At 35.1% G+C, this 72,089-nt stretch overlaps 3 protein-coding genes across 7 annotated transcripts in view; 2 read left to right on the top strand and 1 right to left on the bottom strand.

Moving 5' to 3' along the window:
• LOC142613569 (ribosome-recycling factor, chloroplastic) overlaps positions 1–4,794 on the top strand; it is a 7,877-nt gene extending 3,083 nt beyond the window's left edge. The window contains exons 5-12 of one of the 4 annotated variants that reach the window (XM_075785958.1): positions 10–107; positions 419–530; positions 1,294–1,335; positions 1,852–1,908; positions 2,027–2,077; positions 3,456–3,512; positions 4,605–4,616; positions 4,740–4,794. In XM_075785958.1, the coding sequence (XP_075642073.1) occupies positions 10–107; positions 419–530; positions 1,294–1,335; positions 1,852–1,908; positions 2,027–2,077; positions 3,456–3,512; positions 4,605–4,616; positions 4,740–4,787 (477 nt within the window). In that variant the 3' untranslated portion in view covers positions 4,788–4,794. Of the gene's footprint in view, positions 1–9; positions 108–418; positions 531–1,293; positions 1,336–1,851; positions 1,909–2,026; positions 2,078–3,455; positions 3,561–4,604 lie in introns of those variants that run through there. The other 3 variants (XM_075785961.1, XM_075785960.1, XM_075785959.1) reach the window with 3 other exon arrangements.
• Positions 4,795–22,608: 17,814 nt separating this feature from the next.
• On the top strand, positions 22,609–28,284 carry LOC142613078 (protein TIME FOR COFFEE). 2 transcript variants are annotated; one of them, XM_075785268.1, is made up of 11 exons: positions 22,609–23,016; positions 23,100–23,372; positions 23,491–23,549; positions 23,643–23,835; positions 23,942–24,248; positions 24,345–24,405; positions 24,510–24,801; positions 24,916–24,982; positions 25,079–25,145; positions 25,246–25,635; positions 25,771–28,284. In XM_075785268.1, exons 1-11 carry the CDS (start codon positions 22,911–22,913, stop codon positions 27,559–27,561), a joined length of 3,606 nt encoding a protein of 1,201 aa, XP_075641383.1. In that variant the 5' UTR covers positions 22,609–22,910; the 3' UTR covers positions 27,562–28,284. The 2 variants fall into 2 exon arrangements, with proteins under 2 accessions (XP_075641383.1, XP_075641382.1); XM_075785267.1 differs by having other exon boundaries at positions 23,640–23,835.
• A 5,393-nt stretch (positions 28,285–33,677) lies between these two features.
• Positions 33,678–38,630, bottom strand: LOC142612576 (fatty-acid-binding protein 1). Its single transcript, XM_075784675.1, has 4 exons — positions 38,199–38,630; positions 35,924–36,173; positions 35,568–35,659; positions 33,678–34,037 (listed from the first exon to the last, which is right to left on the bottom strand). Exons 1-4 carry the CDS (start codon positions 38,593–38,595, stop codon positions 33,898–33,900), a joined length of 879 nt encoding a protein of 292 aa, XP_075640790.1. The 5' UTR covers positions 38,596–38,630; the 3' UTR covers positions 33,678–33,897.
• Positions 38,631–72,089: the final 33,459 nt, after the last annotated feature.

Genomic DNA, 72,089 nt, shown 5'->3' with positions numbered 1-72,089 from the left:
CTTTTCTAGGTGGAATATTATGGAAGTCCAGTTAGCTTGAAGAGCATAGCTCAAATCAGTACTCCCGATGCAAGTTCTCTCTTGGTTCAGCCGTATGACAAATCCAGGTATTCTATAAACTAAAGGACATAAAATGGTTGTCAAGGAAGATTGAAACATTCTCCATTTAATTTTATGCGATAAAAACATGTATACTAGTAAGTAAGAACTAAAACTAAAATTTTCTCTGATTCTCGTAAATTAATATGCTAGTGAATCTTCCATAAAAAAAAATTTGACAACCTAAGGTGATCTAATTGTCCAATTATTTTGAGTTATAGAGAATTGACATCTTGCATTGCAGGACTGGCCCATGAAATCTTTCATATGATCTCTCTTAGACAATCTATTTTACTTTTTGATATGTCATGTTTGTCAGCTTAAAGGCTATAGAGAAGGCCATAGTGGGCTCTGATCTTGGTATGACTCCAAACAACGATGGAGAAGTGATAAGAATGACTCTCCCTCAACTTACATCAGAAAGGAGGAAGGTATGGTCTGTTGGCTTTGATCCCCTTGTAATTCTGTCTTTTTATGCCATGGGCCCATAAGTCTATTTTCTATATACAATTAATATGAAACCTCAGCTGAAATATTACTTTTACCTCTTTGTTCTTCTTATTTTCCTGGATGTTGGGTTCTATACTGCAGCCAATTCATTCTATCTTGTGTTGCTCCTTGGAGTTCAATATCCTTACTGTCTCACCTGCATGACATTTTTGCATCTAACGTATAGTGTTCTCTCTGCATGTACATGAACTTCAAGTACCATGCTTTGAAATGAGTTAGATGATGAATTATATTAAGATTTTCTGTACTTTGTCATGAGTCATGACTTGAGCTTTATGTTAATTGTTTGGAATTGATCACATGAGGCCTGATCTATTGTTCTGCTTCAAAGGCTCAGTTCTTCTAAAATTTTCTCGGTTTAGCACTTGTTTTGTGATATGTTTATGTATCCTTAGAAAGGCTTTTGTTTGTTTGGTTTTTTTTTTTTAATAATTATTTTATAATGAATTTACATGCAAAAAATGCTTTATATTCTTGAAAATAGTGGTGGTTAGTAGTAATTGATGAAAGAAATTCTACTTTCTGTAATATTATATAAATTGAAAATATATATAGACACACACACACACACATTTCTTTTTGAAAATGTACACTATTCAGTGAAGTTCCTTAAAGCATGCTTACAAAGAACTTCCACTTCTTCTTTTTTCTTTTTATTAATTTATTTTATTTTAATCCTTGCAGGAATTCTTAAAAATAGTAGCTAAACTGGCTGAAGAAGGGAAGGTACAGTGGCATTATCTCTGGACAATTTAAAACAAATACCTGCTGCTGTTTTTAGTAAATTCAATAGTATTAAAATTGGGCTTAGGTGGATATGCAGAGCGTTGTCAGACCAAATCAGATCTCATGAAATGGCTCTAATTCATGTTTATATTGTTCCCCTTCTTCTGCCTTCTCCTCCTGTCTTCACTTGCCTGAAACTTTTATTTTTATTTTTATTAGCAATGAAAAATATGTTAAACATGCAAAAGAGTGTCGCCTAAGTGACACTTTTTTTTGGGGTTGAGAAGTCAGACATAATTGGCCTGTAACATTTTTTTTTGGGTTTGTAAATTTCTTGAAACACATGGGAATTCATCCAATGTCTGTATTTGACATGGCACTGTACACTTTCCTAAAGTGCAAATATTTTAAAAATGTATATGTTTATTAATCTTTGGTTATAGACCAATACATAGGCTATGTTAAAGTCACTAAATTTGTCCTCTTGAATACTCCCTTCCCCTAAACTGTTTATAGGTGGCATTGAGGAACATAAGAAGAGATACTTTAAAAGCCTGCGAAAAACTTGAGAAGGTTTGAATCCCTCAATCCCCTGCCCTGCTTTTTTCTCACTCTCCAGTAATTGCTTTTTTGAGTCCAACCCCCATCCTCTTCTTTAAAAGTCCTTTGCTTTGCTTTACTTTTCATGCAGGAGAAAAAGCTCTCTGAAGACATTGCGAAGGACTTGTCAAGTGATTTGCAGGTAACTTGATGCTTTTGTACACTTCATTATCTAGATGCTTCTGGACCTGGGACCACAATTCTAGAAATTATGGGAGGTTTACCCAGTTACCCCCCAACTTGCTTATTTATCATGGAACAACTTACTCGTAATTTTTTGGTTTCATTAGCAAGTTTGTCTCTTCAGACATATGTTTCCCGCCATCCTGTGTCTTCTTATTTGGAAAAAAAAGAGGGGGGGAGTGGGAGAGCAAAAAAAAAAAAAAAAAAAGATACCTATGTCTCATTTTAGGAGAAGTTTGCTAGAAATAGCATTCTACATGCCATCCACTTGATATTTTTTATAAAGAAGATTCTGTGAATAGGTTTATCTCAAAAGTTATAGGAGAATTATACTAGAAATACCATTCCAAAAATTATCAACTCGAATTTTCTTAAAAAGAAGTTTCTGAACGCTATGGTGCTTATCCTATGTTGGCTGCCTTGTAAGAGTAAGGGGTTCACGGTTAGTACTCACTACCATCTTCTAGTTGGCCATAGTGAGCAGTTTTTCCATTGGCAAAGCATTTGGAAGCAAAAGATCCCCTCTAGAGTGGCTTTCCTTGTTTGGACCGCAGCTTTGGGGAAATGTCTGACTATTGACAATTTAAGAAAAAGAAAAGTTTGCATTCTGGATTGGTGTTATATGTGCAAGTGCAATTGTGAAAGTGTTGACCATCTTTTCCTTCATTGCCCGGTTGCTATGGAGTTGTGGGATATGGTCTTCGGTTTATTTGGAGTTTGTTGGGTTATGCCAAGGTCTGTTGTTGGGCTTTTGGCTTGCTGGCAAGGTCGTTTTGGTCGCCATCGTAATGGAGATATTTGGAAGAGCGTTCCTCATTGTTTGTTGTGGTGTATTTGGAAGGAGAGAAATAGTTGATGTTTTGAAGACATCGAGAGTTCCATGCCTGATCTTAAGCTTCTTTTTTTCTGAACCTTGATTGGTTCTCTGTGTGGAGAAGCCATCCTTTTCTTTCTATTTTGGATTTTCTTGACTTTTGTAATGTTCGTCTTTGATTTGTTCCCTCTTGTATACTTGGGTGACTCTCTCTTTTTAATATCAATGAAATTATCTTTATTACTTATCAAAAAAAATAAATTGAATTGGTTTTTGGGACTAGATTCCTATTTATATGTTATGGGGTAAACCAAATTATTCATTGTAATATGGCATGATGCAATTGGTATATGCAATGTGTATATATATTCCTCAGCCAATAATAATTATACTATTAGGAATCAATTTTTTTTTTTCCCCTTGAATTTGCTTCCACAACCAACTTTATATATATGGGAATACTATTTTTCTCTCTCATGTTTTCCACTTTCCACTTCTCATTTCACCTTTTGTTGTCATACAGAAGCTGACGGATGAGTATATGAAGAAGATCGATGCCATCTACAAACAAAAAGAGAAGGTACTGTCTATTTCAACCAAACTGATGGCATAGGCAAAAATCTATGATACTTTCAAACTAGAGTTTAGTTTCTTTTTAGTGTACTTTACATGCTCGGGTTACAAATGGAAGATAGTCGGTAAATTTGGTATATCATGTATGCCACTCAGTGGATCTCAAGCTTGAGATCTTTATTATATCAACCAGTGGTAGTGATGTGCTGCATTTGATTCTTGGATAGTATATTTTTCTGGGTATTTAGATTGAGCTGAGCTGCATACAGGTACCCCACTTGTTCATTTCATGGATATGGTTCGGCAACAATTTACGAATTAGATTAATCACAAGTCTGTAAACAGTCTTTCTTTTGAAGAAGATATTTTTCTTCATACACTTATCAAAAAAGATAAAATGAGGTGCCAAGATTTCAGGGTGCGAAAAATTTAGACAGCTAGATTGGATCTGGTTCCGTTCAAATTAGGTTTACTTCATGCTTCCTGACCTTTTTATGGCAAAAGTGATTCCATTTTATGACAATTTGAAATGGATAATGTGGGCTTGGGCTAAATAAGTAATGCTTTTGGGTTAGTGAAATGGGTCAGGTTATTGCAGACCATGGTTTCAACTTACATGAGCAAAAAAAGGAGAAAGTAACCAAGGATTACAGTTGCTGAAAAATGTAATGTCGGAAAAAAAAAAGGATAGAATACTCTGCGTTGTTGTAAAAGGGCCTCTGGTATAGAATCTTGATGGTCTCACTTCCATGGGAAAGTAAAATTTAAATTGCCATTGCATTAGTCTAAAATGTGAAACCCACGAATGTGCAAGGAAAAATGTAAAAAGTCTTTCGTCTGACCAGTCAATTTCCTTGATTGTTCATTGAAGAAAACCAGAAATATTAAGGATGATGAATTCAGATCCATGTACACAAGAACACCACACTGAAAAATTTATGTCTAGGGCATGTAGACCTGTCCATAACTCGGTCAAATTATTCATGCATCAAACACTATTTTTTTACAGTTTAATGATATTATATATTGCTTGTCGGACTTCACACTTTCATGTCACCTTGATGTATAACATGTTTTCATCGCACAATTGTTTTTTCAGGAGTTGCTGAAGGTTTAAGGATTGTCTAATACACAAGTAAATGGGAGTTAATTGGAGAGCTTCCCCAGTAGTGAATCTCAGAATTAGTCCCTTTATTTGTATGTTGATAATATGTGGTGTATATTGTTTATACAGGTTACAAAAAAGAGCACTTTTGAAATGAGAAGAGGCATTTCGTTTTGAAGTAAAATTCAGCAGGTTGGACCCCCCCCCCCCTTTTTTTCCTTGGATTCTAAATCCACATTCCTGCCAGTGCTGTTCCTGCTAGATATGTTGTCCTAACATCATTTTTTTAGATTGAGGCATGTGATACTTTCAAAGAGAATGACTATGTATAAGATAGAGGGTGAAAAAGAACACACGAAACCAACCTGCATATTACTCTGCGAAGGATCTATAGACAACCCAAAAGTTTGAGGATTAAGGTCTGTTATTGTTGTTGTATCCCGACGCTAGGGAAGCTTAATGCCCTAATACATTTCTTTCCAGGTGTATTTTATAATAAGTGGGGGTTAACATCTATGCGCCCATTCTTTTGAATGTTTTTTTTTTTTTTTTTGAGGAACTTGAATGCTACTTCTGTTTAGGCTGTGGCTCATGAATCATTATAGCTAGGCTAGTAACATTATGTTCTACTTTGGCATGGTTGAGTGCTACTATAGTCTATAGATTTCCCTTCTAAAGATATTAACACTATGGTTGGGGCTAAGCATGAATTGTCCAAAAGTAATATTTTTTAATACAAAATTGGGATTTGCCTGGAAGGTTCTCTGCACATTGAAAAATTCTAAGAGCACATCAAATGGCACAACTTGTGACACAACTGTCTAAGTGGTAGATTGTAGATGATAGAGAAAAAATTGTGAGTTTACGTAAAAGTGATAGGCAACCAGTAATTTGACACATAAAATAGTTATGACAATTTATGTGGTACTAGAACCAATTGTTTACACGAAGTAATAGGGTGATTCATGACATGGCATCGCATTGGCTATCCTTGAATAGAAGTTAAACTAAAGTTTGCTTGTTTCAATTTCTAGGAAACTTCCCATGGAAAAAGGATGTAGTATGAATAGTAAAAAAACAAAAGGGATTTAAAAGAATCAACTGAGGGCCACATCTACCTTGCAAAGGGGCCATAGTTGCTTGTTTCTTGTCTTAATTAGTTCTTTACATTAATTGGCCCACTGGAGAAGCTAAGTCAAACCTGCTTTTGCTCACTTTTTGAGCGGTTATTTTGACGCCTCTTTTTCCATATGCTTAAAACTCATAAATTTTTGGTAGATTTCACCCTTTTTCTCTGAAGAGAGCCCTCATTTTTCAAATCTCAAGCTCCTGTTCTTCTGAACAATATCAGCCTAGTCCAGATAGTTCTTGGCGTTTAGATTTTAAGATCCATGAGGACCTACTTGTCACTCATTAAGTGGATAAAAATAAAAATATTGAGATAAAAAGAGAAAATAATTCATATTTTCTTAGGAAAGAAATAAAAAAAAAGGTTATACATATATGTTGTTTATGTCATTGGATAAAAATTGAGGTACAATTTCTTCGGTTAAAATTTAGGTGTTATATCTTAAATTTTATAAACAAAGTTCGAGAACAAACTTAGTTGTAGCCTAAGGTTATAACTCCACTCAGCATTTTTTTATTGGATATAAATTTTGCCAAATTCACCGTTTGATTACATTTATTTTATATCCTTCATGTTTGAAATTTTTCTAGAAGATTAAAGATATTGGTTATTTTATCAATTAAATGTTTAAATTTCAAATTTTGTAATCTAAAATTATGCATAAAAAAAAAAATTTATAAATTGAATAGTAAATATAAATCCAATTAGCATAAAATACATGTGTGTTAAGAATATAAGGAATATGCAATCCAACAATTAAATTTTTAAATATGTTAATTTTTTAAGTGACAGTTGTAGTCTTAGCTACAACCAAGTTTGTAAATTTGTAGTGAAACTTTGTCCTAGTAAATTAAACATTGTATTGAATTTAATTATTCTAGAAAAATATAATATTATTTGTACTACATTAGTCAATGTGGTCATATATATATAAATTAGATTTCAATTAGATTTCAAGGTGGTCATAATTCACTGTGAAAATTAGATTTTAATTAAAGTTTAATTTTGCGACATGTGTCCTATTTAATCTAAATTTTTTTAATTTTTGTGCTAAATGAGTTAATTTATGGTGTGTTTGGATACCACTTATTTTGCTAAAACTGAAAAATTATTGCTGAAAGTATTGTAGATAAAGGTAAAAGTTAGTTGAAATAGTACAGTGGAGCCCAAGAATAGTGCCAAAAAATTCAGTAGGACCCATAAATAGTAGCAAAAATAAGCTGAATAGTGAAATAATTTTCATTTTTCATCTCTACCTAAACGCACACTTAGTATAAAAAATGATGAGCCTAATATAAGTAAACCATAAAAATATATATAATTTTTAAATGATTTTATATTTATGAGCCTTTTTTTATAGAACTAAAAACAATTTAAGTTTATAAGTCATCTCTCTCTCTCTCTTTATATATATATATATATATTTATATATATATATATATATTAATAGGTAAAATTTAGAGAAAATTCAATTAGATTCTACAATTGAAGTCCAATTTTGCGTCATATGTCCTAAATTATTTATTTTTAGAGAGAGTTTTATTTCTTAATTTTGAAATCAAATGTGAGATCATATCATAAATATCCATTCAAGTGAGTTATTGTGTGCAAAAACCAAAGAGTGTAAAAGCAATTAACAAAAAAATATTTTAAAAAATGGACAATTTACATTTTCTACCAATAACATTCTTACAAAACTTTTTAAAGAGTTAAAAAATATATATGTATATATGAATGACTATCAATAATATTTAAATTATATATGTAAGAATTATATTATGCATTTTAATGTATATCTTTTTGTGGTGGGTCATTTGTGATTTTGGGTTGGACTACCTCCTGTTGTACTAGGCCCAAGTGTTCTGGATAAGAGAGTTGGGACCTGCTCAATTGCAACTTCTTTGGTCCTGTTTGTGCACAAACTATACCCCGTTTGCCAAAACTTTAGTCACATGCCCATAGCAGGCGAAGTTGCCGCAAAAAAGTTATGGCAGATGGGTACAATGAAACAATGATAAACGGGATACATTACAGTTAGGCAAACTAAGTAAACAATCTTTCATTAAAGTAAGAGAAAAGAACACATTATAAGTGTAATAATAAAGACAGGAGAAGAAACGATAGTAATAATTGGTAAAGTCAAAGAAGAAGATGATTAGTTTGCCACATTCAGTTTTGTCATGGGACTAAGGCCAAGAAGGGAACCATTTCCTCAATGTGGGCAACCTCGCATGAGGATCCTGCCGCGGAAATTAGTCACTTTGAGGGAACAAACCTGAATGGCTTGCGCCCAAACGAATTCTTTATATTTAGCAAAGAGTAGGCTTTAGGAGGAAGAGAAGGAAAAAAAGCCTATTGGTGCATGCCTGCTATTTTACTCTCTCTTGCTCTTTTCCTAACTCTCAGTTTTTTTTCCTCTGTTTTACTATTTCAATTTCTTCTCTTTGTTTTATTTCTTTCTTTTGTGTTTTCTCGTGCGATGTGATGGTGATTACTCTTATGGTGACTACTACTTTGCGATCCACTGTGCTCGGCAAAGACCCTTTATATACTGCCTGCCACAATTGTTTTTTTACCATTTTAGCCTTTAACAACCTTTATCTGGTCTGGAAGTCCTTGCCAACCACCACAGGTGTGTTAGCTGCCCAGCCACCACCATTTACCTGTGATGGCTGTGCCACTCCCCATTACCAGACAAAGAAGGTTATTTTGTTTATTTACTCACCGTGGCATTCTAATTTGCCACGGTGTGGGTGTTCTCTCTTCCTATCCCTCATGGCAAGGCACCTAGTGGTTCCAGCTCATCCTCCCTCTTTTGGGTGATATGTCATCCCAGCAGGACATTTCACTCAAAAGAGCTTGAGCGAGAACCCCGGAATAGGCTTCCATTTCTCCCCACTGCCAGACCATACCCTCTCTTACCTCTGACCCATGACCTACCACTCTTGTATTGGCTGGGTACAAGCTGGTAGTGTCTGGGTCTTGCACGTGCTCCACTTCCTATGTACATTGAAAGCTTGTCTGCTGCTCATGCATTTGCCATGGTCTGAAGGCTCATCTGTGTATTCTGCCACTCATCCTTAACCTCTTATGGCGTGAACTGTCTTCTGGTCTTCCATTCTTTATTGGCTTGCTTCTTTCAAGGGTTGGGCCTTGCTTGGGTTTTTCTCCTTTTAGTCCATTCTTTGCTCCACCCGTAGTCTTGTTGCCATTCCTGCTATACCACTCTGCTATTCTTGCAATGGTATTATTTGACCCATGTTTGCTAGGCCTCTTTGGGCCTGTTGCCCATCCTTCTTTCAATGACTCCGTATGGTCATTTATGCTACTTTGGACTTTCCCAATTCGTTACATTACTTGTGGGCTCTTTTGTCCCATTTCTTTTTCCTTGGGCATCCTTGGCCCATTTGCTTTCCTTGGGCATCCTCGGCCCATTTCTTAATTCTGCATTCTCATGGACACTTTGCTAACTCTTTTGGGTTTCCTTGGCCCAGTTACTTTATCCTTCATCCTTGGGGCTCATGAGCTTTCCATCAACCCCTTTCTTACTTCATTACTTCGAGCCTGTTGTGGCTCATTCTTACTTTTTTTCATTACATAATGCCCATGGGTTTACTACTTCCTCCTTTGGGTTCCTTTGGGCCCATTTGCTTTTCTTAAGACCCATTTATTTATTTTATGGGCTTATGGTCCATTATTCCTGCTATTAATGGTTCCTTCCTATCAATCCACTACCTCTCTTCTTGCCCATATTGCTGGGCTTCTTCTTGCTGCTAGGCTTTCGAAAATGAGCATCAACACCTTTAAGTATATCCATGCATATGCATGTGGTTACAAGCTAATTTAATATAAAATGTGAGGAGTCCAATATAAATAAATCATAAGAAATTCAATCATACCCAATTATATATCTAAAATTATAAGAAGAGAGAGTTTGAAAGACAGTGCTTTCCAATGCCATTTGTTTGTCTAGATAAAATAATTCAAATTTATGAACATCTATATATATATACATATAATATATATATATATATATATATATATATATATATATATATATATATATATCTATGTATGTATGTATGTATGTATATAAAGTCAAAACTTATAAAAAAAAAATTCAATTAGATTCCAAATTAGAATTTAATTATGAGCAAGTTTTGTGTCATGTGCCCTCTTAAATTTTTTAATTTTTGTGTCAAGTGAGTTAATGAATGCAAAATACTACAAGTTTAATATCAATGAACTATAAAATAAAAATAAGAAAACCAATCATATCTATTCAATATAAATCACCACACGACAAAGATTACCACGTGTTCTATCTTATTAAAAATTAGAAAAAAAAGTTTTTGTGTGGTCTTGGGCTTCGATCGAGAGTGTGGGGTTTTGGCCGAGATCGTGAGTAGTTCGAGTCCGAGCAGGAATATCTCATCGGATAAGCTAAACGCAGATCAAGTATAGATCCTAATGATCAAAGTGACCTTCCAGGAAGTTCTAATAACAAGAACGATTATCATGAACGTACAATAGGGATAAAGACTCAAAAATGTCTAAGGGAAAGCTGCTACACCGCATTGAATGCCCTGCAGCTAACTTTTTAACCGCATTTATGTGGAAAAGACCTCTGAATAGTACTACCTCGGCAAACACAACTCACAGAATGCCAGAAAGGGTGTCTGATGGGATAAACACTAAAATTGTGGCTCAAAAGATCAACAAGTGTAGGATTAAGATCATCCAAAATGAACTATATAATGGAAGAGGCCCTTCATGAAAATGGGCTGAAAAAAGGAGAAGAGAAAGCACTGTAGCAATCTCAACAACTCCTGTAACCATTTTCATCCAATATATACTAGAACAGAGCTCCTCCGACTGTGCCGAGGACAAACTTTCTCACACAAACCGGGTTCAATTCTTGTTGGCTCATCATCCAAAACCATATTAACTGTTATCCATGCACTAAAGCCTAACTCTTTGACCCACTCTCTACAAATTGATTGTACTGGGTTCACTGGGCCAAGATCCCTTACATTTTGGGCTTGGTCTGAAAATCGTGTCCCTACAGTTATCATAAGTAGTATTAAATTTAGGCAAAAATTTCAACATGTAACTAATTACATTTACTCTTTTCTAATAATTTGACTAATTATTTATATATTTATGATAAAAAAAATGTGTTTAATTTTAAATGCATCAATGTGTATGCATGGATTACAAGCTAGTATATATATATTTAAAGTCAAAGTTAAAGAGAAAATTCAATTAGAATTGAAATTAAATTTCAATTGTGGGCTAATTTTGTGTCATGTGTCCACTTAAATTTTTGATATTTATGTCAAGTGAGTTAATAAGTGCAAAATACTAAGATGCCAATATTAATGAACTATAAAATAAAAATAAAATTCAATTGTATATCTACTAAACAAAAATCACCACACGTTCTATCTTATAAAAAAAAAAAACAAAATTAGATTAAAATCATGAGTAGTATTAAACTTAGGCAAAAATTTTAACATGCAACTACAGATTACCACGTGTTCATCTTATTAAAAATTAGAAGAAAAAAAAAGTTATCATAAGTAGTATTAAATTTAGGCAAGAATTTCAACATGTAACTAATTACATTTAGTTTTTTCTGTTAATTTGACTAATTATTTATATATTTATGATAAAAAAAATGTGTTTAATTTTAAATGGATCAATGTGTATGCATGGATTACAAGCTAGTATATATATATATATATATATATATATATATATATATATATATATATATATATATATATATTTAAAGTCAAAGTTAAAGAGAAAATTCAATTAGAATTGAAATTAGATTTCAATTGTGGGCTAATTTTGTGTTATGTGTCCACTTAAATTTTTGATATTTGTGTCAAGTGAGTTAATAAGTGCAAAATACTAAGAGTCCAATATTAATGAACTATAAAATAAAAATAAAAATTCAATTATATATCTACTAAACAAAAATTACCACAAGTTCTATCTTATAAAAAAAAAAAAACAAAATTAGAAAAAAATCATGAGTAGTATTAAACTTAGGCAAAAAATTTAACATGCAACTAATTACATTTACTTTTTCTAATAACTCGACTAATTATTTATATTTTTATGATAAAAATGTGTTTATTTTTAAATACATCTATGCATATGCATGGGTTCAAGCTAGTTTTTCATAGTATTATGAACAATCATTATTTATTAAATAAAAACTTATATATATGGTGTGCATGTGTTTTGTTTAATTGTTCCGTGGATATACATGAACTTCTAAACTAATTTAAATTTATGGGTAATTAGAGTAAAACCATGTGTGGTTTAATCCGAAATTACTTTGCCTACTTGTGATTTCGAAAGTGTTACTTTACTCACTTGATTTAGTGTCACTCTTCATATATGGGTAAATACATGTTTTTGCTCTATTTTTATGTCTCTCTCCTCCTAAATATATATATATATATATATATAGACAAGAAAAATCAAGATAAAAAAGTGCTTTTGTTAAAAAATATTTACTAGATTAGCTCTAGGTGCGATAATATCGACAAAGCCTTTAGATGAATTAAGATAAAAGAGATTTAGTGGTAACCTGAAAAGCTTTACTTCTCCTAAAGCTTTACTTCTATAATTGTTTTAGTGGTTACTGGTGTGCTGTCAATTGTTTCGTGGTTTGCAACGTGTTTTATGACTTTTTATCTTCCTTTGCCATCTGTGCTGGGATATTCTCGGCTAGATTGGCTAAATTTCTTTGGCTTTGATTTATGAACCATTCAATTGGAACTCCATTGGGTTATATTTACATGTTAATCCATGTATTCTTTACTGCTGTGGTTTCTTCATATTTTCATTTTCAATCTATTTTCCTATGTTTTCTGATGCTTTACTCTCTATTTTAGCCCATAAATTCCCACCGAAATGAATCATGTTAGGTTGAATTTAATCAACCATGTGTTGGCTTTATTTCATGTCAAATTTGCTTATAATTCAGCATATAGAAATTCTGTATTTAGATGGATATAATGTAAGGGTTGTATGTGAGAGAGTGTGAAGAAACTCAAGTTGTGTGCATTCAAGAGGAGTTTTGCGACTGGATCTCGCGACTGACTTACGACTGGTAAGTCACCAAAGTGGCACACGTGTAAAGCATGTAGGAAGTTGAAGAGTCACGACAACTGGAGCACCACAGGACAAAAAGTACAATTTGGCCTGGTAGTTAACTTGCGACTCGTTCCAGTCGCGAGGCCGAGTCGCTAGAATGCCATGTTTTGCAGAAAAATGACTTTTCACATTCCTCTCATACCCTACTATAAATACCCTTATACCCACGAAATGTAATGGGCGCAAAGAGGAGCCTATTGAGAGAAAAACCCTAAGAAAGGTTTCTACAATAGACCCACCTTATTAGAGAAAGAGCTACTCATTCTTAGAGAGAAAATTTTTGTAGTCTTTTCTCCTTCCCTCTCCCATTGTTATACCCATTAATAGGAGATTTATACTCAAGCACTACCCACACCCATTCAAAGTGTTGAAAGTGTTTTTGGAACTTGGGAAGCATTGGAAGATGCCAAGGATGGCGGATGCAATACGAAGCTTATTACGAGATCCGGTAAGTTAGAGAAGACAAGGTTCGGCGTAACCCAGTTGGAGCAAGAAGCTTGGAGGGCTTAGGTGCATTGGGTAGATTAGGCTTGGAGGGTCTATTGCTATTCATGTATCCCATTTTTATTCTTTAGTGGAACATTTGACCGCTTGGAGGGCGGCAAAGAGGTTTTTCGCTGAGTTCTTCGGTTTCTTCTTCGATAACACATCGCCGTGTTATCCTTGTGTTTGCATATCTCTTCCCTTACTCTTTAACCATTGATTGTTGTTGTGTTTGTGATTAATTATGTGTTAAAGTAGTTTGCCAAATTGGGTATTGCTTATATTTCATATTCCGCACATACATTATTTGAATATAAGCTTGTGTTAGTTATTTTGTAATTGGGGGTCTAAACATTCATTAGTATTTTATATGCTAATTGAACTTTCAATCAAAACACAAAAAATTATTCTTTAAACCTCAATGTAAAATCACGCCAAAACCCAGAAAATCCCACCATGAACATCACAGTCACATTAGTAAATCGGAGGTGGTGCTTGGATTATTTTTGGGTTTGATTTCAAGGATTGGGTCACTGCAGTTGAAGGTCCAATTTTTTGGTTTGGGTTTGATTCAGTTTTGTAGTGTTGCCATTTCTAAATGCTTGATTTTTGTTTGATTTTGTCACATTCTTGTAATTTTTGTTATGTTGTTAGGTTCCAAATATTAACTTTTACAAAACATTTTTTTTTTATCATGTTTTATCTTGTCTTTATATTATTTTTTGTTTTGGAATGAGAGAAACATAAAAATGGAGTAAAAATACGTATTTGTCCTTATTTTTAACAGAGGTGGGTAGGACTGTCCAACCGGCCCGTGAACCCACTCAACCCGGCCGACCCGCCCGTGAACCCACTCAACCTGGCCAACTCGCCCGCGTCCGACCTGCCGCCACCCGATCCGATGACTCTGGCGGTCGGATGCGGGTTCCGAGCTCTCTAACCAGACCCCACATGGGTCGGTTGTCGGTTTTCTGTTTCAAAACCCGTGACACCCAACCTAAATCAAGCCTTCATCCTTTCCGGCGAGTTTTTACGAATTTCGGACCAACTTCGGTGAGATCTCGTAGAGATTTGGTCCAGATCCTTCGAGATCCGGCGAGATCTCGCCATTATCCAATGAAATCTGGTCCCTATCTCAACGGATCCGATCCCTACCTCAATGGATCCGGCCAGATCTCGACAAATTCGGCCAAATTTCATCCCCGGTGATAAACTCAATACCGACCCAACGAGACCCGAACTAAAAAATCCAACCAAATCTCCGGGTCGATTTTGGGCCACATTTTCCTCCACCCGAATAATTCGGGTCAGGTCCGGGTTGGGCACAAACTCGACCCGGCCCGACTCGTGGACACCCCTAGAGGTGGGTTACAAAGTCCTATGGAACGAACCTTAGGTGAGTAAAGTTAAACAATGGGTAGGCAAAGTGATTTTATACCAAACCACAAGTGGATTTATTGTAATTACCCCTTAAATTTAATTGAGGAACTTAAGATACAACATGTAAGTATCTATATCAATATTTTTTTCGTACATAACAATCCATATAATATTATGAAAAATCGTTATTTATTAAATAAAAACTTATATATACACGGTGTGCATGTGTTTTTTTTAATTGTTTTGTGTCATATACACAAAATTCTAAACTAATTTAAACTTAATTGAGAAACTTAGTTTAAACTAATTGAGAAACTAAATATACAACACATAAGTATATGTATCTATATTTTTCCATGCATAACAATCCAATAATTGTAGATAAAATCAAAGTTTTGTGACAATGGGTAGTATTCATCCAAAAACAATAACAAATCCATGAGGGTCATGTATGAGGTCAGATCTCAAAAGGGGCTTAGTGCACCAGTTCAACTGGCTCAAAGCACCAAATTAGAGATTAAACTTCTCTCACTTTCTTTCTTCCCTAATTCTTTACTTGATACCACTCCTTATCCTGATCATTCTTGAACATGCATGTAATCATAAAAATAAACCTTAAAGAATAAACTTTTTGAAAGTGAATTTCACTTTGCTTGATCTTGGATATGAATTTTTTGTTATTGAATATTTCCATACGTCTCTGGGGACCAATGACCACAAATCTAATTTTAAAAAAAAATAAAAAATTCCTAGTCTTTCTTATATTAACAAAGAGTTGTTTACTTCCATGAAAAGGTAAACAAATATTTTAGAAAACAAATGAAGTCAGAAACCTAACGTTTGAGGTTGAATATTAGTCTAGAGTCCCTCATTACAAGTTGCAGAAAATATTAAAATAAGTTCCTCTAATCCTAGCCAATTAAAAAACCAAAATCAAATAGAACAAACAAACAAAAAAACAATTAAATAAATAAACTAATAATAATTTTGTATGTTTGTTGATTATGGTGACCTCCACGATTAGCAATGAGACGAGCTCACATTCCTGAAAGCCCTCGAGAGTGCCGCTCCCATATAGAACAACAAAATGCTTGCCAACGTGACAAATCTATTGAGACAAAAATATTATTTCTAATTTTGTATATGCTTAAAAACTTATAATTAAAAACAAGCTGGATCCGATGAATTAATTAAATAATTATTTGGATTTCTATAATAATAAAGTGGCACATATGAGCTTGTCTTAACCCACCTCATATTATAATGTTTTAGTTGTGCTTGTGCATTAAAATATAGACCCAAACCAAAAAAAGTACACAAAAGATATAGAAAACTAAGCTTAGGTCAAAATACAATAAGCTTTAACTAAATTAAAGTAGTCGTCCCCACACGAAAATGATCACATCTAGGCGGGTTAACACCATAATTTACTAATTTTAAGTTCTTTGGTTGTTGATTCTATAAAATTAATTATTAAAGTTGATGAAGGTGCACATTATCTTGTTTATTTAATTAAAAAATTCGGGGAATATCTATTATTATTGTAGAATTGGGCAAGTGGAAGAGAAAATGGATTCCTTCCTTGGTTTTAATACTCATATAATAGTGTTGGAAAGACAAATGAGCATGCTTTTATCACTTTTTTAATGAAAAAAAAAATGGATTAGTTTAGAATTCAAAAGAATACTCTGTACAGCCATTTTTAAAATATAACGGATAATGTGTACATGTACTTCTTTTTAGTAAAATATTGCTTGCTTTCATTTGCATCTTTGTTGCTTAAAATAATGTTTTTTTATAAGCCCCCTTTTCTGGTTCCAAAGGATTACAGAATATTATTCAAAGACTTTATAATTGAGAAAGCCATCTAACCCGAAACAAGGTATCTTTGTAAGAGCATTCGCATTCATTTTTCTTAATTCTATTCTATTTTACCATCAAAAATCTACTTTATCAATTATACAATACCATTTTTCAAAACACCTAACATCAAAACTTTTATTTTTCTATCCTACTCGTTAAAATAATATATTTTTGCAATAAAATATATTTTTTGCTGTTTTGTTTTTTCTCAACTTTATCCTCTTCCAGATTCATCCCGCCTCTTCAGACTCTTCCTCCATCATCATTCATCCATATCAAACCAAATCGGCGAAACTAATAAAAAAAAACCATCATGCCGATCACAACAGAACAGCCACCACAACGCCGATCACATACCAGCAAACCCAGAAAAAAAAAAAAACCATCGTCAAACCAAAACCCATCGGAACCAGCAACGCCGATCACATACCAGCAAACCAAAATCCATCATCAAACCAAAACCCATCAGAACCAGCAACGCTGATCACATACTAGCAAACCCAGAGAGAGAGAAAAAAAAAAAAAAAAAAAAAAAAAAACCATCGCCAATCCAAAACCCATCGGAACCAGTAACGCCAATCACAACGCCGATCACATACCGAGCAAACCAAAATCCATCATCAAACCAAAACCCATCGGAACAATATTTTCTATGAAGAAGAGAGAGGAGGAAGAAGAGAGAGTAGAAAGAAAGAGAGAAAGAGAGAAAGATAGAAATAAAGAAAGAAGAGAGAGCAGGTTATGTGGAGAGAAGACATGGACCGAATAAAAAATAATTTTTTTATACTATTGAGTTATAGTGCGATTCTACATTTAGAATCGCACTGTAGCTCAATGGTATTTTTTTTACCATTATTGTATTTTACAACTTTTATTGTAGACGTTTTTTGGGCTCAATTGTAAAAAAGTTTGGAATTTGGCATGCATTTGAGATTTCCCACATTCAATGCTGATGCTCTAAGCATGGAGAACTATTCTTTTTACAATGATTTACATTCCTCGATGCATGGGGGCATATTTGTACTATCCAAGACTGACTTTCCTTCGCATGCACTATTGCACTTAGAAAGCTCCTCTTTATAGTTTATATTACATCTACGACCTAAATAAATATGCATACGAGAAGTCTCCTATGTCCCCGTTCAAAAATACCTTGGCTCCTTTAAACATACATGAAAATTTTTATACACGTAATAAAAAAACATTTTATAGATATAACTTTTTCAAAACTTATGAATTTAAAAGCTATAATTTGTGGGTAATAAAAATGGTGAGACGAGTATATGTAAAAGTGGTGTTAGACTTATAATCTAACCATCCTAATTTATCAATTTAACAAGTTGTGAAAATTGATAAAGTTTTAAACAATAAAAATAATACTGTTAATAGGATGATTTAAATATTACAATAAGCATTTAAGCTACTTATTTGCAAAATGATTAATTTTATAGTAATAACAATAGGGTACTATATCGGCATTTCCAATACAATTGAGTTGGAATGGTTCCCGAACATTTGTGAAAGTTTGATTTTGGAAATAGAACTTGACTAGGTTTAACATTAACATTAAACAAATTATGGATTGTGAGAAATAATATATATATATATATATATATATATTTTTATTTAAAAATCCCCGTGTTCCTCTTTCTTGTTTCATCTACCTAATTTTATAATTAAACCATTTTTTTTAAAGGTTCTTTTTTGATGAATTTTTTTTTAAAGATTCTTTGTAATATATTTTGAAGGTGACATTCATGTGCATTACCGCACTTCAATAATAATTATCATTATTATTATAAAAAAAGTACGCTATCAGGAAAGGAAAAAAATATTTTCATGCCTATCAAAATGTAGTCATGGCAATTAATAGAGAAAGCTTAGTCCAAGTGCAATGTCATCTCTCTCTCGCTCTCTCTCTCTCTTATCCCACTCTACCTAACCTCACGACAAGATCTCACTACCACTCTAAGAAGCAGTTTTCAACCTTAAACATTTTAAAAATGATTACTCTTTTATAGCTTTTGTCGTTTCTGGTAAAAATCTCTGTTGCAAGTTGTAACCTACACCAAAAGATCATGATATATATGGGTCAAATAACCAAGTTTCCTTCCAATTAAAAGTTCAAGGAGCGGTGCTTTCAAATCTTTCTTTAAATTAGACTAAACATAAGTGAAAAATAATGCACCAATAAATTTCTTCATCTAGACACCTTTCTTTCTTACCGATCTATGCAGTAATTTTTATTTATTTATTATTATTTATGATTCCTTAGCAGGACATAAGAGCTTCCACATTAATGGTGCTAAATAAGTATATTGCTATTTCTTAGCACCACAAAATATCAAAATGTGTCCTACAATAATAGAGCCAAAACTATATTTTTTGACTCCATAACTACAGTGCGCACAGTAGCTGAAAGGTAAATTTTTATTTATTTGTGTGTTCACACTATTTTCTATTATTTTACTCATTTTTATTCTTTCTTTTATTCTTATTTATCTTCTTCTACGTTCACACTGCTATTGTTTGCGTACACACTTCTTTCACTCATTTTTTTTATATAGCATATTATTGTTTGTGTGTTCACACTGTTATTTTATTCTTGTATTTTTTTCTTTTCTTATATATTGTTTTATTATTTGTCTGTTCATATTGCTATTGTAGTAAATATATTATTTTATTGTGATGTTTATATAATTTTATTGTGTTGAAAGCTCAAATAGATCTACTAATGCTGGATATTTAGTAAAATAAATAAGTAAAATAAATAAATTAGTTTTTCTGTGATGCTAAATAGCTAAAAAAATAGTCCCTCCAAAGTGGATGTTCTAATAGAAGTTGCGAATTAGCTAAGGGAGTCCATTGCTAACATGAGATGGCTAATCACATTTATAATCCAATCACATGAATAGAAAATATGTTATTAATAAAGTTAATCAAATAGCTGGTGAAGAATAAATGGGAACTTCTGATAATGAACTCGAATTCTATTCTACTTATGCTTGTGCTTGTGCCTGTGATAGTTGGATCGTGGCTTATCCTCCACGTGGCAGCTCCTCCTTATTATTCTTCATGTGAACTCCACCACACCCTGTCCCTACTCTTCATCCTTTGCCACAAATACAACACTCGCTCACCCAGCCAACTAACCAATAAGCTCGCGAGTGCGTCTTTTGATTTTTGAAGGATCGCCTTCAAAAATTTTCTGAGCTCGCTCGGGCCCACTTTCCTATCTAACTTCTACTGTACTATGCTGGCCTAATACGCGACGACCATATGATGATTAGATTTTGATTTCATGTACGGCTGAGATCTGGAGTTTGTTTTTGGAAGAACGAGGCAGTTAGTTGGTGTGCTACGTAGGATTGCTTCTTCATTTTTTTTTTAATGATCGACCCCACAGGGTTTGATGTCTCGTCAAACTAAAAGTGAACGCCACGACGGATTCTAATCCAACGGCTGATAGAGCTCCTTCGTCTTAAAAAGTAACAAATCTCGTCCCTGCGTTTATTCTCAGGGTCCCACGTTAGATACTCGAATTAAATAATAATAATAATGAATTTGACCGGTCTGAGCTGTCATTTTGGAAACCCATGTCCCCCACTTGATTAATTAAATCTATACACCTTTTGTGGACTCTGTATATTACTCCTTTATTCAATTGAATTTATTAACCGAGGGTTGATAGTTTATCTTTATCGCTGTGTATTTGGAGTATGGACACAGCTGGATTCATGTTTTCAAATACAATTTTACTTTTCATTTACCTATGATCCCAATTCAGCCCAAAAAAAAAGCAACAACAACAATTTTATTCATTGTATGATTATGAAATTGAAATCGTATTTTATATTATTAATTTTATCATTTTATAATTATAACATTCAAATCGTACTTTTTATATTATTATTTAAAGGGAGTTTTCTCTGTTTGGATTCCTTATTTTCATGGTTCTAAAATGCTCATATATCTCTATGTTTAAGTAAAGATAAAACTAAAGGACAATCCGGTAAAAATACAACTTTAACTCCTACTAAAACATTGCCTAAAAAAAATGGTCACTCCTCCATTGATTTTCAAATTGCGTTATCTACTTATATTTTAGATTTTCAAAATAAAAATTATAAATATAAAATAAAAACACAAGAGTTTTTTTTTGTTGCTCTAAAAAAAAAATCTCATTACACGCACGAAGCACGTGTGATGAGACTAGTATTAGTTTTATTATTTTATAATTATAACATAGAAATCGTATTTTATTAATTTTATCATTTGATGATCATAACATTGAAAACCGTATTTTCAAAGCATAATTTTAGTTAGTTAGGATTACAACATAATTAGTGTTTTTCTATTAAAAAAAATGAAACTGTTACGTCTATAATATTTTCATAACAAATTCTAAGTATTCGATTGTTACAAGTTATTAAAATTAGTTGAGTTAACTTCAACTCCACAACAAATCATGTAATAATGAACAAATACTAGCCTCATCATACACGCGCGAGGCTTTTTTTTTAGTGGTCCTATTTTGTAGTAAAAAAAAGAATCTGTGTTTTTATTATATATAAAATTTGTATTTTGAGAATCTAATTTATAAGTGGATAAAGAAATTTGAAAATTAACAAGAAAGTAACATTATTTTTTAAGTAATATTTTAATGGGAGTTAGAGTTGTATTTTTACCAGATTGTGTTTTAGTTTTGTCTCTATTTAAACATAAAGATGTTGAGACATTTTTGAACTAAACAAATAAGTAACCCAAACAGAGAAAGTCCTTAAATAGTAGTATAGATTACTTTTTACTTGCTAGTACCGACAAATAATAACCTATCCTTTAAGTAGGGCTGTCCATGGGTCGGGTTTGTGCCCAACCTGGAACCGACCCAACGGAATTAGGTTTTGAAAAAACTCATCCGTTGTTGACTGCCAGAGTAAACGGGTCGGTCCGGATCAGATTTCAACGGGTGGCAGACGAATCAGTCGGCGTCATAACTCTAAGAAAACAGTGAGGAAACTACGAGAAAAACCCAGATCTGGTGAAAATCTCATTGGAATCTATGAGATTTCGCCACATTCGGCGGTAATCTCACCAGATTCGATGAGATTTTGCTAGATTCGGTCGAAATTGCGTCAGATCTACATGAAATATCACCTGAATCTGGATTATTTCGCCAAGATTTAGAAATTTATTGCTGAAATCTGGGTTTTGCTTGCCGGAATCTAGAATTTTTCGCTAATCGGTTCGGGTTTTTCGAATTTTGGCGGAGAAAACCTACCAACCAACCCGCCGTTTACGAGTTTTGGAGGCAGAGACCTGCCATCGATCGTCACTAGCATCGAGTTGGCCGGTTCTCGGGCCGAATCAGATGGTTTTTGCGGGTGGGTCGGGTACCGATTTTTCGTGGACAGCTACCTTTAAGATTTGTAATCTTCTTAAAAAAAAAAAAAAAAAAAATCTAGCGTTTTTAATTACCGAATTGTACCTATTCCCAAGTTACTGCCAAATCCACGTGGCAGAGAAGATATTTATTTCATATTAGTTACAGCCAATCAGAGAACGACAAGTCTAGATCAACTTGTTGACTAGAACCGACCTGGCCTAATATCCTTCCACGGCTTCGGATTGATATTTTATATCACGCGCGTACGGCGCGTGCAATAGAGAACAACGAACCCGAAATATAATAAAATCAAAGAAGAAGAAGAAGAAGAAGAAGAAAGGGTAGAGAACTGAGAAGATATAAATTTAAGGAAAGTGACACGTGGCTATTGAGTGCGCACTGCCTATATTCTATTAGAAAAAGACGTCTCTGCCATGTTGGCATTGGCTGATCTCAAGCGTTTGATCTAATTTTAATCAAACGGACAAAATCGCATCAATATCGTCACCATGAAATCAGAGCCGGTGATTTCTACACTTTGCTTTTGCGCGAGAATGACAAAATCAGTGGGTCAGAGAGAGAGCGATGAGGCTTTGAGCACAAAAAGCACAGCAGGGGAGAAAGAGAAAGCAAACTCTGCGTGAGATAGAGATAGAGATAGAGAGAGAGAGAGAGGGTCTGAAACTCTTTATTATTATTTTTTTCACTGTGTGTTTTTCTTGGCTTTTGCGAGAGTCTGAAATCTGAATCGGTGATTTTTGCGGTGGAAAATTGGGAGAATCTGGAAGCTTTTGTTGGTAGTTTTCTCCGGCGAGGAATCGATGTTCGCCGGAATTGAGCTGTTGAGTGAGTTTGATTTGACGAGAGAAGAGTGAAAAAACTTATGGAACGAAGCAGAGAAGCAAGAAGACCATCATCATCATCCATGGCGACCGGAAATGGACAACCGAAACGACGTCACAGAAGCAATAGTCTCCGAGACTCACCTGGTATGTACTTTATACGAGATTGCTACGAATTTATGTGCGTGTTTGTGTGTATGTATGTGAATTTCGTTTCTTTTTTGTTGCAGAGGAAGGTCAGGTGGAGTTGCAAGAGGCGGTGAAATTCCGGAGCAAGAGAGATCGAGAATCGCTGATGAACAATCGGAGCAAGAGGAAGAGAACCAGTTCTAAACGAGAAGAAGGAGAGGAAAGCACGGAAGAGAGCGTTGGAGACGAAGAAGACGAAGAATACTCCACCGTCGTCGACGACCACAACCACCGCCGGCCGGCGAGATCCTCAAGGCACTGGAAAGTCGCCGATGAAATGATCGGCGTTTCTGTCCCGAGAAAAGCTCGCTCCTGTAAAAATCTAAATCTCCCTAACACCTCATCGTTTTCGGTTCATAAATTTGTATTTGGGAATAAAAAATGAAAATTCTGATTATTTATTTATTTTTATAAAAAAAAAAAAAAAAACAGCTTCGGCAAAAAGAGCACACGAGAATTTGGTTAGCGCAAATGGCGGTAAAGAAGAGCTGGTAAAGCTTTGTGTTTTTGCTTTGATTTTATTATTTTTAATTTTAGAAAATATTTCTATAAATTTTGATAAAAATCTGATATTGGTGTAGAAGGCTCAGCCACCAAATTCTGAGGAAGATATTGAGATTGAAATTGCAGAGGTTTTGTACGGATTAATGAAGCAGTCACAGTCACAGAGCAATAAAAGTAGTGGGAACTCATCGCATGAGCTTGACCCGAATGCGAACCCGAATGACATAAATGGGTTGTCTACGGTAGCAGCCACCGCCACGGCCACTCAGACATGTGAGTCTTTGAGTTTACTCAGCCTTTTCAGCCATACTTTTAAACTTTTTTATTTATTTATTTTATAAATTTTAATTTATGGGGTGGTGGTGTTTTGTGATTGTAGGTACAAAGAAGAGGAAATTGGAGGGTGAGAAAAGTTCGGGTACGGTTGAGAACAGTGAAATCGAAAGTGAACAGCTTGAAAAGACTGAAACTTCTTCTTCACCAAAAGAGTGTGTGTCATTGGAATCACAGCAAGAGGTGGACGCTGCAATAACAGTGATAATGGAGGAGGAGGAGGAGGAGGATCTGAAATCGTCGGATAAAGAAGCCGGAATCGGAGACTGTGTGTCGCCAAGGAAGGAATCAGCTACTCCTTGTGGCGGTGATGAATTGAATGCTGTTGAGGATGTTCAAGATTCCACAAAAGAGTAAGCCATCAAAGAATAAAAGAACATTTTGCTTTCCGTTTGTTTTTGGATTTTTCCTTTGGGCATATTTTGATTGCATGAGTTCTGTTTTTTCAGGGTTCTGACTGTTCCGGAGGCTGAGAACAAGCGAGAGGAGAAGTTGGAGATCGATTTGATGGTGAGAAACCAATCACACAACCCCAAGATTAGATTTCAATAACTGTTTTGCTGTCATTTTTGTTTTTGTTTTTGTTTCTGAAGAAGAGTTGCATTTTTCATTAGGCTATGCCTCCTATGCCTTCGTCTCCTGATGTGGTCAGCTTCATTGATTTGATAGCGGATCATAAACCTCCGGTTAAAGATGAAGAAAAGGTAGAGAAATTTGTAAAGAAGGAAATGGTGATAGAAGAATCTGAAGATAGGAGAAAGAACAAGGTGGAGGCAATTGGAGAAAAGAGTGAATTGCCTAAGCTTGATTTGGAGAAGCTAACTCAAGATAGCGGTAGTGTTCGTAGCTCTAGGTTACAACAACAACAGCAAGCTAAAGCTAGCATTCCTAAAGTAGAGAAAACTGGTAAACCTACATTACATTTTTTTTTTTTATGTCAAATTTTGATGGTTCAGAAATTTGTTAACTTGATTTTTGAATCAATTTATTGAAATTTTTTTATTAATCTTTATCTTACAGCTCAATCGGATTCACTGCCTTTTCCAATAGCTGTTCCTGGCTGGCTGGGTGGTCTTCCTTCTCTGGGGTATTTTACCTTATCATGTTTTTGCTCTTCGTTATGTTTTTTCTTGAAATAGATATTGCTCCGTAGCAAAGATTTTAAAACAAATTTTATTAGCAGATACATGCCACCCTTTCAGACAGTTGTGCCAATGGATGGCATTACCACATCAGCCACACCATTACAGGTATCATTTGTTATTTCTTTGCGCTGTAGTTCCTTTTATGGTCGTTTTTCATTGTTTGATTAGGAAATGCATTTGAATTTGCAAAATTGGAAATGTGCAGCCCCCGCAGTTTTCTCTCTCCCAACCTCGGCCAAATAGATGTGCAACCCATCATTTCATTGCTCGCAACATTTGCTTGCACCAGCAATATACCAAGATGAGCAATTTTTGCCCAATGCCAGCTGGTACTGCTGCTCTAGGCGGGGCCAAGATGAACAATCTCAATGCCATGCCCCCTGCTGAAAAAATGATTTTTGGAAACCCATTTCAGGGAAGCTTTCCAGGAAAGAGTCTTAATGCTGTGCCGGAAAAAGGGCAGGCTGAAACAAATTTTCCAGGGCATACTGGGAAAGATAAGGGTCGTGAGGCTGCCAACTTGACAGAAACAGCACAGAGAAAGCAGGTTGTGCTTCAACAAGCTCCACAGCTTGCCCCTGCTGGTAGCTTAATGGTATGGTTTAGTCTTCTGCTTTGCATTTAAATTATTAGGTTGGTCTTTGGTATTGTCTTTGAATTGCTTTCATTTATCACATTGGTTCTACATGTATGGGTGAGAGTTATTCATTCTCATCTGTTTGAATTACAGTCGGGCCCTGCTTTCATATTCTCTATGGGTCAGCATCCAGCAGTAGCAGCAGCAGGAGCTAATCAATCTGGGTCCTCTAAACATGCAAATTCAGCAAAGAATATTCCCTTGACTAGTAATACAGCTGCCGGATCTCTGGGGAATAACTGTGCTTCTGGACCTTTGGGGAGCTCTTCAGTGTTACCAGCAGTGGCAACAGCAATGAGCTTTAACTATCCAACTTTTCCAGCCAATGAAGCTCCATACATGGCAATACTACAGAACAATGGGTACCCAGTCCCTATTTCCACTCCAGTTGGAACATCAACAGCATTTAGAGGAAGCAATCCCGCTCAAACTATGCCTTTCTTTAATGGGCCTTTCTATTCATCGCATATGTTCCATCCGTCTCAGCTTCAACAGCAACAGCCTCACTTGCAGCCTCTGGCCCAAACAACTCATCAGAGTACGAGCACATCAAGTGGCTTATCATCATCCCACAAGCAGCCACGAGGTGCCCAAGGTAGTGGCAATAATCTTTTGGCCCCATCTAAGCAGCATGTGCCACCATCCAATCAATCTCGCAAGAATGAGGCTGAGATGACCCGGGAAAATACTCAATCTGTTGCTGATAGTCGAGCTTCTCATACCCAAAAAAGTGTTTATGCGCAGAACTTCACGGTTCCAGGTCAGCCCCTAAATTATACTTTGATGCCCTCTGCAGCATTGGGCGTAAGTAGTGGAGGAAATCATGGTGAGAAACAGCAGCAGGGTTTAAAGAATGTGGTTGAGCTCTTCCCTTCTCCAGCATTTGGCATGTCCTTTGCGGCCTTTAATGGGAACACAACAGCTTCAACCCTTAACTTCTCATCAATGCCGCAAAATCCGGTAATATTTCAAAGCCTCCCAGATATGGGTCGGCAAGGTTACCAAGTTTCACAGGCTTCTCAAGCTGCACAGCCAAAGAATCACCAGGTATCTGAGGGGAAAAGTGGAGCTAATTCAATCAATTCAGATGATGCAAAGAAAGCCACTTTGGGGAAGCCTTCAACAACTACAGGGCAGACCCTTGTTTTTGATAATTCAGCTAGAACACTCAGCTTTATGTCATCACCTGTTGTCACTGGTAATTGGCCTTCTCGCTCCATCACCTCAACGACAATAACAACAAATGCTCCCACTGCTGGTAATACTTCCAATTCTCAACAACAGCAGCTGCTTCAGCTTCAAATGCAGAAGCAGCATGTGATGCAACAGCAGCAACCAGCATTGTCAGCTCGAAGTAAAGCATCAACAACTAACAGCTTATCTTCCTCTCCCATTGTTGCCAAGTTCCCAACCAATCCACCCGTTTTTTCACAAACTCTAATTCATTCTAATAGCTCTGTCCAATCTTCTCAGTCAAAGAATGCAGGAAGAAACCCGTCTTCCCAAGCACCCACTGCATCTTCTGTGGCATCCAATGCCCCATTCCTCAATTATTTATCCCAGCAACCAGGGAGAGCTCCTTCAGGCCCTGCACAGATATCTTTTGGAGGAAATTCCAAGCCAGCTTTATCACCACAAGGGCAACAAATGCACACTAATAACCGGTCTTCATCTACTTCAGCTTCTGGTTCTCCATCTACTGGTGGTAACTTGAGAACAAATAGCACAGGTGGCAAAGTTGGTTCATCAACTAATACACTGCAGTCGCAACAAACAGAGAATTCATCAGGTGGAACTGGCCAGAAATCCTCTCCTGTTTGTGGGAGGAATGTGCCTTCAATCTTAAGTACTTGCCCCAGCCACATGTCTGAACTCAAGTATTAAAACTAAGCTGCAAACACCACTGCAGAAGCACTTCCAACAAGCCCATAATACTCTGCAGCTGCACAATGGAAACTCCGCTGCACGGTTGTATTGAAAAGGGTGGCTGCCTCAATGTAAATATGCAGTGTTGGCCCACGACTTTGTTCAAGCTGTGGTCTCCAATTGCTTAAATTCAATCAGTGCTACTATCATTCTGCCTGAACCAATTGATGCTGCATATTGTTAATCATGTCCTGGAAATTTGAATGGGGTATGGGAGACTTCAGGGGCATGTGGGTTGCTTTCTGAGGAGCTGAAAACTTTAAACGTGACAGAGGTGAGAAAAGGAAAAAAGAAAGAAAGAGTTTTTGGAGGATAAAGATTCAGTGGACGTCAGTGTTCTGTCAAGGCAACAAACACTATACGTGGAAATTCACCACCACCAATGAAACTTATTTGATAGCATGAGATGGCAGGTGGGAATTGTTTAATGATAAAAGTATGGTGGGCTTTACTATGGCTCAAAGTTTGAACTTTGAAAGTGGGTCTTCAAGTGGGGGCCTACCCATTATGCTTGGTTTGTCTTATGGCTATTGGTGTTCCAAGCGTTCTAATTCAATTTATAATTGGCCTTCTCTTATGTGATACTGATTTGTACATATTATAATGTTGTATTTGTTTAGAAAGCAATGTACTTAAATTCAAATTTTTTAATATTAAAGATTGATATGCTATTTTGGTTTCTATCGGATTTGTTATTGGGTGGGGTTATGAATGGGTGGGGGTGGGGGTGGGGGTACCGTTGAGATTCTAAAGTCAATAAAAATCTTAAAGAAGAGACTAAAATATCTATAAAGAAGGGGGGTAGAGATGTTGGAGTTGGAAGCAAACAGGTTTGATTGGCTTTTCATTTGTCTCTTTGCCCGCCATTGTGCACTGGCATTTTCTTATTCAAACTTTTGGGGGCTAGAGACTTGTGTCTCACTCTCAAGCCATAGATGATAGACCCTGAGATGTGGTTGGTTTGGCTTCGCACGAGTTTTAATCAAAGTTTAATTGATGAGTTGACCTTATCAAAGATACGAAGCACCTCTGGATTTTAATTTTTAGTGTTCTTTCTTTATACCATGTGTTGCTTTTCACTTCTCTCTCTCAAGGGTTGGTGGGACCTGACCTTAGGGAAGTGTATGTGCACGCAAGGGTAGGCCATGGACCAAAGACTACTGCTTAGATTAGATTGCTTCTGTGCAGAGAGAGAATATGACATTCTGGCTTGGATCTTTTTAAAGCTATGATGTGAAAAGTAAAGTTGATATGAAAGAGTGCACATCTTTTTAGCCCATGATTTGTGGAAGTTTGTATACTTTACACGTTCCAGATACCTGACGTTTTTACTCGGGTAGGAAAGCATATTGTGCGAGTCACATCTACAGTAATGTTCTAAGTAATATGCTGAGGACGTGACAGGGCAAAACTGGTGGTTCGGTTGGGTTAGTCGGGATGCAGATCACATGTCAAAACATGTCATTTTAAGTGAGTTAAAAATAGGTTCGGATTAATTACACGGGTCGAGTTGAGTTGATCAGTATTTTTTACATGAATTTTTTTTTTTATTTTTATAAAGAAAACATGTATTTGTCATTTGGAAAGTTATGTAATAAATTATTTGATGTAAAATATATTATTTTAAATTCACCACTTATATCAAGAATAAACTCAGTTAAACTTATTAATACTTATTTAATTATTTTAAAATTATACAAATCTTAATATTGCTATTTAAAACAAAATAACATAAAGATAAGTAAAACAAATACACAAGTTTTATTTCTACACAATATCAACATTCCAAAATATAAAACAAAACTACAAATGACTTATTAGATAACTCATTCGATAAAGAATAAAAATATAGAAGAAATTTACAATCTTAAAAATTAATTTTATAATCTATTATCAATTGTAGTTGACACTCTATTTCAATTTGAGATATACGTTAAAGTTTGATTGCTTACTTATTTATACATCTCTTTTATGAATATCATATCATATCATTGTTAAGCAACACACACTCTAAGAAAAATCATAATTTATTTTGAAAAGTCGTTTATTTTGAACATAAATTGTTAAATAATAGGTCTAAGCATTCATAATTTATGCTAATTTGATATTTTGACTTTACTATTTTCACATTTGTGAATGTTTCTCACATATGTATACAATTTTAAATCTATGTTTTTAACTCTACTTTAACCAAATTATCTTGGCATGTACTTTGTTATTTGATATCTAAAAATCTTTACTCATTACTGAATGCTCAGCCATTTATCTTTAAATTAATTTGTATGCAGTTATGTAAATGTATCAATTGTTTCTTTAAAGCTCACAACAAACAATTAAACTAAAATTTTCTTAATTTTACTATTTTTTTTAATAAAAAAAAAGTTTTAAAAAAATGGTTCGAATCGTGAGTCGGGTCAAGTCATTGGTTAACCTGTTTTTGCTTTGGGTCAAAAAATCGGGTTCAGGTCGAGTATTTTTCGGATTGGGTTAGAATTTTCTGACCCATTTTGCCATGTGACATTCCATTTGATTTTGCTTTCTTAGATCTTTTCCTGAGATAAATCAAAAAAAAGAAGAAGCAAGTCTGTTAATAAATGGTTCTCAAAATATTTTTTTGATTTTAATTTTTAGACTAAAAGTCTCCATTATGAATTTAAAAATGAAAAGAAAAAACGACATGAGTCAACAGCAGAAGAACCAAATGAGAGGGGTAAAAAACAAGAAGCAAAATGAAGTGTTGTTTAATGTTCTCTATTATTAAATCACAACCCTTTTATCTTTCTGTATCTCTATTATTCGTCCTGCATTAATCTCCTGTCAGGATTGTGATTTTTTTTTTTTGGGTTTAACTTTTATATTTCTTGTGATACATTAGAAAAAGTGCAAGAGAGTAGGATTAAATTGCGGTTAAAGGTATAAAATTTCTACCTTGGTTGTTTTGTTTGTGACTTGGGGGTCTCTAGTCTAAAATCGGACTTCAATTATTATTATTATTTTCCACTTTAAATTGATTTTAGTTCTTATTTAATAAAAGCTTAACCTAAACTAGTTTTGCTACCAAACTGTCTAACTCGTAATAGAAAAAACATGCTGGCAAAATCTTAAAGACCCAACTTTCCCAAGATAGTAGATTGACAGGTAAATTATCAAAGAACACAATATTGACAAATAACGGTTTCGCCTTAAGGAAAATGAAAACCCATCTATAATGAAAAAGGAAACGTTTGGAATTATGAACAAAGAAGTGTCTCATAAGAAAGCTTGAAAACATAGTGGTTACACATTCTATGTTTAATATTTAGGACTACAAACTAGATCTTCCCAATACATTTCGATGCCAAGAAAGAAATTTTTTTTTTTATATTAGTAAGTTACATAGGCCCAATGAGTCTTATCCCACAGCCTCATCCAACACACGTCCACTTATGGAGGAGAGAGGCCAATTTGTGTCCAATTTCTCCTTCGGCTTGTCTATCAAATGGATCCTTACCAATATACAAATCTAGAATCAACTGACATAGGAGTTTGCTTTAGATACTTCTCACCTCCTTTCCATCAACTATTGAAATTAATAGAAATAACAGTGAAAACTAGCACATAATGTTCTAACAATAATACAAAAGAGAAGGTTCAACCATGCCTGTAGCATCTTTCATTTATTTGATAGGTGTCAATTAAATTTTCCTAAAAAGAAAGTGAAATATTAACTACTGCTGATCATCTAAAGATTAGGGGGTAATTTACTGTAGCTTTCATGTACAAAAAGTTGAATCTATTGTGGTCCAAATGCTAAGTTCTCATAAATATCTTTAAGACATTTCTAAAATCCAGTGTAACTAAATAGAGAATATAAGAAATCTTCATCCATATGTTGGACAATTATTTATTAATTCCACTCTCATCGTATATGGTGTACTCCAACATGAAACCACAAAGAAATAAATAAGTTCTATTTGAATCAAAGAAATGGACCAAACGGACCGAAGTTGATAGAAATAGACCAATAGAGATTGAAATGGACTGAATAGGCCTAAGTGGACGTTAATGGACCAAATTGACAGAACTAGACTGAAACTAAATGAACGGGACTGAATAAACGGAATGGACCTAAGTGGACCGAACTGGATCTAATTGGAATAAAATGGACTGAAAAGGACCTAATGGCTCAAAAGGTAGCAAAATGGACCTTACAGACTGAACTGGACCGAACTGAATCTAAGTGAACCAAACTGGACTGAAACGGACTGAATGGATCAAAAGGGACCAAAGTTGACTGTATAGACCGAGCGGGACTGAAGTGTACTGAACTGGACCGAATAAACTGAAGTGGACCAAAATTTTATGCGAATGTGACTCAACAAGAACATAATAACAATAAATGTTACATTTAAACTTTTAAATATTATATAGATGAAAGTTTGATGAGTTCTTCAACAACAATGTTTTTGTCCCAAATTTTTTGATTAAACTATGAATCCATCAAAAATGCCATATGCAACCGCAATCATGTGTATAAGGTATCAATGCTAACCTTACCCCTTTTTCCAATATGACCTTTTGATCATATTCAAAGTTGACTTGGACGGAAGATAATTACAAAAGCTAGTTACCAGAGCTCAATTACAAATTTATAAGCAAAAATGAAAAACTAGGTATTGTTTTGCACAATCATAAGTCTAACCTCTATAGTCCTCACTTATAGGTATATAATTAGTGATTAGAATGGCCATCTGGCTTATGATCACTACCCATCAAGGGCTGATCCAGGGCAATTCAGCATTGGCAAAAGCTCCCAATGCCAATACTTCATATTCAACCCTTAAATGACAGGTTAATCATATGACTCCATCCTTGATATCAACCATGCTCATGAATGGTCTGATATATAGACGTTTTCTTCTTTGCTCATCCCTTTAAAATCATTTAAAAAAAGAATCTTATTTAGTGCACAAAATTTCCACTTTTGCAGGGTTTGGATTCGGGAGAGATGATTGGTCATTGGTTAGCCTTACTCCTTTTTCTATTTTCCTATTTTTTGAAAAGTTTATCCCAAACTTGAACTTGTGACATGTCGCCTTTGGTGGAAGACACTTGCCATGGCATCAAAGCCCGACTCTATAACACTTAAAAAACTTTTTTTTTTTTCATAACTTTTAACCACCAGATTGCTTTAAATCGAACCCAAAAACCCTTCATGCAACCCCCAAGTAAAATTCCTTCACCCAATTTTGATAATACTCCAGCTCATCCTGAAGCCTTTTTAACTCAATTTTAGTTCTTAAAACTTCAGGGTTATTCTCATATTTCTCCTTAAAAATCTGTATGAGATAGGCAATATATGTGCACAATATACTGAACGGAAACTTCGAGAACAATTTTTTACCTTAAGCTCTGGAATTGAGGAAACATTGCTTCTGTTACTATGTTGCTTCAAGTAGGACTCCACACTCTATAATTTGATATTGATTAACTTTTTCTTTTTGGGTTTCAATGTTGAATAGAGGAAACATTGCTTCTGTTACTATACCGAATAGAGGAAAACACCTATTCTAATTCACGACCTGCATCAATCTCCTTTTGTGATTTTTTTTTTGGGGGTTTAACTTTTATATTTCTTGTGATACAAAAGACTAAGATTAAATTCGGTTAAAGGTTAAAGTTAGAAAATTTATGCCATGGTAGTGACCTGTGGGGTATTTGTATCACCTTACTAATTCAGGTCAACTTATCTACACCCTTCAAATCACTGTCTTCAAGATTTTTGAAAATGTATATATGCCTAGAAAGACAGATGGTTGTCTTGTTTGTGATTTGGGCGTCTCTTAGTATAAAATTGGACTTCAATTATTATTATTATTATTTTCCCACTTGAAATTTATTTTAGTTCTTATTTAATTAAAGTTTAACCTTAAACTAGTTTTGCTACCAAACTATCTAACTCATAATGGAAACAACATGCTGGCCAAATCTTAAAGACCCAACTTCCCCAAGATAATAGATTGACAAGTAAATTATCAAAGAACACAACATGACAGATAATGGTTTCACCTTAAGGAAAATGAAAAACCCATCCATAATGAAAAAGGAAAACTTTGGAATTAAAAACCAAGAAGGTCTCATCAGAAATCTTGCAAACATAGTGGTCACATCCCCTATATTTAATATTAGTATTGAACTACAAGTCTACAAACCAGATCTTCCCAATACATTTCTATGACAAAGAAGAATTTTTTTTTATTGGTATGTTACACACACTCAATGAGTTTTGAACCCACAACCTCATGCAACACACGTCTACTTATGGAGGAGAGATGCCAAATTGTGTTCAATGTCTTCTTTGGCTTGTCTATCAAATGGATCCTTACCAATATACAAATCTAGAATTGACTGACATAGGAGCTGGCTCTGGATACTTCCCACCTCCTTTCCGTCAACTACAGAAATTAATAGGAATAACAGTGAAAACTAGCACAAAGTTCTAACAATATTATAAAAGATAAAACTGAAGTTCAACCATACCGGCAGCTACATATTTGATTCCTAACATTTACACTATATGTCAATATGGTCTCTAACATTTCAAATGTGTTAATTTGGTCCCTAACCTTTTGATAGTGTCAAAATGGTCCTTGACGTTAAGTGTGGTGGATGAAAAATGCTGACGTGGCTAATAGTAAAAAAAAAAAAAAATTATTGCCACACTGACTGCCACCTGTACTATCATGTCAACATAACCTTAAATTAAATTTTAAGAAAAAAAAAACAATCAGATAAGTGATTAACACAGCACGTGAGGAAAAATTTGGGATAAAAAAGTTGATTTCTCTATTTATATAAATTTACATCTTTCAGCCATACTTGTTTTGTACATATAGCTAGCCTCACATCTCAACCTAACTACAGATAGAAACTCATGGAGATTTCTGTCTTTTTCTTATTTTTTGTGTTGTTGCACTATTTTATGGCTAGCTTATCTGTGACAGTAAAAACCAGCATCACCACAGACCAATTAGCTCTTCTTGCTCTCAAAGCCCATATTACCAATTACAAAACCTTGGCAGGCAATCGGTCTACCTCTACCTCTGATTGCAACTGGATTGGGATCTCTTGTGGTGCCAAACACCTTAGAGTCACTACCTTGAACCTTTCTCACATGGGCCTTGCAGGAACCATTGCTCCACAAGTGGAAAACTTATCATTCCTCCCTCATTTATCCTTCAGAAACAGCAATTTTCATGGCTCTCTGCCCAACGAGTTGGCTTATTTGGGGCAGTTGGAAGTTGTCTGCTTGGGATTGAACTCCTTTTCTGGAGTGTTACCATCATGGCTTGGGTCCTTACCTAAAATCCCTAACGAATTGTCCTACAGTCGTGAGTTAGGGATTTTGATCCCAAAATTTTCCTCACGTGCTGTGTTACTCACTTATTTGATTGTCTATAAAAAAATTTTAATTTAAGGTTATATTGACATGTTACTACAGTTGGCCGTAAATGTGGCAATAAACTTTTTTTGTTTTTTTGTTTTGGATGTCAGCATTTTTCATCCACTACTTAACGTCACAGACCATTTTGACACAATATCAAAAGTTTAAGGACCAGATTAACACATTTGAAAGATTAGGGACCATATTGACATAGAGCGTAAAGGTTAGGGACCAAATATGCAGTTTACCCTTCATTTATTTTATAGATGTCAATCTTCAACAACTAAATTTTCCTAAAAGGAAGTGCAATTTTAACTACTGCTTATCCTCTAAAGATTAGGGGGTAATTTACTATGGCTTGTATATATAAAAAGTTAAATCTATTGTGTTCCAAATGTCTTAGCACTTATAAAGGCCATAGCCGAAAGTAAAATAAGTGCAAACTAACATGAGCAAAAGGTAATCAACAGCTCATGCAGAATAAAAAAGTGACTAACAACATAGTCTGTTATGATACAACTTGAAGTCAAGAAAACCTTACTCTTTGTGCAAAGTACATGGCCCTGTTCCCTTGACAGATCTATCAGAGATCCCCGTGGTATTTTATATTCATCTTTGAACTGGGAAGTGAACCTGAAATGGAACTGGATGTTAAGCTGATACAAAAACTATAACATATAAGACTTTCTGAACAAATTGAACTAGGGGGGAGGGGGAGAGAGGAGAACACTGGCCCCCCTTTAAGGCAGCAAGCTTTGGAAAACTGGCTCTTTTGTAAATTGGCTTCCAATTATGCAAGTTCTTAGTAATTTTAAGTCATTCATTCTTTCAAATATAATGACACTCATATTTACCATAAGTACGGAATAGATGTTTATAAGTCATACAATGATTCACCTTTGAAGCAAATCTTTATTATCCGATCCCCCAAACTTTTGCAGTCTGCTCCCTACTGACTCTTCAAAAGCACTACGTACAGAACGGATGCTCAATTTGCTGTAGACTATTTGAAGTCTAACAGTCATACATATATCATTTTCAATGATATATTCATTAAACTCCTTGTTTTCCTTGAACTCAGGGTTGGATAGTTTTCCATATTTCTCACTCAGAAATTTTTTTAAGTCATTATCATCAGCATAAACCCCTGAACAAAGGCAAAATGGAGAATAGTAAAACTTTAGTATAATGCATGTGTTTTACTAACAAAAGATATTGATTGTACTCATGAAAAGTGCAATATAAGTCCTAGTAGTATGAGCAAAACAAATATGAGTTGGCTATAGTTGCGTTTACAATTTTTCCATAAGGGAAGCTTTTTATCTTAAGTAAATGGTTGATGTGATTTTTTTTCTTATATACCATCAATGCAAGTTAAGAAGATGTAGTTAACTTTGCTCAATAAGTAGGTTGGTTATTTTTCTAATCCTGTTGTTTTGAAGAATTTATTGATGATACAATGAAATTTAAATTTAGACATAAAACACAAGCCAAATAGGATCTCAGAAATTCACAAATTGTCACTGAGTGTTTCCGATTGATTCCAATTCCTCCAATATCACTATTACACATTCCATGCTAGTTATAGCACTACATTGTGCAGAAACTGTGCCTAATACTCAGTTGTGTTTCTATGATAGGCCCTTACCTGCACCTAAGTGGCAACAATAATAACTTTCACACGTCACGCTCTCATCAAATAGAGGGCACAACTGAGTGAAGCAACATAAGGCATCAAAATAATAATTTCCACACAGGATGCATGAATCTACTGCCACCAATTTGGCATTGCTTCCACAATTGTATTTTTAAGTTTTCACTTAAAACTTATTAACTTTTTTTGATAAGCAAAACTTATTAACTTATGGAACTGCCAACATAACAAAGTTGACGCTGTTATAGATTCTATTTAAAAACCAAAAATAAAAAATCAAACAAATTTTTACTTCACATATAAGAGTGTTGTCCCATTAAAGTTAACAATGCATGTTTCCCCAATAACAAAAAATCGAAATCCAACAGTGAAAAGTGATGAAATTTTGGAACTCAAAGGAGAATTGTTGTACCAAATGTACAGGCATCAATGTTTTCTTATCTATGTTTTAAAGTGCATATTTTCCCACTAACAAAAATAAAAACCCAACAGTGAATAAGCAATGAAACTGTGAAACTTGGGGAAGAAATGCAGTACCAACTACCCAAGGCACAGACATCAATGTTCTAAATTGTACTTCAAATATATGACAAAACTCTTATCAACGCAATACATGCAGGTTTTCTTAATAAAAAAATGCCAAAGCTCAACAGTGAAAAAACAATCAAAATTTTGGAACTTGAAGAAGAAATATGGTACCAAATGCATAACATCAACAAAAACCAAGCCTTATACCCAATTTGGGGTCGACTATAGATCCTCAAAAAACTTGGTTACATGTATTCCTTTCTATCATTCTATTCTATTTGATGCCATACTCTCTATTAGCTCCTAAATTGACATGTCATTTTTCACTACTTTTAATAGAGTTACTTTAGGTCTTCTTCAACTTTTTCGTTCTCTCAACATGAATTTCACTCTTTCCAACCAGTGCATTAATTGCTCTCTTCCGTACATGACCAATCCATCTCAAATGACTCTCACTCATCTCTTCATCAATAGGGGTCACCCTTATTTTTAACCGAATTTCTTCATTTTGAATCCTATACTTCCTTGTATTATAAAAATATCCTTCAACTTAAATCAAGCAATACTCCTGATGCAATTCACCCACATTGCTCATATCCTATGATTCACATCTTCTTCGATCTCTCCGTCATATTGATTCAAGAATTATTGATTGTTCAAGATATAGGAAGCTCTCACTCTTCGGTATCTCTTTGACCATCTTTTCTTACAACCTCTCCATCTGTTCTGTCCTACTTAGACATCAGTTTTCGGAAATTTTGCTTCACGTATATGACCCCTCTCTTATCTAACTCAACAATGCATGTTTTCCCAATATCAAAAACCAAAACCCAACAGTGAAAGTCTGTCTGTAACTGGAACTGGAAAATGTTGTAAAGCTAAAATTGTACTTCACACATATATAACACATTTTCTTATCAAAATCAACAATGCATGTTTAACCAATAACAAACGAAGAAAGTTAAAAACGTGAAGAAGAAAAGTGGGTACCAAATGCATAAACATCAATGTTCTTGAGCCCCAACACGCTTTTTTTCCTTAACCCAATTCCGAGGAGGCGCTTAGAATCGTCTAGAACCGAAGGGAACGAGACCCCAGTCCTGGACTCGACCACTGTTGACGAAGAGGAAGAGTTTTCAGCTAAAGAAAGTGAGCCCCAAAGTGGTAGTGAGCAATGGTTGGACTTATTAGAGAAGACTGAATTCAGTGCCTTTTTGAGAAATGGGTCTTTTGGATCTTGACATATGGCTATTGCGGCGGCTCCGGCGGTGGCTACTACGGCGGAGGCGGCGAGGAAAGTGGAGGCGGCTTTGGTGTGGGGTGGCTTTGGCTTTGGCTTTGGCTTTGGGGGCTGAGAAAACAAGAATGGAAAGCGCAGGGAGACCATTGTGATGATGGTAGTGGTATTTTGGGAATATTTCGGAAACTTTAAGGTTGAATTGTTGGGGTATATATATAGGCATGGGCTAGCCACGTGGTGTGCACGTGGCTTATGGGTTTTTTTTTTTTTTTGGTTTTGAGTGGGTTGGGTTGTGCTGGGCTGAGCTTACCTTTTTTTTTTTGAGAGTCTGGTAGGTGTGATGTTATGGTTTTGTGGGATTGTTGGATTAGGTTTTTGTTTTGGAGCATTCTCTTTGTGATCTTTTTGGGCCAGATTTTAGCATAATGGGTTGAGAAATTTGGGCTTTGGATTTGTAGACCATTCAATGGTTCTATCTCATTGTGTATGGGTATTGGTTTGTGACAAGTAACAACCAAAGATAAACATTGTGTGCTAATTTTTGTAAGGAACTGAATGAAGTTTATGTGATGGAGATTTGTTTATGTAAGTTTTTTGGGGGGTGAATTTGAGATAAAATTTGGGTGCTTCTTTCATTCTTTTCATTTCTTGAAGGATAATTTTTTTTTCTTCAAAAATTCATCTAGCCTAGCTACCATGTGACAACTTAAAAGAAAATTCTCATGCAACTTACAGGATATAATGAAAATTTTGATTTGTAGAAATTTTCATTCTATTTCTTTTGTTAGTGTTTATTTGCAATATAATCGAGTTGTTTTAGTTCTTGTTAGTGCTGTAAAAGAAAATGAGAATTGATTGGCTTGAAGAATACCCATCTTTTTTCTTCTCCATTATTATATATACTATGTGATTTTGAATAAATAAATCTATTATAGTTTTTTAATAAATAAAAAAGCATATTACTTTAAAAAAAAAAATTTAATACATGTGAATGGTTTTATAAAAAGCTCTTTTATATAGTAACTCTGCATACAACCTTGCATATATATCCTGTCTATATGTGTAATTAAGTTCCATTGGTTAATATTGTTTGAACTTTTCAAATTAATCACTTTTCATGTCAATGTATTCTCTTTTCGTTTCCTCTATCTCCTTGAAGCTAGTGAATCCATACCGTGATATCACAGCTAATTTTAATCACTAGATTGGCATGTGGCAAGCTAGTTAAATGAATAATCAAGACATGAAATACTCCATCCTTCTCACAATGTGTCCGCTGTCGTTTCTGATAGTTTGGTAGCATTTCCATTTATTTACTTCTTACACGATTTCTTGCTCTTGGTTATAAAACTAGTCCAATGTATATATGCTTTTCTTTTTCTAGTTTCTTTTTTTGGACAAAGCTTAATTTTTACTGTTAAGTATTTATTTAGGTAAAAAAAAAAATTACAACCCACATTGGTAGTGGTTCAATTTTGACATAGTACAGTCTTCTTACGTAAAGTATACGACAATTTTTTGATTGTTTTTGATAATTCATTGTTAAACCCCTCAGGCATCTTATTATGCATGCTTAGTCATGCACAGACTACAATGATTAGGATAATATAATTAACATGCATGTCGTTACCCATTTGATTCTATTACTTTTACCTCTAAAAGAATGCTAGTAAAAAAGAATAAATGCACGTCCGTGCATGCCTGCCAAAATGCTTAGAATTTGAAAGGAAATGGCATAGAGATTCTCAAGGGGGATCGACGATTGCCCCATCTGGCCTGCCCAAAACAAAAGTTTAACCATTACTCTATTTATTAATTAGCCTATTACTTTTTTAGTTACTACGTACAACATCATATCTGTGAGTCTCTGACGATAAATATCGTGAGCGGCTATATATATCTCGTAAGAAATTATTTTTCATTTAGACATCTTTTAAGCGCCTTGATTATCTCTAATCTGTTAAGAATTTTGTAACTCAATTGATTAACACATTTTAGTATTATCATAAGATATTATTAAAAAAAAAATCACACCAGCTAGCCCAAAAGAAAATCTTGGTAGATGGGCCACCACACATTATAATTTGATTCTCCTTATATGTAAATGCAATCCTATTGTCAAAGAGGAAAATAGAAAGTTATTATAACGCTCCTCCCTAAGTTAATAAGTGGACTATTATTGTTTTTGTTTTTTGGTGAAATTTTCTGGTTGACATTGTTAAACTCAAATGTGATATTTACTTTCAAACATAATATTTGAGAAAAAAAATGTTAAATTTCTTTTTAAAATTTATAAAGAAACATACTTTTTCAATATCTTGAAACCATTTCAGGAATAAAAAAAGGGAAAAAGCTTAAAAGAAGAAAACTTTTTAATTGAAGAGGCAAAAAATTATTGTTACCTTTAAATAATTATAAAAAATAATAATAGGATCTCAAATCTATATATATATATATATATATATATATATATATATATATTGAGAAACTTAAATTAGAATTCTAAATTAGAGTTCTGATTTTGTATCATGTGTTCTAAATTATTTATTCTTAAAAAGTTTTATTTCTTAATTTTAAAATCAAATGTGGGACCACATCATAAATATTCATTCAAGTGAGTTATTAAGTACAAAACCCAAAGAGTCTAGAAGAAATGAATTATAAAAAAAAAAAAAAAGTGCTTCACAATAATTTTAAAAAAATGGACAATTTACATTTTACATCTAATACTATCCTTACAAATTTTTTTAAAGCGTTAACAAAATATAAAAATGACTATCAATAATATTTAAATTATATATATAAGAATTATATTATGTATCTTATCGTATATTTTTTAGTATATCCATACATATGCATAGGGTTACTCTCCTTCATAAAAATGTGGGTATAAATTAACAGTAAAGTATGGCGATAATTATATAATAAATATTCATAGAATATAATTAAATAATATATGCTCATAGTATATTTTTGCATTATTACAGTTTGAACAATTAGTCAGGCTATATTAACCAAAACAATATTTATCTAACTACTAAAAATTATTTCATTTATGAATAGAAAAAAATTGATTATAATTTCAACTTATATAATTTTCATGTAATAAAACCCTAATAGATAAATATGATATAATTTTTTTTGAGAGAGTTTCAACTTATATATGATGTCCGTTCCATCTCTTATTCAACCATCAAATAAACATGATATAATAAATAAGCGATTGTTTGTGAGTTTTATTATTGTAAGTATATGTTAGTATTCAAATGAATTCCTTCTATATTTTAAATTGGTCTCAAATTCTATATATATTCACATCTACACGCGTGATTGTATGTATGTATGTATATAACTGGATAAAACTTAGGTACAATATTTTAGGTGTTGTTTATTAGGTTTTCTCCTTAAGATTGAGCCATATGGCTATTTAATATAAAAATACACCTGCTATTCATGAGAAAGAATCCATATGACAAAATCTTAATAGGGGAACCTAAGGAACAATACTTAAGTACTGTACCTAAGTCTTGCCTTATAAAACTTGTCACCTTCAAGTCAAATATGGGCTCTCCTGCTAGAGATTATAATAGATCATAACTTAATTTTAACTGTTTTTATGTCCATGTTAGATGGACCGTGAACTCGAAATTCCATTATACGTGAATAAAGCCAAGAATATGGAACGTATGGTTGTCTTCGGTTTATTCACTTCACTTCATTAATTGTCCATAAACTATATATAGAATACATCTTATCAATTTCTACAATCAACAAACTTAGAATAATCGACAGATGACAGACGCAAAAGAATAATAAATAAATAAATAAAACCTTAGAATAATTCATAGTTTTACCAGCTCATCACTATTGGAAAACTTGAGTCTCGGTTTCTTCATATCGTGTAAATTAATGTCGCATACATAAGTTGACATTAGAGAACTTGCAAATTGATTATTTTTTCTTTGTTTTCCGTACCATTATATATATATATATATATATATATATTTATATATATAATTCATGAAGGAGACTAAAATGTGTTGCGTTAGCAGGGCAAAGAATATTTCGATGTGAAGAAAGAATCTAACATTTTAAAATATATAAAACTTATTTAAATATAAATTATATAAGTAAATACATGAGAATGGTCTTATAAACCATTACATAATGGCTGAGGCTTATAAGGCATGAGTGAGACGCATCTTTCTACGATGTGGGAGCAAATCTAAAACACTGCTCACGTTGCTTGCAAAGAACAAAGCTGTGCGAGTCTTTCGGCCCCAAAGCGGACAAACTGCTTGCGGGCTTGGAACAAAATCCTCCCCTACAAAAAGGCGTTTGTGGTACACTCTACCACTATGACACATGTTGTAGTGGTAGAGGCACTACAAAAAAAAAGGTTCTATAGCTGCGTTTTAAAAATGCGGCTATAGCTCAGAAAAACGTGGCTATAGCCCGATTTGGCCTATAGCCACGTTTTTTAGGCCGCGTTTTTAACCATGGCCTAAAATCCGTAACTATAGGCCTGAGGGGTTTATGGCCACATTTTTTTAAACGCGACTATAGGACCGGACCAATGGCTGCGTTTTTATAAACGTGGCTATAGGACATACTCTAGCCGCATTTTTTAAACACGGCTATAAATCCTCAACCTATAGCCGCATTTAAAAAACGCGGCTATAGACCCTTATATTTTTTTAAAAAAAAAACATTTGATTACCAAAAATTAATTTTCGGTAATCAAAAGTTTTTTTTAATTTTTTTAAAATTAATGCTTTCAAACTTTAAAAATTAAATTTTAATTAAATTAAGAAATTCAAAACAACAATGCAAACCCAGCAAATTCAAATTTAGAAAAAAAAAACCCAGAAAATTTCAAAATTAATCAAATACAACATGCCCACAATACAAACACAACATGCTCTAAAATACAAGAAAACAGTACAAGAACACAAACAGAACATCTCCTTCAACAAAATCAACCCAAATTGATACAATCTATTCAGGGGAAACAAAAGTATAAGCTCAAAAATACAAAAATCCCCATAACAAAAACACAACCAAAAAGAGTCCATATGCTCAAACCCAAAATTAATCAAAACACAATCAAACAAAAGAAAATAATTTTTGGCCATGGGTCAGAGAAAAATAAAGCAAAGAGAGATAATTTTTTGAGGCACTCTAGCTTCATTGATTCAACATCTTCAAATCTAAAGCAAAGAGAGACTCAACCTTCAGATCTACTGCAAAGACAGACAAAGTTAAAGGGAACAAAAATGAAAAAAACTAAAAGAAAAATGAACAAAACCCCATATTTTCACAAACCCATTCATACAACATCAGTAGGAAAGAGGGATTAACAGCGTGGGTTAGCACTTTTGGATCTCCGGCGACATAGATTGGTGACAGCATGAGAGAGAGAGATTGAGAGAGTTTTAAAATTTATATGAGAGAGAGACTGAGACAACTTTTATTTTTTCTTTTGACGAGAGGGAGAGTCTAAGATTTCATATTTTGAAATCTTCAGATTTTTTTTTTGGAATATGCCATAGAATATTCAAGGAATATTCTATGGCATATTCCATTTTTGTTTACGTTGAAGTCAACCCATTTGGGCCTTTTTTCCTATAGCCACATTTTTAAAAACGTGGCTATAGACCTAACCTATAGCCGCATTTAAAAACGCGGCTATAGGTCCTCCTTTAAAAATATATATATATTTGGCTGGACCTATAGCCACGTTTTTTAAAACGTGGTATATATATATATATATATATATATATAGTTATTTGGCTAGACCTATAGCCACGTTTATGAACGTGGCTATAGACTTAACCTATAGCCACGTTTTTTAAAATGTGGCTAGAGGTCCTCCTTTAAATATATATGGCTGGACCTATAGCCACGTTTTTAAAATGTGGTTATAGGTCCTCCTTTAAAAAATATATATATTTGGTTGGACCTATAGCCACGTTAATGACCGTGGCTATAGACTTAACCTATAGCCACGTTTTTTAAATGTGGCTATAGGTCCTCCTTAAAAAAAAAAAATATATATATATATATATATATATATATATATATATATATATATATATATATATATATATTTGGCTAGGCCTATAGCCACGTTCATAAACGTGGCTATAAGTCCTCCTTTAAATATATATGGCTAGACCTATAGCCACGTTTTTTAAAACATGGCTATAGGTCCTTCTTTAAAAAATATATATATATATTTGGCTGGACCTATAGCTATGTTTATGACCGTGGCTATAGACTTAATCTATAGCCGCGTTTTAAAAACGCGGCTAAAAATACTTAGAAATGTGGCTATAGATTTAACTCATAGCCACGTTTAGAAAACACAGCTATAGTCGCGGTTTTGCAAACGCGGCTAAAAAAAACGAGGCTGTAGATTCACGTGTTTTGTAGTGAGGCGTGCCCTTCGGGGTAACAAACCCGTGCGGTTGGAGCAAGTCTAAAAAACTGCCACCCAAAGCGGACAATACTTTTGATAGGCACTACCCTCAAAAGCGTTAAGCGGACAAACTGCTTGCAGGCTTGAAACAAAATCCTCCCCCATAGTTACTTTTAAATAATTATAAAAAATAATAATAGAATCTCAACTTTTTTTTAATAATAATTGCTCATTCATAAAAATTTGGATAAAATTTAATAGTAAAGTACGGAGATAATTACGCCTCCAAAAAAAAAAAAAAGCATGGAAGTGACCGATATAATAAATGTTCATAGTACAGTTTTACATTATTACAATTTAAACATTTTATGAGCCTATATTAACCAAAATAATATGAATTTTTATATATAAACTATCTTGATATTTATCTAAATATTAAATTAATTCATTCCATTCATAAATCAATTTTGACGTTGAAAAAATAGATTGTTTAAATGATAAAATCCTAATAAACAAACATCTATAATATAATAATAATAATGATATTGTTTGTGGATTTTTGTGGATATTCTTACTTATCACTTAATGTTCAAATGAATAGTTTTTAATATTTTAAATTTGTCTCAAATGCTATATATATTCACATGTGTACGTGTGTGATTGCATGCGCATATAAATTTTCCTCTCCTTGAAGCTAATGAATTCATATTATAATATCACACTTGATGTTAACCACTGCTAGATTGGCATTTGGCAAGTTTTGATTAGTTAAATACATGAACTAACTAGAATCAAGTCATGAAATCCTCCATCCTTCCCACAAATATGCCCATTGTCGGTTCTGATGGTTTGGTAGCATTGCTCTTGTTATAAAACTAGTCCAATGTATACATTTATTCTTCTTGTTTCTGTTTTTGGACAAAGGTTAATTTGTATTGTTAAGTATTATAATCAGGTCAAAAAATTACAACCCCCACATTGGTACATAGTGGTTCATATTTGACTTATTGTAGTCTTCTTACGTACTGTATGCATATGTACAAAGGAAACCAAAAGTATTGGACACTTGAAGCATCTTAATGCTTAGCCAAGCACAAACTACAATGATTATATATATATATATATATATATATATATATATATATATATATATATATATATATATTATTACTATATAACATGCATGTTATTACCCATTGAATTCTTTACTTTTGGCTCTAAAGAATGCTAGTAAAAATGAATAAACCTGCCAAAACGCTGAGAATACGTGGATAAAGCCAAGAATATGGAACGTACGGTTGTCTTTGATTTATTCACTTCATTGTACACAAACTATATATAGTGGAAATTAAATTAATATATCTTATATCTTCCATTCTTGCTAAATTTCTAGAAAATTAAATATCAATAGATATGTCATTAATAAATTATTTGAATTTCAAGTTTTTGTAGTTTAAAATTATGCATAAAATATAAGTTTATAGTTTTGACATGTGTATTAAGAGCATAAAGAACATATAATTTAACAATTATATTTTCAAAAATATATAGTAATGCTTATTTTATTGAGTAAGGTTCTAGCCTTAGGCTACAATTAATTTTATAATTAAACTTTGTCCTTAATCAATATCATGTAAGAAAGTTTATCCAATGAGGACGGATTTACAGTTGAAAATATATAGAAAATAATTGGAGTACAACTATGATTTCTAAGAAGATTCTTCCCTCGAAAGTTTTCTAGAAGTCCATAGGAAAGCACAACATTAATTTATTACACAGAGCGATTTTTTCCTCTTTCCCCCCCCCCCCCCCCTCTTTCTTACTAAATGTGTTCTACATATCTTCAATAGGATAAATATTGTAAAATTTATTCTACATATTGTCCCAACAACATGGATTATATGGTAAAAAAACAAACAGTAGCATGGAGGAACTTGAAGTATAAAAGGATATGACATGCACTTATCAAATAATAATTCAATTTCACATTTAGGTACGTATATGTGAGTTGCCATGGAATACGGTCAAGGCCGGCCCTAAACCTAGGCCACTCAAACCATAGCCTAGGAAGATAAGACACCCTAATAGAAAAAGAGAGGTGCTATGTCCACAACATTTTCATAACAAATCATAGGTGGTTAGTTATTATTGGTTTAAATTTGAATCTAACGATAAGATTACATTTTTGCCCCAACAATAACAACCAATAACAACTTGCCACTTAAGATTTGTTGTAAAAATATTGTAAAAATATTGTGGACATATCATTTCTCATAGAAAAAAAGCTCCCAAATGTGTGAAGATGGAGGGAGTAATAAGTGATTTTTTATTTTTTGTAAAACAAAATGGTGAATTATACAAATTTTCTTCTACTTATAAGAAGACCAAAAAGTCTTATAGTTTAATTGGATCTTTTTGTTTTCCTAGTATTCTTAATAAAAATGTTTAGAGTTTAAATTTCTTCTCTCGCAACCATCAAATTATAAAAATTAACAAAAAAGAGGGCTAAAAATTATGGATTAATTGATTTCCAACCCATTCATCATTAGTCATATATATTAACAAGTAAGAATAATTGATGTTAAATAAAAAAAATTAACTAAATAATATTTGAAATGGTACTTAAATATAAAAGATTCGTTTAAAGTTATCTTTAGAGATCGCAAAATCTGATTGAGCCCGCCCTGCATGGGATTAGTTGAATATTACAAAAGTTAGAGTCATAAAGTTATCCTCTTAATGATTGTTACATCTTTCTTTTTTTTTTCTTTTTTTTTTAAGAAAAACATCTACATCATCTTGCTAGAATATAAGGGCATGTTTGGTACATGTGTCTAAATACATGTTTTCAGTTTTTAAACAATATTACACTTATTTTCACACACTTTTCATCTACACGTATTTCTGAAAAAACTGAAAACTGTTGTTTAAATACACATACCAAACAAGTCCTAAATTGTTTGTTTCTATAACAAGTTGGAAAGTTGGTCCAAAATCTCAAATGGTTTTTTTACTAACGGCTAGCGTGCTGATGTTTCCTTTTCAATTGCATACTTAGTTTGATTGCAATTACACACAAATTAGAGCATTTTTATACAAAACTTTTCTTGTCTATTTTATTTTACACAATCATATTTTAAATTACTTCACATCAAATTAGTTATTTTACACTACATTTCTTTAAAATATTTTTATAAACATTTTTTAGTTATTCTCCCATTCATCTCTCTCTCTCTCATTTATTTCTTTACCAATTTACACAACAACAGTAATTGTGTATAATTTACACAGTTATTGCAGCTGTAATTAATGATATATTACATAAGCTTGGTTAAACTAATGTGGGTGATTTTTGGGATTAAATGTGCAAAAATAACCTCTTATTCTATTTTGCCTTCGGGTAATTATTAAGTACTCCCAAAATACCATATATATGTACTCTCCCATTTCACATAACTGTAAATCTTACTAATTAAATTTATGGTGAGACCCACAATTCATGTAAAAAGGGGGAGTACGCATTTATGATACTCCCAGAGTATTCAATAATTTTCTTTTGCCTTCACTAATGTGAGTGTTCTTAATTAACTAATGATGGAAACTATTAATAAAAAGAAAGTACTTCTCATCAAATATTGTAATAAGAAAACCCAACTTACTCAGTGCCTTGAGTCACTCGTTAAAGACCCTCTGTTTATTTGCTTTTGTTACCTCCCAAAACAGTGGAACCCATTAGATTCCTCTTTACTAGGTGCATTCAGCAATTAAGAAAGAATGGTAATAGGTCCCACACTATACTGGGAAACAATAAAAATGAATAAAAAAAAATACTACTTTAACTAATTAATGTGCGGCTTCTCAAAAAAAAAAAAGTTGATCAATTACAATTAAAAGCACTCAAAATTAGGCAATACTTTGAGGTATTTGTTAACCAGACTTTTTGTTTATTTTCTTTGTTACTTCTCAATGCAGTGAGGCCCATTAGATTCATCTCTAAAGGGTGTATTAATCCATTAATGGGGAATTTAATGGTCCCCATTGCATTGGGAAATAATAAAATGAAAAAATAAATAAATAATTTTTTAACTAATTTATATGTGACTCCTCAAAAGCTAATCGATTAAAAAAATTTATCAACTTTAATAAATGCCTTAAGAGACTCGTTAACCAAATCATTTGTTTATTTGATTTTTTTACTTCCCAACCTATGTTATGGAGAAATGTGTATTCATTGAAATGCCATTAGAATCTCCATTGAAATGTGTATTCATCTGTTATGGAGAAATCCAGTGGACCCCACTCTCTTGGTAAACAAAAAAAAGAAAAGAAAAAGAAGCAATTACTTCTTTAACTAACTGAGGTGGAATTCTATAAAAAGATGTGATCAATTACAATTAAAAACAAAACAAAACAAAACTCAACCTTAGCTTTATCAATGTCTTGAGGCACTTGCTAATCAGACCATTTGTTTATTTACTTTTGTTAATTCCCAATGCAGTGGAGCTTATTAGATTCCTCTTTAATGGACCCTACCTCATTGGGAAGTAATAAAAATGAATACAGAAATACTTCTTTAGTTGATTGATGTGCAACTCAACAATTACAATAAAATAAAATAAAAAACTCACCTTACTCAATGTCTTGTGGAATTAGTTAACCAAACCCTCTTTAATTTGTTCCAAGAGTTAGATCCAAGATGCCTTTGCATCTTCTACATGGAACTGACTCTAGTGACTAAGTGTGTGTGTGTGTATATATATATATATATATATATTATCTTTTGTTACTGAAGTTTAGTTCAAGTTCCATTTTGGTCTCCCTATATAAAATTTGAAAATTTTGTCTCAAAAGTACGTATATAAATATATCAACTTCATATTTCCCTCCATCTGCCCCTAAATGAATTGTGTGCATGACAAACAAAGTAATTATATTATAAGTTAAAAGGTAAAAGTTGAGGTCGTTTCAAATAAATTATATTTAATGGTAGATGAGTAGAACAATGAAATTCATACCTTTTTAAAATTTCCAAAATTTGAGGGGGACACAGCAAATTTAGATCAAAATTTTCATGAAAGAAATTTGTATTTTACACAAAAAATAAATAGTTTGTCTGTTCTTCATATCGTTTAGCAAAGAAGATGCATTTCATTTTCTTAATCATAATTGACAATGCATTTGCAAATAAAATGATGCGTCAACCAACTTACAAGGCCAATAATATGAAACCTTCCAAAAGGCAGTCACAGAGCCTAGACCCTTGAATTACCTGAAATCTTGGAATCTAGTGCTAAAAAATAGTGAGACATATATGTGTGTATATATATATATATATATATATATATATATATATGACATCGATAATTAATATGTACTCCATAACACAAGTGAAGTGATATTTCACACAAATAAAAACAAGACATTTAATAAAATAATGTAATATATACTCAAAAAACAATGTACAATAAATCATTTTTACTTCTATTGATTGGCCACCACATCAACTGTACTTCTGTACTCATTGTGGTTGGAATGTCTTTGAGATTCCTTGCTGGAAACAAACACTTATCATAATACAAATTGCTGCAAAATGTCAGAATCAAAAAGGTTTTCGATTTGTAAGAGAATTTACTTCATTATTGAAAATACTAGGATTCGACCTATAAAGTTTTTTGATAGTTCTATTATTATAAACAAACATTTAGACGATTATTGGACATTTGGTTTCATAAATACGTAAATACCAGGGCAAATCCTTCCTCTACGTACCTGACAGAAACTCCAGGCTTTCATGTGTGTAAGATGAAGAAGATAGGATATTATACTGTCCAAGATGTCACTACAACAAACTTGACTTGTTTCAACCCACTTTTCTCAAGGGTTGACTAAAAAGTGCCGAAACCATCGCTAAAAATTAGAGCACAAGACTAAGTTTGATTAGCTTTATTCCGAGGGTCTTTAAAATCCTTGAAATAAACCTATACAACCCTCGGTATAATCTATTAAAATTAGGCGGGCTAGTTTTTACACCAGTGCTAATTTTACCTCCAAATTTAAGCATTTTTCAACATCCTATGGCAGCCTTTGATAGAAGATATCTCAAAATTTCCAACCCTTGAAATAAAGTCCAAAATTAAAATACAAAAGGGAAAACTCATTTTTTTCATGCTCCACATTCAGAAACTGCTCACACCATTAGAAAATTCTCTCAAAATCGATCTGAGCTCATCTCAGAAAACTCAAAGATCGGAGCTCATCACATCTCTGACGGGCTGATTTGCGGTGGTCAGCTATCTCATCTCTGACGACAAGCGAGCCGTTGCGGTGGTCAGCAATCTCATCTTCGCCACCCCATTTTCCGATTACAGGTTTGTCTCTCTCTTTTTGTTTCTAGAGAAATTATGGAAATTACACTTATATCCGATTCTACTAGGTACGATCTTCTACGGCTTTTCATTTCATTGCATTTCTATAGATTTACTCGGATTCTGTTTTTGGAGAAATTGTTTGAAATGAATAGGCTTTGTTTGAGTTTTTATTTATTTTAACAGTTATAATTATTTCAATTGCTTTGAAATTCTAGCTCAATTCGTTAGCTTTGTGGTGGAATTTGAGCTCGATTAAATTTCTTTGGACTCGTTTAGATTCTGTTTGGTTGTTGAGAAATCGTAGGAAAATAAATGAGTTTGTATTGTATTGGTTTTGTTGAGATTTTTTTTTTGTTGAAAATTTTTAGTTTTTAGTTTTTATTTATTTATAATTTTATTGTTGGTGTTTTCAATTGGTAAATTTTCTAGCTCGAATCCCTAACCGTTAACTTTTGCTGAAATTTGAGTTCTATTAAATTTCTTTGATTCATTCGAGAATCTGTTTGGTTGTCTAAAAATTGTAGGAAAAGAATGATGTGTTGGAGAGGATTTTGGGATTGATTTGTACATTCTGGTTTGATTTGAGCTTAAATTATTGGTTGATTTTGCTATTTGGATTTTGGATGAAAAATAACACGTTTGAAATTGTTAGCCTAAAGATTGAATTGTCAATAACTGAGTCTGTGGCTGGCACACCTTAGAATGTTTTTCCTCCAAGAATATGTGTGCTATCATTAAAGCCATCATCTAGGACCCTACAAGACGCACACACACATAAGGAGGAAATGGAAACAAAGAAGAAAAACTTTAGACTCCATACCAATTGCACTCTATTGTTCTTGTTGGCCATTTTATTTATTATTGTGGAGATGGGCGAAGGGAAGTGTGTCACATAAAAGTATAACCTGTTGAGAGATTATAGTAGGGAAAAATCTGAAGAACAGGACAATGTTTTACTCAATGGAAGAGGGGAAAGAGTTTGATTAATGACAACTGTCAAGTACATGGTGTAGACATGAGAGATCTCTAACATAAAAGTATTGGTACCACTAGTAATGTAAAACTAATGTCAGTGACAGTCATTTTAAGCAAAACACTAACCAAAAGGTCCCAAGGAGAGCATATAGCTACAGCACCAGCAACAGGAACATTCTCTCCATCCTCCCCAAGATATATTACTTGCAAGCAAGTGTCAAAATTAAGGATTTAACCTTTAAAGTAGAATGTCAAAAGCATATAATAAAATTTGGCTCACAAACTAATGCTTCCAATGGTATACAGTTTCCAAGAGTGGCTATGCAGCATGTTGTCTATTACAGATCAATATTAGCAACTTTTAAGCAGACAGTGCCACATAAAGAAATTAAAACAATATTATGATCTGTATCCCTTGCCCCCATACCCCACAAGAACTTTTTACTTGTGGAGTGAATATTATCGCTAAGGGTGCAGAGTGGTAGCACAAATAGAGCTCTACAGAATTAGTTGATTTGAGTTGAAATTAGTTGTCTACTAGATATGCATAGCCTACAGAATCATATGAGAATTAGACAATGATATTGATAAGAGAGAATGACTTCAGAGAGAATAAAAAAGCGACGTGCAGTTAGCATGGTAGTAGCAAGACCTCCTGTGCTTGTCCCTGCAATCACATAAAAAATAATCTGCAATTCTAGCTTTGGGGCCATCAATTTTCTGTACCACAAGGTAAAAAATGTAAAAAAAACCATGTAAAAAAAAATAGTCATATGTTGATTGCCATTACTATTTTGAATAACTTATATGTAGTACCACTTTAGTCAATTTTTGTGGTGTCCGTGCAAAAATTATTGAGGGCAGAAAAGGGCAAGGAGAGGGAAGAAAAGGATAAGGAGCCAGAAAAGCAACATAAGGATCACACTGATAGAGAAATGGTTACAGATGTTGAGGATAAAGTTATTGTAAAACTTGAAGATAATGGTGTATCTGCAGGTAAGTTTACATTGGCATTGAAAGTATTTCCTCTATTTTCTTGACCTCTCTTTGTATTATCCACCAGAGCTTAGTAAAGTATATCAGCAGAGCTCTCATTGTCCACCAGGACCCAGTAAGTGTTGTAGTCCCCAATCTGTATGCTCACTACAAGCGCATTGTCGTGTGGGTGGCGGAGTCGTCGAGCATCCTCCTCTGTGAACCCGATTACAAGGTTATCGATGCGTGCCATTTTCGGGACTAAACCCATTAGCTGGATGTTCTGAACCATCCTGAGATAGGTCTTGCATGCCTTCTTGGTCAAGTAGGAAGTTGTGGTACCCCTTACAATTATCCTTATGTCTCCTATGGGTGGTCTGGGATGCTCGTTCTCCCTCCGGGCGCCTTGCTCTTGTGGTTGGTCCGTCCATTCCTTGCTGACGAATCTTTGCAATTTTCTTTTTCTAATCAGGGCTTCTATCTACTACTTCAAGTCGTAGCAGTCAAACATATCATGGCCATGATCTTAGTGGAAGCGGCAGTACTTGTCTTTGAAGGTACTGATAGAGTTTGGCGTTAACCTACTGAACCATACTCTTGCGAGACCTCTCAATGTTGTGGGAAATGCTCGGCACATGATCTCATCCACTACGCCTTGCAGGTGCACGAGGGTCTTGAACAACTCCAGGTGGTCCAAAGGATCCCTTGACCCGTCATAGGCTTCTACTTGTGGCATGCGGAACTTAGGTGGGAGGGGGAATGAAGTGACAAATGCAGTGAAAGGTGAATCTATCCAATGTACCAGTTCGTCGAGATCACTTGATACCTTTCCTCTAAGGGCGTTCATCATCAAATCCATTTGTTCCTTCATCATCTACATCTCTGCAACCAGGTGCGGCAGGGCAATATCTGTGGTAGTCGGTCTGCTCACGACGTTGCTGCCTTCTGGCCTTTCTCTATTCTGCCTACCATTGGTGTGCTGAAGGCTATCCCCCTCTTGCTCCTCTTCTTGATTTCGGGGCTTGGCGTCCCTTTGGCGCAGCTATTCTTCTAAGTCATGGTTTTGCTTGGTGAGATGTTTAACAGCCGCAGCAAGAGTCTGAACCTGTCTCTCAAGGGCGGTGGTCGCCATCGAGCGAGTAAGCACCATGCAACTTTTTTTCTGGGAAGTGGTAGTATGGCTTACGATTTCCCACAGATGCTGCCAACTGATGATGCTGAAATCGTTAGTAAGTCACACAATCCTTACTCGCTCTTGGCAAAACCTGCACAACAAAGAAGAAGAAGAAGAAGAAGACCTTACAGAGAGTACCGGTGTGGTACCGGTCAAATACCCTTTGAAAGTTAAGTTAGAGAACTTTCACAACTCTAGAGTGTCAAAACTGGGGGAAACTATGCGTACCTTGATTTCTGAGGGTTTTGGGTTTTTATAGTAGTATAGAATCGACTTTGGTTTCTTGGCGAAGAGGGTGTTTCCTTGTAGGGAAGATCCTCTTTAATACACATATTTTACGAGATCTTTCCATATAAAGATTTGGTTGACTATGGTTTATCGTGGAGTACAAGACATTTCCATTTGAAGTTCCTTGAGGACTAATTAAACCATGTGGGTGCCACATGGCTTTGCCACCGTCCACTTTGTATCCGTCTGTTTTCTCGTCCATCCACCATAGAGAGTCTGTCCACCTTCAACATGTTTCGTCGTGTTATTCCCTGACCTTTGATCGTCCACTACCTAGTACAGTCACTCATGGCAGGTTCTGTAAAACGAGACCGTCTGCTTTAATTTTGTCATCTTCATGAAATATTTGATGTTTTAAGAATTGTTCAATAATTAAATGAAAACAATATTCATGGTATTGGTTTTGTATCGAATTTTTTTTTTTTTTGGATTAAATTAATGTTTGATGTAAATTGATGAGGACGTGGCTTTTTTTCCCTTTTTTTTTTTTTGGTCAAAGACAATATTGTCTCTAAGGTCTGGCCTTTTTTTTTCTTTTTCTTTTTTTTTTAATTGAGATCTAAATTAAGTTTGGCTTGAATGAAATATTACTAGCCATTTTTATCCGTAAAATGTTTTTAGTAACAAAGCGCAATTTAGCTAGATAATGGCCTTATCTTATCTGTCTCTTTAGGGGAGGAGGATTATAATTCCATTGTGAATGTGTGGGCCTCCCACTGAATCCGAAAAAAAGAACTTTTTTTTTAGTCATGGAAAAAAAGAACTGAAAAAAAGGAAATTAAATTTTAGAGTATTCCCGTATGATATGAAAATGAAATTCATAATACACTTTGCATTTTGAAAACTACTATATTTTAGTGAGTATATATTTGGGACATTCTTCTCATCTTGATTGTAATTTATTTAAATTATTTGACTTTAATATTTGGGATATTTGATATTTTATCAATTTGCGTGTTTCTTTTTTATGTTCTTTTTGGTTGATAAACAATTTGCATGTTTCTAATAGACCGGTTAACTACGGCCAAAATGGGAAATTAACAATAATTTCCAAACAATATAATTAGTAATTACTGTTTACAAACTATATTTTTTACTAGCATCACGAGTTTAAGAGACTCGATTTTGGGCCTTAAAATCGAGTCTTTGAGGGTCGATTTTCATGGGTCTGATCCGTCTGATGTAGCATTTTTTCCACGTGGCGTTTACCTGGAAATCGAGTCTTTAAGACTCGATTTCCATCTTATATCTGTCCCCTTTCTCTTTTCCTTCTTTCTTACTTATTTTCCTTCTTTTTTTTTTCCTGTTCTTCGTGTCTCTCTCCTTACTACCTCTCTATCATTTGCTTCTTTCTTCCTCCACTGATTTGCACAAGCCCAGCCGCTGACCCACGCCGTGACCCAAGCTATTGCGCGACCCAGGCCGCCATGCAACCCACGCCGCGACCCAGGCCGCCGCGCAACCCACGCCGCGACCCAGGTCGCTCAACCCAGGCCACCACACGCCTAGGTCGCGCGTGACCCAGGCCGCGACCCAGGTGGACTTGCTCGCCTTGGTTTTTTTTTTTTTTTTTTGTGTGGTGGGTTTTGCTCAGTCATTATCTTCTACAAACTCATGGTGGTTGGTGGATTTTGATGTGGGATAGGCAAAATGTGGGTTTTGTTGGTTATTGTGTATTTCTGGGAATGTATGGACTTAGACTAAGTTTTTTTTGGCTTGTAAATCGAGTCTCAGAGACTCGATTTCCAGGTAGACTCCACGTAGAAAAAATGCCACATCAGACCTGATCAGACCATGAAAATCGAGTCCCAAAGACTCGATTTTGGCCCCCAAAATCGAGTCTTTTAGACTCGAGATGCTAGTAAAAAATATAGTTTGTAAACAGTAACTACTAATTATAATGTTTAAAAAATATTGCTAATTTCCCATTTTGGCCCTTACTTTTAATGTTAGAAGGAAAAAGACTCATAGTTTGAACCGAACTTATTGTGTATCTTTGGACTAAAAAAAATGACTCGTTTAAATTTGGGTAATTTTGATTTAAACCTGGTTATAAAGTCATCCTAATTTGGTTGAATCTGAACTCAATCCACTAAACCATGACCGAAAAAAAATTTTGTTTGACATAATTTAGGAGCTCCACAATCGCATTGTCAATCAAGTCATCAAATAGGCTTTATTAGTAATAATGGAAGGGATAATTATTATTCTTAATTATTTTTTGAGTAAGAGATAATTATTTTTATTAAGATAACTAATGCTTTTGTTTGTCAACAAGAGTGTAGTAAAACGTTCAATGTATTCAGTCACAAAGCTCATGACATGTTACCAACCTAATCATCTCATTTTAATCACCAAAATCAGTATCACTCTTTTCAATAATACCAGTGTGTAGCACTAGTCGATTAAGGGGGGGAAAAGTTCCATTAAGTAATTACTAGTTACAACTTACAACAAGGGGGATTTTAATGCCAAAACTGCAATTTTCTGAAATGTCACATATTCAATAAATCAGCTTATTCCCTCAAAATAAAATAAATCCCCGTAAATATATCCCCCTCCACAAATGTTTTTTTAGCTTATTTTTAAGGTCACAACCAATATCAGTAAACAGGTGCAAAAACGTTTTTTTTTTTTTTTTAAATTTAAAAAAGTCATTTTCTAAAAAAAAAAAATTCTGTCAAAATAAAATATTGTCAATTCTGTGTTTTTTTTTTTTTTTTTTTTTTTGTTGAGAAAATTGTAAATTATGTGTTACAAGCCTAAATTTGACATATTATAAATAAATAAAAATTCAGGTTCTTGCATTTGGATTGATTATTATAAATAAATAAATAAAATCAAACTATTGTATTGTCCTGAAAGCATATAAGTACAGTACACGAGAGAGTTGCATATGTCTCTATTTTCCTATTGATGTGGTTTATTTCCATTCTTATTCATTTCATGTTATATTGTGTTCCCATTAAAATGCTGACTTTACACATTGAATTTGATTTTTCATGCTTATTTATTTACTGGCCTTTTAGAATTTAATTTGAATATTCTTATATTTCAGTTTTGTTCTATGAAAATAAAATGCCAATTGATTTTTTTCATTTAATAAATGTATGATTATATGATAGAAATCCACTTTCATAAATTTCTTAATTGACTATGTCTTAACACCTTTCCATTCCTATATGGCTATACCCTAACTCTTGACTCCATTCTTGTTAAGTTAGACCTATACTTAGGGCCAAGTGGTTTTGAACTTAAACCAAGTAGCACTCATGTTTCCATTCTAACCAAAGAGTTAGTGGGATACTTTCAATTTTCAAGGTCCATTTTTAAGATAGGCCCACATCATGCTATTGCTAAAAAGGTTGTTCATGCAATACATTTGACATTTTGAGATCACGTTTTAAAACTCTCACAATTTCAAATGAATTATTTGACTCAAATATCATTTTGATTGGGTGGTTAAGAAGACCAAGAAAAGTCAAAAGGGGACTCCAATGACCACCCGTAGATTTATGTGCTGGTACTAATTGGCTAATGGCTAAAGAATAAGCATAGGGACATGTCTAATTTCATATCCAACTAACGTTCAAATTATGATTACTACATAATAAAAATAATATTAATTGTAAATTCATATGAAATGAATGCTACTTCAACCATAAGTTAACACGTCAATATATATGGGTTCTAATTAACTTAACTAGTAAAATCTCAAATAATTAAATAAGAAATTTGAGGTTCAATCCCTGTTTACACTAAAAAAAACTCTTAAAAAAAAGTCAATATATAGAATGTGAAACTAGGTGTGTTTGTAAAATTGTTGAACAAGTAAATGCCTTGTTTTTAATCTAGATACTTGATTGATTAAATTTAAGAGCTTTAAGTAGTTATAATTCAATTCGTGACCACTGTATTGTGATTGCTTTTTTTAATTTAAAAAATGATTGGAATGATGGAGTATTCTGTAACTTTATAATAATAATAATAATAATAATAATAATAATCAATATTTTAATGAGTTGCTTTTGATGTGTGTGTGTTTTTCCCCCCTTAGTGGTATATAACAATATATTCCTTGTATCTTTGTCTTTTTTTGGCGAGGGTGATATGAGGTATTGTATTATTCATAAAAATGTTCTCTTTTGTTGGCATATTTTTTAATGAAGAAGGTAGAGTATAAATCGATAGATTCTAGTATTCATTCAACCCATTAAAGTTTTCATTGATAGGATTACTGGAAGAAAGTAAAAAGAAGCCCTTTACTTTAGATTAGATATTTTGTTTATTGAGCGGTCTCTAACTGTCTAATCTATACCCTTTTAATTATTATTATATCTTTAGAATCTATTTTTATTGTTAATTATAATTTATTTATTGAGACAATTGAAAATGGTATAACCCATTTGAAATGTGTAGACGACTAAATTTCTTAGTTCGAAATAAATCAAACAAGTAAAATAGTTTCACAAATACGAATTTGTATTGATAAATATGTAGTACAATTCTCTGTAATTACAAAAGAGTGATCCTCTGATTCGATCTCCTTGAAAGATTTATTGATTGGAATTGTGGTAATGTGATTTTGATTTGAACATAAGATATTCTTCAATTTAGCTGAGGAATAGATCGAAGATCTTTGAAACGGAATTACAATGAATCTCTGGCTATGAGCTTGTTAGAAATTCTTTGTTCTTCGTGTGTTCTTCGTGTTTGAAGGTTTGTGGTGGAAATTCTTCAGTGCTTTAGAGGCTTGATTCCGTAGAGCTTCACCAATTTGTGGTTTGTTGAGGTTTCTGGAGGCTTTTGAGCTTGATTCCAGTGAACTTTGAGATCTGGACGAGTAGTTTGGATGATTTTGCTTCGAATGTTGTTTGTATTCGAGGTTGAAGTTCTTGAAATTCTTGGAGGCTTTGGGGTTTGATGGCAGAGCTTCTGGGTTTCTGAACTCAAGATATCTTCTTCCTTTTCTCTGTCCGTCCTCCTAAATGTCTTAGGAAGGCTTCTATTTATAGGAGTTTAGGGGTGGGTGAGTGACACGTGGCGGAGTCTGATTGGTGACACTTGTCACAGCTTGATTGGTCCGCTTATGTCATCGCTTACACGTGCTGGATTGCTTGTGTCATCGCTTACACGTGCAGGGCTGCTTGTGTCATCGATTACGCATGCTGATGCAGTTTCATGCCTTTATTTCAATGACACTTGGCAAATTTCTATTGGTTTCTGAATAGTGATGGCAAAACCTAGCAGCAGTACGTGGCGCTTTGTAATTGGCTTTATTTTGTGGACTTGGTAGTATGATGTGTCAGCTTGTGATAGGTCGGGAATTTTCCCTCTCTACAAAATGTATTCAAGTTCTGTTGATTGGGGGAAAGGACATTTACCATAGAGTCGACGTACACTATGAAATTTCTGATTTAGTGGAACACTAATTGGACGTTGCGTTATCTTATGGCCCATGTATAACACTCATTATATGTTATTATATTTGAGAAAAGAATTTTAATTATTTTACATATCATTAGAAAGAGAGGATTTGCGTATTTTTGGAATTAATATTGTAAGGTCGAGTTTGGTGTCCTAAGCCTAAGAAATGACTGAATTAGGGCTCCAAAAAGCCCAACACAATGAATTTGTAGAGAATGAGCTTAAAAACTAGGTTTCAATGGATTGAGCAACGCGCACAATGGATTAAGGATAGTAAGAAAGCAAAGAGAATTAAGCTGTGGGCAAAGAAAATCTCTCCTCGACAAAGTCCGAGGAGAGTAGTTCTTGAATATATTTCTTCAAACTTGGTTACAATTTTAGTTCTTTGTTACTACAGTGTCTTCTTCTCCCATTTCTCGATCCCCTTACCCTTGGAGGATCTCTTACATTATATAGTCTCTTTCCCATGATCTTGGCCCTTTGTTGATCATGTAAACCACTACTTAAGTGCTTGTCCCATCAAACACCTTCCCAAGTTTTCTATGAGTTGCTGCAACCAAGACAATACTGTTCAGGGGTTTTCTCATCACAAATGCGGCTAGAGAGTTTGGTGGGGTGCAATTAATGTAGTGGTAGCTTCTATCCCTTTAGACACGACAGGCTTAACCCCCTCCCTGGAGTTCTACCCCTATGGTGTGGCCTCTTCTGATGATGTGCCACTGAAGTGGCCGTAACTCGCCTCCCTGGCCTCACTGTCCGAGGGGATGGTCTCCTCAGAACTACACCGGTCTCCTCGGCCATGGGCATGACACGTGGCAATGCTATCTTATTAGATTGTTGTACCCCACAAAAGCCCCTCAAAACTCCAGTTTTTTCCCTCTTGTCCGAGGAGAAAAATGGGGTTTTGACCTTGAGTAATTGCTTCCACACTTTGAAGTTCCCATGTGAAAGCGTCACTTCGCATGCCCTGTAACCGCTCCTAGCACTTCGGAGTCTACAACGTCTCATTTAATGCTCCAAGCTGACATGAAGATCCTACGGCTGGGATTCTTCCTCGAAATTTGGGGCGGGATAACTCCCACTCAACTCTGCTTCCTATATAAGGTGCCTGGGGGATTCATTTCTCCCACTTTCCGAATCTTCGAACTTTCAAGACTTTCCAAATCTTTAGACTTTCAAGAAGCTCCTGAAGTGACCATTGCCCTTATTTTTGTAAGTTCCCTCAAGAAGCCCCGACCCACCCGCCGCCGTCGACTAGACCCAACTCGCCGCTAACCAAAGCGACTTCTCCGGCGATCGGCAACGAGTTTATTCCTCAAAAACTCGAGTTTTTCGGGTCGGGTTTACTTGATCCGACTAACCCACAAAATTTTCGGCAATATTTAGTAGTTACGATGAGATCTATACCATTTTCGTCAAGATCTTGGCGAGATTTTGCAGGATCTAGCCGAGATCTTGTCGAAAATGGCCTAGATTAGGCTAGATCTGGTGAGACATCAAGGATTTTGGTTGTTTTTCTCTGTTTTTCAAGCTGGATTCTTGTCGTTTTCCAGATTTTCAACCCCGACCAACCCGCCTGAATCTTGTTGAAGTTTCAACCCACCTGATCCGATCATCCTCTCGGTCGGCGGTGGGTTAAGATTTCGTCCACCTGATTTGATCGGGTCGGTTACGGGTTGGGTACAAACCCGTCCTGTGGACAGCCCTAGGTAGAGAGACTAGGGATTACCTGATCGCCCATAGGATATGCCCCCACCAATGCGCGCCTAACCTATTTAGGGTCTTGGGTAGCGTGGACGCTCTCAACGAGCATATAGGGTTGGGTCTCACCTTGCACGATGTGGTTTGCATGTGCGAGAGCCATCTGCTTGCAGATGCAAGCTATTACCTTAAGTCTAGATCTTCTGTCGTTAAGCTCGTCTCGTGTGTCCCCAAGTCCAACAAGGGTATGAATGATGACTTTTTAATCATCTTAGGTCAATGGCATGACGATCTTCACTACCCAACTTAGGAGGGAGCACCAAGTAGGGTACCCTAGGTTTAGGTCCTTTAGTAGGGGAATCAGCTTTGTAGTTTGCTTCTTTATTTCATTAGTAATTAGTTTCTTTCTTACTGATGACTTGCCTCTCTAACCGCGGCTTTGTTTCTTGGCCTTTTTGCAAATAAAAGATACGTAGTCCCCAATATCAACTTCATCAACGTTCTCGATCTCAACAGAGTGTTGAGATCTGAGGTGTTTGTAAGCAAGGATAGGCAACTGCAAGCTATCCACCTCATCCTCAACTTTCAACCTCTGTTCGACAGTTTCCAAGAAGGGGGCAATGCAATCAGAGCAGGTGATCCTCGGCTAGCTCGGATCGATGTCTCGGCGCCCAAATTTCTAGCTTGAAAAGGCACCGTGCAAGTTGAACTACCTTTCCACCATTCCCCCTACGAAGCAGCAGTTCTGATAGAAGGGACAGCTTCTTCGCACTTGTCCCTCAAGGAGGAAATAGACCAGTTTCGGCTTGAGGAAGCGAGGGAGGAGCAGAGGGAGCCTATGATTCAAGTCTTTGACTCTAAAGACAAGCTTGACCAACTTTTGAGCGTTCGTACTCTCAGACTTTTTGTTGCACGCATAGCTAGTGGTTCAGAGGAAGAAGAAGAAGAAGGGATACCGCTAGACAGGAAGAAGGGTCTACACGAGCTCCTCGCGAATAGGGCTAAGGGGTTAGCACCCAATGACACCTCAGTGTCTCAGCCCCCTCCTGCTCTTCCTCTTCCTCTTCCTCCTCCTCCTTCAGTTAAACCCATTTGCACCTACTAACCTTAAAAAGAGGAAGAAGGGCAAAGAGCTGGTAGAGGAGGCGAAGCTGGTCCCCCACGATGAAGGGGTTCCTCCCAAGCTGCCCAAGATGACCAAAGGCAAAGGGAGGGCCTCCTCGGTCAAGAGTAAGGAAGCCAAGCTTGTGGGTGAAGTGCACCCCCAAAATCCAGCGTGGAACCCAAGGCTGAAGCTAGATGGCTCAATGATTCCCCTGAACTCCTCTATTAGGGAGTTCTAGAGGGGGAATGCTCATTATGTTGCTAACGCTTTGGAGCAGCCCTTCCTGTTGCCTGAGGACATGGTTGCTTTGAAGAATGTGAAACAGCAAGATCTCTTCTTGTCCCTAAAGAAGGACCTAGTAAGTCTCTCTGCACGCCTTACTAATTTCATGCTAGGTTATCTCTTTCCTGTTTGATATAGCGTTCTTTTGTCATTTTTTTGCAGGCCATCTAGGAAGTATTTACGGCCAAGGAGTGGGTGAAGGACACCTGGAACAAGGCCAGGCTTGTGGACAACCTTCGTGCAGAGACCACCAAGGCTCTAGGTGCCGCCAAGCAGAAGAATAAGGAGCTAGCCCTGAAGCTAGATGCTGCGGACAAGGACTGAAAAAGCGTCAAGGCTAGCCTCAAGACCACCAAGGCGCAGGCTGAAGAGCAGCTTAAGAAGCTTCATTACACCGAGATAGAGTTGGCCACGGCTAAACAGGAGGTCATGGCTCTGAAGGCAGAGATAGGGAAGGCCAAGGGGGCTGCTTGGGCGGCCAAGGGAGCTACGGAGGCTTCTTAGCAAAAGTTTTATGAGCTCAGGGTGCAGGAGACCAAAGCCAGCTTGACTGAGGAGTTGGCTGAGGTTTGTAGGGACTACTGCCAAGAGGTTTGTAAGGATTATTGCCAGGTGGTTTGGACTGAGGCGCTGAACCTGGCTGGAGTTCCTATAACCTCAGAGTCGAGAAGGGCTGAAAACGTCTACTACCCCTCGGACCTCCGAGAGGCTCCTGTAGCACCTTTTGTCAGGACCCAAATCCAAACTCTTAAATAAAAATTATGTGGGGTATTACACCTTTGGGCTTCGAAGTAGATGCGGCTGCTACAACAACTACCCCTGAGCAACTTCCTAGTACCCAGGCTTTTCTTCCCCCTCCTGAGACCTCTGAAGGGCCCGGTAAGGCAGGTGATCAAAACCATGGGGTGGAAGGAGCCAAGGGCAAGGAGGCTAAAGCTCCGTCAAAGGCCAAGAACCTAGAGGCTGAACTAGGCAAGGAAGCTGCTCTTAAGAAAAAGAGTCTGAGCCAACCAAGCCTCAAGTCGTGGCGCAAGAGAAGAAGGCCAGCTCGGGCAAGACTGCTGATCCCCCTTGTCTCTCAGTCGGCCAACAAAAAAGAAGACCCTCCTCCAGCCAAGGCCTAGCTTAGGGTTTTTCTCTTCTTCTTTTTTCTGTACTTTTCATTTTTTGTGGCAGTTTGCCATTGTTTATGATGTACCTTTTCTTTTTTTCAATGAAATGACATTAATTTTCACTTTATGAATCTTTGTTTTCCCTGCAATTTTTGTCCTTGATTGGCTGTAGTTACTGTTTTGTCCTTTGCTGAAAGGTTAGATTGATGACGCTTCCAAGGGTGAACACCCATAGTTTACCAAAAGCCAATAGTAATGAATTATTGTTAATCAGATAAATCAAGCCCATGTAAACAGTGAGAAAAATAACTATGTGTTGGTACTAAAAACTGCATAATCAACAAGGATATCTAAGTCCTTAGAGACAATCAAAACACTTAGTAGAAAAAAAAGGGATGTTTGAGGTCTCTTATTTTAGGAGTACCTTATGAGTGTATCTTCAGAGTCTTTTGACCAAAACCTAGGGTGAGACCCCGTTTTTTCATGGTGATGCATATGCCAAGGTCCCATCCTTGGTGAAATTGCAAAGTGTCATTCTACTCAAGGCATGTGGTCCGAGGGACCAGGCATGGCCGAGGTCCTGCTTGATATTCTTATGATCAAAGAAATATTAATTTACCCAAGGCATGTGGTTTAGGGGTTCAGACATAACCAAGGTTTTGTTTAATACTTGAACAAATAACGAAGAATATTAATTTACCCAAGGTAAGTGGTCTAAGGAGCCAGGCATAACCATGGTTCTTCGCAAGTTATTTACATTCTAGGGGCGTGGTATAACATTTTCGTCTAGATCTTCTAGGAAGTATGCACCTATATCAGCTACCGAGGTGATACTGTAACGCCCCAAAATCATAAGCAATAAAATTCTATTTAATCTGAAAAATTCTTTAAAATATTAAATAAAAGAATCCAGCAACCTAAAAATTTCATCACAAATGTCAGAGCTCTAATCCACCAAAAATTAAAACATCCTCAAATAATTCTCCAATACAATGTTTATTACCATAAAAAAAAATAAAAAAATAAAATCTTCAGTCCACAAAATAATTTGTAACTGTTGACTTCTAGGAATCTCTACTCCAATAATCCCTCTAATGTATCTGTAAGGGGAAATAAAGGGGGGGTGAGATAACTCAATAGGTGGAATTCACTAACATTGGGGTGTGGGAACAACCTTTAAAAAAAATAATTCTTACAAACAATTCATTACTCATACCTCTTCAATATTTTATCATTAAATATTTCATATAAAAGGAATAATAATCTTTATATAGTGAGCCATCATAGTGTATATATATCAATACCATCACAAATACAATTTTCTAGGCTTTACTCGTGGTCAACGTTTACGCCCCGTTGACAGGGTTGTGCTATCCCCTTTTCTAAGACTGGAACCTCCTTTTCATCCCCTTTCTTAAAGATGGTTCCTTTGGAACCTAAAGGTGCACTCCCTTGCTAAGGAGCTTCCTTTTTGGATCCTCAATAGTATACTCCCTTGCTAAGGAGCTACCAAATGTGCACTGTCCCATTTTTTGGATCCGTACCTTGCTAAGGACTAGCTGTAGCATGATCGTCCCTTGCTAAGGACTAACACAATACTAAGCTTTTTAATCACGACTTGCCATAGGTTTTCAAAACATATTCAAGATGCTCACATAAATAATCCTTTCAAGATACTCACATAAAAATATCCCATTCATAATTCTCAAAAATATAAGGATATATTCACACATACAAATTTAAATAAATTTAGGTTTTCCCACAAGTTTTTCATAAAACAAATAATTAATGTGCACATCAAGCAATTATAAAATATCCATTTATATATATAGAGTAACAACATATTTCTTTGATATAAAATAGTTTAATAATCAATACTGTTTGGGAAAACCCCCAAAATTAGCAAACACCATTTACCTCTTAGTTGCAAAAATAAAGGAAATCAACCTCCCTTGAATCACAACAAATCTGTAGAATTAGAACCTAGCAACACCAAAAATAGGTTCATCAACACACAATTTCCCACTTAAAAATCTATTTTCACGCTTAAACGGTTTTATCCTAGACAAAATTGATATATCCAAAATCCTCTATTTATTCACTTAACTATCCAATTTAATATTGGAAGCCACGTATAACCTTAATTTATCCATCTAGTTGCTTAGCATTCCCACTTGATGCTGCTGGATATCTATTGACTCTAATATTTTATATATATATATGTGTGTGTGTGTGTGTGTGTGTGTGTAAGTGCACAATTTGTACCCTGACCCAACTGCATGATGGGTTCAGGCCCAAAAAGCTTTATACAATCAAATTTGTAGAGTGTGGGCTTGAAACCTAGGTTTTATGGATATTGGACAATAGATGGTGGGCTAGATTTCCACTATCTACACAATCGATGGATAAAAATAACGGAAAATCCTCCTCGGATGTAAGCCGAGGATGTCTTATATTGCTTTTCCTTCTTCAAACAATAGATTAGAATTAAAGATGATGCGTACAATGCTTTTTCCTTTTCTATTTTTTCTCACTCCCCTCCTCCTCTAATGCTTTTTCGTTCTTTATATCATTCTTCTTCTTCTCTGCATCTTCCACATGTAGCACAAATCACCAATTTGGATACTTGTCCCATCCGCCACCCTCTTGAAGTCTTCAAACAATTGCTGTAAGGCTGGTCAATACTGTTCAGAGGTCATTTTCCCATTAATGCGGCCAGAGAGGTAGATGCAGAGTCTTTAATGCGGTGGTAGCAACTTTCCTCAAGATATTTCCTATCCATTCTCCCCTCTACTCTCTTGTAGAACGTATCATCATACACCAAACCTTCTAGAATCTCCTTCTAAATACCATAGCATATCATCCGATCTGTACCTGACCTAGCCGAGGAGACGCCCCTCCTCGGACAAGCCCTTCTAACCTTTTTGCAAATTACCCGCTTGTGGGCTTTAAGGCTTTGCTCGGACAAACTAGTATCACGAACTCGGCCCAAGGCCCATGAACATATTTTAAACAATATGACCCGACAATATATATATATATATATATATATATATATATATATATATATATATATATATATATATATATATATATATATTCATCTATCATGGCTCCCACGTACAAGCCTATGGTCCCTTTAAAGCAGCTGGACTAGTTTGACCATTATAAGGGTGATGGTTGATTTGGTCAACAATAGAGGCCATGTGAATACATATAATCACAAGCACCCTTTTCCTTTTAACATAGTGACAAAGTCCAAGCCTATTACTCTATTTGGTTCAATTTCAAAGTCTTCTAACATATTGACCATTCCTTAGCTAATATAATACAATTATAAGAGCCCTTTTATTTAGTATATTTCGTGCATCTAGATTGCTCATTCGGCTACAAAGGACATTCATTATTTTACTATCACAAGAAAAGTCCAAAATAGAAATTTTTTTAAATTGGCTCTCCCAATTACAGTAGGATGCACGCTCATGACTGCTTAGCATATTCAAAGCAGAAGGCATAGGAAGTCCAACCTTTTGTGCCAACCTTTTCTATTCATATAATATAATGATAGTCTAGGTTCATAACAATTGCTAGCTATTGACTATTCAACTTCTTAAATCTAGAGCATGAGAAAATCATACCTATAGACTCAAACTCAACACCACAGTGAAGAAAGCAGAGTTCAATAGTCGGCCGAAGCAAAAGGAAGCTCTATCAGTAAATACCCGTGTACTTAAGAGGAAAAAGGCTAGGGTTTCAAAGCCCATATATTTATTTATGCCACCTCATTTGGACTTCATATTATATTTAATATCTTAGGCCCAAATCGATTTAATTCATTTAATTGTAGGCCTCCTTTATAATTTACATATAATAATTAAATTGGTATCAAAATTATGGGGTGTTACATCCTTCCCCCCTTAAAAAATTTCGTCCTCGAAATTGTACATACCTTCGTTAACAAATAACTCTGGATAATTTGATTTCATCTTATCTTCTCGCTCCCAAGATGCCTCTTCCACTGTGTGATTCTTCCAAAGGACCTTAACTAATGATATGGTCTTGGTGCGTAGCACTTGATCCTTTCGGTCAAGAATTTGGATTGGAACTTCTTCATAAGTCAAGTTGTCTTTGATCTTGAGTGGCTCATAGTTCAAAACATGTGAAAGATCCAGGATGTACTTCCTCAACATGGAAACATGAAACACATTATGCACTCCTGCAAGTGTAGGCAGTAAGGCCAACTCATAGGCAACTTTACCAATGCGTTTTAGGATCTCAAATGGACCAACAAATCTGGGACTCAACTTCCCTTTCTTCCCATATCTTATCACACCCTTCATTGGGGCGACTTTCAAAAATACCATATCTCCAACTCTAAATTCCACTCCCCTCCTCGAGTTGTCATAATAACTCTTCTGTCGACTTTGTGCTGTTTGCAATCTTTTATGAATTAGATTAATCTTCTCAGATGTCATCTGAATGATTTCTGGCCCCAACAATTTTCTCTCGCCAACCTTTTCCCAACACAATAGGGACCTGCATTTTCTACCATACAAAGCCTCATAGGGAGCCATCTAAATACTAGAGTGGTAGCTATTATTATAGGAAAATCCACTAAAGACAAGTACTTTTCCCACAAACTGAGCTATCTCTCTCTTCATGTTATTCCACCAATAAGTTTCTCGAATGTCAGGATACATTTTAGTGCTACCAGGGTGCATTGAGTATGGGGTACGATGGGCTTCTTCCATAATCTCCTTCTTTAATGCAAAATCATTTGGCACACAAAGTCTATTTCCAAAACTCAAAACACCATCATTAGACACATTAAATTTTGGCCTTTTCCCTTCTTGTACTTCTCCTATAATCTTTACAATTTGTGCATCATCAACTTGTGACCTCTTAATCTTCTCAATCAAAGGGGGTTGTATTGTCAAATTGGCCATAAAGACTTGGGAGTCACCCATGACAATTTCAATTCCCATCCTCTCCAAGTCATTAATAATCTCCTTTTGAGTAGTTAAAAAGGCAGCTGAGAAACCAGAAGACTTCCGACTAAGTGCATCAGCTATCACATTCGCCTTGCCTAGATGGTAATTGATTGAGCAATCATAATCTTTAATCAACTCAAGCCACCTTCATTGTCTCATATTCAATTCTTTCTGAGTAAAGAAGTAGTTCAAGCTCTTATGATCTGTATAAATTTCACACCTTTCACCATACAAATAGTGTCTCCAAATCTTCTATGCAAACACCACTGCAGCCAACTCCAAATCATGAGTGGGATAATTTCGTTCATAACTCTTTAATTGGCTGGAAGCATAAGCTATGACTTTACCATGCTGCATAAACACACAACCTAGACCTTTTCTTGAAGCATCACTATAAATGACAAAGCTTCCCAAGTTACAAGGGATGGTTAGTACTGGTGCAGTGACCAACCTTTGCTTAAGTTCTTGAAAACTCTTTTCACATTTTTCTGTCCACACAAACTTGGCATTCTTATGAGTTAGTTAAGTCAATGGGGCTGCAATACGAGAAAATCCCTCCACAAACCTCCTATAATAGCCAGCAAGGCCCAAAAAGCTTCTGACCTCACTCACATTCGTTGGTCTTGCCCAATCAACCACATCTTCAACCTTCCTAGGGTCTTCAGAAATCCTTGCCTCAGATATCACATGCCCTAGGAACACCACTTGATCAAGCCAAAATTCACACTTCTTAAACTTTGCATATAGCTTCTTCTCCCTCAAAATTTGAAAAAAAAATCTCAAGTGCTCTTGATGCTCTTCCATGCTTTTGGAGAAGATTAGAATGTCATTAATGAAGACAATAACAAAGCAGTCTAAGTACTCATGAAACACCCTATTCATCAAGTCCATAAATGCAGCAGGAGCATTGGTCAAACCAAAAGGCATTACCAAAAATTCATAGTGCCCATACCTCGTCCTGAAAGTTGTCTTGGGTATGTCTTCACTCTTGATTTTCAACTGGTGATACCCGGAACGAAGGTCAATCTTAGAGAAGACTTGTGCCCCTTGCAATTGATCAAATAGGTCATCAATACCAGGGAGAGGGTATTTGTTTCTCACAGTAACCCGATTTAACTCACGGTAGTCAATACACAACCTCATAGTCCCATCCTTCTTTTTCACAAATAAAATTGGTGCACCCCAAGGAGATGCACTTGGTCTGATGAACCCCTTGTCTAGAAGTTCTTGTAACTGTTCCTTGAGTTCTTTAAGTTCAATGGGTGCCATCCGAAATGGTGCTTTCGATATAGGAGAAGTTCCAGGGAGCAAATCAATGGAGAATTCAATCTCTCTACCTATAGGTATCCCTGGTAAGTTTTCAGGAAAGACATCAGGAAACTCCTTCACAACAGGGATATCATCCAACTTCAATTCCTCTTTCCTAGTGTCCACCACATGAGATAGGTACCCTTGGCATCCTTTCCGTAATAGACACTGAGCCCGAAGGGCTGATATCACCCTAGGTAAAGCATGCATCCTAGAGCCCTTAAACCGAAATTCGGGTTCTCCTATAGGCTGAAACACCACCTCTTTTCTAAAACAATCTACACTAGCATGATAAGCTACCAACCAGTCCATTCCCAAAATTACATCATAGTCACACATGTCCATCAAAATCAAGTCTGCTAACATTTCCCTATCCTCAATTTGAATGACACAAAACTTAAGCATAGAATTACACACCAAAGAATCACCCATAGGTGTGGCCATAGACAAGTCATAATCCATAAGACCAGGTTCCTTATCACATAACTTAGCATATCAAGTGGAGATAAAATAGTGTGTAGATCCAGAATCAAATAAAGTTTTAGCAAAGTTTGAGAATAATGGGAGGATACCTGTAACCACAGTATTTAAAGCTTGAACATCCTGTGGTGTGAGTGCAAACACCCTCCCTTGTGCCTTCCTCCTCTAATCATCCTTTCTAGGTTGTGCCATTGAGTTTTGTTGAGGAGATGTACAGCTTCTAGCTAAGTGTCCTGTCTTCCCACAATTATAGCAAGCCTTTCCTTCAAAGAAACATGGCTTATCTCCATGGAACCTTCCGCATGTGGGGCAAGCATTCAAACTTCTACCTTGAGCATTCTGGGGTGGATTCTTATTTTCTAGCTTATTTGATGATGAATTACTCCCAGACCTCCCAACAGATCCTTTCTTGTTCCAATGACCTTGAGTATTGCCTTGTCGAAAGCCTATCTGTCCGGTGTTTCTAGGTGGGTTCTCATTCTTAAGATTGTTCTTGAAATCTTCCTCCAATTTCATAGCTCTCTTAACTGACTCTGTATAATTATCAACCCCTGATGCAATCAGATGGTGTCAAAGTCTCTCATTCAACCCCTTTTGAAATCTACTTGCTTTCTTCGACTCAGTAAGATTAAGTGGGGTCCAAAGTGAGATAACTCGATGAATTTAGCTACATACTGCTCAACAGTCGTACTTACTTGCACCAAGTCAGCAAATTCCCTATCTTTTCGTTCCCAAACCACCTCAGGGAAGTAGTTATCATAGAAAACCCCTTTAAATTTCTCCCAGGTGATGGGGTTTCTCTCAGTGTTTATTCCTTCCAAAATGGCTTTAGTGGATCTCCACCAATGCTCAGCTTCGCCAATCAATTTGAAAGTTGCAAACCGCACCTTCTGAGAGTCCGTGCAATCTAAAGCTTCTAACAATTTCTCCATTTGCAAGAACCAGTTCTCAGCTTCTGTAGGATTTGGCTTCCCATCAAAGGAAGGGGGATTCTGCTTCATAAAAGTCTCAAAAGTGCAACCAGCCCTTGCCTC

The sequence above is a fragment of the Castanea sativa genome, chromosome 10 (assembly GCF_040712315.1).
Source record: "Castanea sativa cultivar Marrone di Chiusa Pesio chromosome 10, ASM4071231v1".
Classification (NCBI taxonomy): domain Eukaryota; kingdom Viridiplantae; phylum Streptophyta; class Magnoliopsida; order Fagales; family Fagaceae; genus Castanea; species Castanea sativa.
The sequence above is the reverse complement of the archived record's forward strand: the minus strand, read 5'-3'. Positions and strand labels throughout refer to the sequence as shown.

Excerpts from the sequence above, each read along its gene's own strand:
- LOC142613078 (XM_075785267.1), top strand. The coding sequence starts at position 22,911 with ATGGAACGAAGCAGAGAAGCAAGAAGACCATCATCATCATCCATGGCG. Across the intron at positions 23,373-23,490 it reads CCCGAGAAAAGCTCGCTCCT|CTTCGGCAAAAAGAGCACAC; the intron begins GTAAAAATCTAA and ends AAAAAAAAACAG. Across the intron at positions 24,983-25,078 it reads GGTGGTCTTCCTTCTCTGGG|ATACATGCCACCCTTTCAGA; the intron begins GTATTTTACCTT and ends TTTTATTAGCAG.
- LOC142612576 (XM_075784675.1), bottom strand. The coding sequence starts at position 38,595 with ATGGTCTCCCTGCGCTTTCCATTCTTGTTTTCTCAGCCCCCAAAGCCA. Across the intron at positions 36,174-38,198 it reads CATTGATGTTTATGCATTTG|GGGTTTATGCTGATGATAAT; the intron begins GTACCCACTTTT and ends GCCTTTGTTCAG. Across the intron at positions 34,038-35,567 it reads CCATGTACTTTGCACAAAGA|TTGACGGAAAGGAGGTGGGA; the intron begins GTAAGGTTTTCT and ends TAATTTCTGTAG.